Genomic DNA, 72,089 nt, shown 5'->3' on the forward strand with positions numbered 1-72,089 from the left:
TTTAAAGCAAAATATATGTTCTTGATTCCTTTTTGTGATTGAATTTTTTTTAAAGTTTTCTTATTGTGAAAGACCCCCTAAACCGCATCACCCGAAAGTCAACGAACGGTATTAGCAAACAACGCACGTACGGAGAGGCACACATTTGCATAGCCCTGGCGCAGGTCAGTCCGTGTGAAGTAAGAGCCGTCACCAACCAAGTCTCTTGCAATACCGGCTGGATTGAAGTGCTAAACAGCAGCAGTCAGCAATGAAATCAACGAAGCAGCTCCCACAAAACATCACACGCTTCGGTTGACAGTTTTTTTGTGTTATGTTTTTTGTTTTTGTTAGGACTAGTTGCATCTACTTTTGCGGAAAAGTCCACAAAAAACTGTAAATTTTTCAATAAGTCGTTGTAAATATTTGAAATATTAAAAAAAAAACAATCAGTAAATCGTTTGTATGGTTTCCATGTGTTTGTACAAAACAGTTTCGAAAATATTTCTTTTGAATAAAGTTGAACTACAAAATTTTGTTAAAATTTGAAGGCATATAAAATTAAACTTTACAAGTAAAAATATAACATGTTTTACATTAACGATTATGGAAACATTTCAATATTTACAAATTTGTTACCGGATTTGCTAACAGGACTTTTATTTGTGTAAGTGACTTAAATAGAACCGGAAAAATGCTGAAATTAAATTTATTTTTATTTGTTCAGACAAAAACTAACCTTTACAGTTGTTTAAATAATTTAAAATCACCATAATATTTTACAGATAGTTAAACCGTTGCAAGGGCATTTTTTTTTAAATTGTAAATTGCAATGATAAGTCTTAAAAAATTGATAACAAACTATTCTGAATGCATTGTAAACGCTTATTTATCTAGTTATAATCATATAAAGACTTCATAAACTTTTTTTTAACAAATTCTGAATATTGAGACAGCAAATCGGAAAAAGACGTAGAAAATTATGTTTTTTTTTTTCAAATAGTCATTTAAATTTGAGACAGTAGCATAACTGATCTAGCCATTTGGAATACTCTTGCTATTTTTTGTTTTGAAAATGAGGCTTGAAATTTTAAATTTATTTTTTTGTTACCTTTTCGACCTTAATTGCAGCTGAGGAACAACAACTTTAAGTGATTCATTCCAATGCATGAAATTAAAGTTGCAGATTTTTGAGTAATTTTTATTCTGTTAGCTAATATTTAATTCATATTTGAAACAAGACTCCAATTTGAAATTCTGAGCGAATTCAAACTACTCAGATTGAACTTTTTTTGCAGTCTACCGAGAATTGCACAACAGTAGACTCGTCAACCAAATAAAGCGAAAGTGTATATTTTTTACTGTAACACAGATAATTTTGCAGAGTTTCGTTAATTTCTTCAACTGAACTAATCGTTTGTGCTGAAATTATTCGAACTATACATATGCAAATCACTATGTAAGGGTACTAAGACTACTGTCAATAAAATATTTGATAATACAAGCTTAAAACATATTTAAAAAAATAGTTAATGATTGATGAAATTATCAGACTTTCACAAAATCTATTGATAATGACTTCAAACCCTGCAACATTCTACAAAATAAAAATATCAAAAATATATTTTTTTTATTTAACTACGAATTAAAAACTATTTTTGTTGTAAATCATGCAAAACTAGTCGGAAAAAAAACAAAATGCATCACATTTAAACTGGTATTTTTACAATATTTTCTTTTATAAAAATTTTAGGAAAATATATTAGAATTATCTGCTCTTAAAGTTTCCTGAAGAATCAGTTTCATGCTTACCAAGTTTTGCAGACATTGTTTTCCATTAAAAATATTAGCAAGGGCTTTTATTTCTCCCTGATTCATTGGTTTAATTTAAAATCATCCGGGAAAAAGTTAAAAAATAGGTTAAAACAGATTAAATATCCGGTTAAATTAACGCAGTACAAATATTTTTAAATTAAAATTAATTTCCTTTCGTACAGTTGGTGCATTTGTAGTAAAGGTCTATTATAACATTTATAGTAAATTTAATAAATAAACGTGCATTCATGTAGCAAATTAACTGAAAGTTTGAAGATGAATTTTCAAAATATTGAAATAATTGAATTGCCATTGAATATTTAATTTCAAGTTTATGAAGTAAACCTTATTAAAAAAAGACTTAAAAAGTTATTATAGTTATGTTTCTGACTTAATTATATGGGTAATTCTCTACCAACTGACACGAAATCGGGAAAAGTTGCTCCGACCCCTCTTCGATTTACGTGAAACTTTGTTCTAAAGAGCAATTCCAGCCCAAAACAGGAATTTTTTAGGTACTTTTTTCTCGCCCCTCTCCGATTTCAATGAAACTTTGTAGACATGTTATCCTACGCTTATATAAGCCATTTTTGTGTATATGGAGCCAGTTCCACTCGATAATGACATTTGGGAAGGTCGTAAGTGTTTTAAATATTTTTGTAATTCGGAATTTAAATACTTCTGTATTTCGAAGCCGTTGCATCGTATCTAAAAGTGGTCAAAGAAACACTGGTAGGAAATTTGACGGACTTTTCGATAAAAATACACTGAAAGAAAAAACACTCAACTTTTATGATATTTTTTAATTTTAATGTTTAAAAGTCAAATTTGAGGGGGAGCCCACGATTTTTTTTCGTTCAAAATTTTTGTGAAGATAGCCTAAAATGTTACAAAAAGACTCACGAAAAATGCAAGATGGAGCAACTCACCTAGAAAAATACAAAAATCATTTACTGAAACTGTTTTTTTGAAAAGTGCTCTAAACGTCAAAATTTTCAAAATTCGAATGAGGGAATCGATTCTCCAGACAATTTTACATAAAAGTCTCCATATTGACTACTGTTCTAAGTCCAATCCATGTAAAGTTACAGCGGTTTTAAAAATAAAATTGATGAAAAAATAGGTTTTTTGATGGTTTTTGGCAATTTATATATGAAAGACTTGATTTTTCCCTGTCGAAAATATTTTTACCGGAAAGCTCGTCGAATTTCCCATAAGTTTGTCTTTGACCACATTTCAATTGGATGTATGAGCTTACAGATATAAGCTAATTACATTGCTCATAACTGAAAACATAATATTTTTCAGTGTAGTATACACACTAAAAAATAATTAAAATTACATTAGACGTAATTGCAAATCTAACTCAAAATATATCCATGTAATTTAAAATAAAGCGTAAAATTATGTGTTTTCAACGCAATTGCATACATTTTAAAATTAATAAAACAAAACAGAATGTTATGTCTTACGAATCGTAAAATTCAATCATCCTTGATGCACATATCTAGAGCGTGTTCTTTGATGTAATTTTACTGCAATTTAGACCGAATTTTAAGGGTATTCAACTTTAACACTTGAGCGTGCAGTGAAACGTCAGCCATGTTGAAATCAGCAGACGGATGTTTTGTTTGTGCGAAAAGTTCTTATTTTCCCTTGATCTTTGCAGAAAATAGAAGAAATCTACGGGAAGAACCAGCAGAACATTGAAAAACGTTTAGTAAAGGTAAGTTGATTGATTTTCCACTGAAATCCAAAATAACCGAACTGTGTTTACTGTTCATTGCAGGTGCTCAAGTTTCCAACATGCAGATTATTCTGTTTTCCGATCCGGTTCCGGATGTTTACGCTGGTCATAGGTTCCCCTTTCGGAAAAAGAAATACCAAGCTCAAACCACCATCGTCAATCGCAGTTCCGATGGACATTGGAGAAGCGCACCACAACAAAAACAAAGGATCTGGTGGAGAATGTTCGCCCACACATCACCGGGAGCCAGACACCGTGTGCAGTACCAGTCGCCTAATCGATTCCGGTGGCCAAGCAAGTTTTCCGGTCAGAGTCCAGCCAGAAACACTGACCGAGAGCATTCCATAGGTGAAATAGTTTATGAAAGATCCGGGGGAAGTAAACGAGTTGAGAAAATTTTCCGGCAAAGTAAGCTCAGTGCAAACAGACCCGCAAACGAAGATGCAAATTGATAAAAAGTGTAGATAAAAAGTGACATGAAGAGAAAACTTTGTATATTGTGTTGAAATGGAAATAAAAACTAAAAATTTCAATGATTTCATCAATATGTGTGTTTTTCCTATCTAATAAGAATATCCAATTCCAACAGGAAATATTCCAACTAAAATGCGTTCAGTGTAATTTTACACGACCGAATCGGTTGATAGTTTGGGACGTGTAATTTCCAAATCAGATATAATTTTCTGACTTATTTGACGCTCCAGTTATGTGCATCAATAAGACAGAAAATTACACGATTTTTTCGAAGTGTGTAGTAACCTGGATAGTAAATTAGCTTATATCTGTAAGTCCATGCATCCAATTGAAATATGGTCAAAGACAAATACATGGGAAATTGGACGAGCTTTTCGGTAAAAATATTTACGAGACTGAAAAATCAAGTCTGTCACATAGAAATTGCCAAAAACCATAAAAAAACCTATTTTTTCAACATTTTTATTTTTAAACCGCTGTTACTTTACAAGGATTGGACTTAGGACAGTAGTCAATATCGAGACTTTTATGTAAAATTGTCTGGAGAATCGATTCCCTTATTCGGATTTTGAAAATTTTGACGTTTAGAGCACTTTTCAAAAAACAGTTTCAGTAAATGATTTATGTATTTTTTTAGGTGGGTTGCTCCATCCTGCATTTTTCGTGAGTCTTTTTGTAACATTTTAGGCTATCTTCACAAAAATTTTGAACGAAAAAAAAATCGTGGGTTCCCCCTCAAATTTGACTTTTAAACATTAAAATTAAAAAATCTCATAAAAGTTGAGTGTTTTTTTCTTTCAGTGTATTTTTATCAAAAAGCCCGTCAAATTTCCTACAAGTTTGTCTTTGACCACTTTTAGATACGATGCAACGGCTTCGAAATACAGAAATATTTAAATTCCGAATTACAAAAATATTTAAAACACTTACTCCCTTCCCAAATGTCATTATCGAGTGAAACTGGCTCCATATACACAAAAATGGCTTATATAAGCGTAGGATAACATGTCTATAAAGTTTCATTGAAATCGGAGAGGGTCGGGTACAACTGATTCCCTATTTGGCATGGAATTGCTCTAAAAAAGGATAACTTTTGTCCCTGATCACAAATTCGAAGTCCACTTTTTGATAACTCGTGACGGAAGGGCGATACGAGCCCTTTCATTTTTGAACATAGGTAAAAAGACATGTTTTTCCTTGTGTTTTTCAATAATTTGCAGCCTGAAACGGTGATGAGATGGAAAGTTGGTGTCAAAGCGACGTTTAGGTAAAATTGGACGCCCGATTTGATGGCGTACTTAAAATCCCGAAAAACGCATTTTTCACACGGCTACGTTACGACTGTCTTCCACATACAAGGCGAGTGAAGTCAATATCGAACCAAGTTTTTGGCGCGTAGCGTTTGAAAAGGTCGTATGTTTATCAGTCATAATTTACAAAATTTAATTCCACCGAGCACTTAATGTTAAAATAGTTTTAAACATTTTCGAAGGAAATTTAGTGAGTATTTTAAAAGCACATTTTTTTTAAACCAACGGTCAGGAAGAATCAAACGTAATTAATGTTGTTTCAAGTAAATTGAATCGATTTAATTTTTTGATTAGTATATTTTGATATTTTGCTTGGATGGTCAAGTAAAACCTTGTAATATTATGATATTATAATCGTTAAATTTGGAAAAAAAATACTTAACACTTGTAATCATCTCAAATATAAATGTAAAAGATAGTGAAAACTCACAAAAAATAATTTGGAAAAATATTTATGTATGTATTTCAAACGACCTTTTCAAAAAACCAACGTTAACAATATTGATATCGTATCTGGCGGTGACTTCAGAAAACTGCATGCGTGCCAGATCCTTGATTTTGCATCGCAAAAAAACACTAAAAGATTTTAAAAACTTTGCCATTTTCCGTTATTCAACTAAAAAAAGAATTGAAGCATTCAATTAAAAGGGAAATTTAATGTACTTTTCGAGTCTATTGAAGCCAGGAGGGTCATTCCATTTAGAATTTTATTTTTATTTTTCTAAATAATGTTCTAAAAAGTTGTAGAGCAGACAATTACGAAAATTTTGATTTATTAACATAAGGCGTTTGCTTGTATCCATCACGAGTTATCACGATTTTACGAAAAAACGCAATCTATTGAACTCGTTGTAAAGGTCTTTTGATTACCTATACAACGACAAGTCGCATGATGGATCCGGACAACGTTTTCATCGAAATATGAGATCCGGCCTCTCAAAAGTTCTTAAATAACACTTAAGTGCTTATAACTTTGGAGAGGGTTGTCAGATGTTCAATCTTTTGAACTCGTTGAAAAGGTCTTTTGAATACCTTTCTAAAAATGTTTAACATGACGGGGTTTCTTACAAAAACCCCCCTTTTTACAATCTTCCGGACTTTTGTCAAAATCGTTTTTTTTAGCATAACTTTTGAAGTACTTAACTTAACTTTATAATTTTCAATAGCGACTTATGGGACTCCAAGATGGATCGAATGAGTCCGAAACGGTCCAAATTGGTTCAGCCAGTTCCGAGATAATCCAGTGCAGATTTTTTTGATCAACATCCCACCACACACACAGACATTTGCTCAGAATTTGATTCTGAGTCGCTATGTATACATGAAGGTGGGTCTGGGATGTCAAATTAAGAATTTCGTTTTTCGAGTGATTTTATAGCCTTTTCTCAGTAAGGTGAGGAAGGCAAAAGCTATTTATTTATTTATGAGCTGCAATTAAACGTCAAACTGTTGATGGCAAAATTAGGGACACGATGGAGTTAGATGCTGTTTCCCTTGTTATTTTTGTTTAAATTTGTTTTTGTGATATCAATCTTTTTTAAATTAAGAAAAAACTCAATATTTACTTACGCTATGCTATTTTGTTCACTATAAAATCATGTCAAACTTCAGAAATTCCTTATAACTTTAGGGCGATCAATCGAACCCTTTTTTCCCATTCAGCATTTCTTTTCATCGAAACAACCCATTCGCAAACTTCGACACAAGTGTACCAAAGTGTGTGCATGTTGTGTGTACCTTTGCAGAAGGTTTGCCTCGTGGATGATGATGGTGGAATCCACTGCAGAGGTGAAAAAAAGAGGAGCAAGAGGAGGATTGCATTGTGCAAATGCATTTCACCGTGATGACAAGAGAGGAGGGTTGCTGTGTACTTTTGATACCGATTTTTTTTTTGCCGAGCTGCCTGTTTTGTGTTGTTGTTGGTGTTGTCGATGTTGGCTGTTTTGTGTGCACTTGCACTCTGCGCCAAACAACAATGGGCTATGCTGCTGGCCCCTATGCACTTTTGTTTCCTGTCAACCAGCCGGAGTAGAGCGGAGTGGAGTGGAGTTGAAATTTACAACGAACGAACGAAAAAATCAACCCATCTGCATATGAGTGCCATCATCATCATCTTCCCGAATCCCTCGTCGAGTTGCAGAGTCCTGATTGAGCCCCCATTTGTGCCACCGCCGGTGCTGGCCATCGATGGCTCGGTGCTTAATGTACTGTGCGCTGCTGCCAACAAAAAGAGCACCACTTTGGAGCGATTTCGAGTGGCTTTTTAGCATATGTTGGCCCTTTTTTCTCCAACATCCCTGTGCAGTGCAACCATTGGAAGCATAGAAGTGCAATGCAATGGTGCAGTTTCAATTGCACAAACACTAAACAGGATATGCACCGTGCATCAAAACATCCTGACGACGATGATGATGGCGCGTGTGGTAGCAGTTGTATTGTTTGAATACAATGTATCAATATGAGCAAGCAGTCAGTCGGTCTATTATCGGGGTAGGTACTTGCGATGGAATGGGCCGGAAATTGATCCGCTAGAGTGCATCAGAATTTATTTTTATTGAATGCTATTTGCAGAAGTTGTTAGCTGCAGGAAATTTTGTATTGGATAGTGATTTATTCTCTTTTTATTTTAAATTATTTCATAAATAGTTCTGTTTTTGTAAATGCATAACTTCAATTAAGAGTGTATTTTTGGAATTTTTTAATTTGCCGTCTGAACCACTGTGGTCATTGAAATTTTACCTTGTTTTTGGTAATTAGATGAGTTCGTAACCATTTGTTTCAATCAAATTGAAATTGGTTCTAATTAGCTTCGACGATTTTAATGAATGTTTATCCTTTTTAAAGTAATAATTTGTCGTTCATCTCAATTAATTTCATGACATATTTCCGTACCTCGAGAGGCCATTCCTAACTGCTCCCAATAATGGAAACCATTGTCAACCTATTTCGCGCCGGTTCTAGTGAACTCCATCTAAAAATAAACCTCCTCAAATACTTCTCCGGAATCAGATCTTGCCGCCGCTGCCTTGCTCATCTAACAAGTTCCAGCGTCCGCTTCCGACAATGGCCTCGATTGTGTCCCCCTGCGGGGCCCCAGCAAGAACCTGACTTTTACGGATCACGGAGCCGAGTATAAACATTGAAAATAATTGTTTTATTTGTTTGCACACACGTACTAACTGGTGGACGTCGTTTCTTGTTGTTTTTTATTCAGCTCAGATGTAGGTCTGCTTCTGTTTGGCTCGTTTTTTTTTTCGCTTACGGTTCCCGGTTCATCCAGTTCAGTTAACGAGTACACGTTCTCATATATGTGAGTATTTATTCTCATCAGTTTCGTTTTAGCTAGTTCCATGGACATTTATCATCATCAATTTCGATGGCAGCGGCCGCAGTCCGGCGGGCCACAGCAAGTTAGCAGCAAGGGGATCGTACCTACTAACTGGATTGTGTACTCGCCTAACTATACAAAACCCAGTCTTTCTAACGCGCGCGCTGTCTAAACTGAACAGAACACACAGAGCATGATCGACACTATCAAACGATTAAACGTTCGGTGGAGAACGCGATGATCCGGGAGGGATGGTCAGTACGAAAGCTGAGTACAACTTTACCATTCATGGATGCTTTCAAAATATGAATTAGACAAAATCTTGTTCCCAATTTGAAAAATGTAATAGCCAAAATAGAAGCACAACTATTGATTAGTTTTAACAACACTATTATTCAGACATGGAAAAAAAATGTCCGAAGTGATTTGTTTAAAGATAAAAAATACCTTCTAAAACTTTTTTTATTTATCAGTTATGTAACAATGATTGAAGAAAAAACTCTGATATGTTTGGCAGATTGGGAAATCGGTTCTTATTAATCAAACTCGACAATTTTCACTATTCAAACACAATTTAAAAAAAAAAATCAATAAGACAATTTTTATAGCAAACTAGAACATGATTCATTCATGCAGTGATCTTCGTTTTGGTGCCAGCAAATTATAATATTTTTCATTAAAAAAAAAAAACATTTTCAAATAAATTTTGATCAAATTTTAAAATTTATATTTACTCAATTTCAAATTTATATACATTTTAACGAAAATTTCAAATTAACTAGGGCCGATGCAAATATTTTTCAAAGTTTATATTTTTCAAAATGGTCAGAGTCAAGAGACATAAACTTCAAAAAATATTTGCAACGGCCTTAGTTAAATAAATATTTGATTACGATTTTTTCAAATGAAACATTTAAAGTAACCTTACTAATGGTTGATTTGAATTAACCATTTCAATTTCAGGTTGAATTTTGTTGAATTTTGACTATCAAAGTCACCCCGGTTCTTAAAATAACAATTTTCAACTTAACTATTTTTTAAAACACTAATGAAAAAAAAAAAAAAAACATTTTGAAGAAACGTTGTTTTAAAAATATAAATGTTGCGAAAAGTCTTTCTAGATGAATATTTTTATCAAAATAAACGGTTAAAAAATCTTAGAAAAAAAAAAATCGTTTCCAAAAAATCTTATTTAGCCGATAATTTTGTTGCTCATTTTTTATCAAATATTGTGGTTTTATGTCACATAAAAAAATGAAAAAGTGGGATTTTGAGGAAAATGAATATTGTGTAAAAAGACTTTATTAAATAATTGTATTTTTTCCGGTATTCTATTTTTTCAAAAGACCTCATCAATACCTACAACCTTGCCGTAGACACCAAACTGATCAGAAAATTGCTTCAAAAGAAACAGATTTTCAAATATTTTTGACAGCTTTTAAATTGTATGAAGCATTGACATGTTTGGTCAAAGGGAAGGCCTTCAAAAAGTTTTAGCTAATAGTAAAAAGTATTTAAAAAATTAATTTCCTTTTTGAAAAGACAAAACTGTAAAGTCTCTAACAAACTAAAAAATCTAATTTGGTGGATATGGATTTATATGCTTTATTTACGCAAATTTGTTCTGTTAATTATTTTTATTTATTACATTGTTTATTTAAATCAGGGGTGCCCAACCTTTTGGCCCTGCGGGCCAGATCTGATGTTTCTGAAGCAGTGGCGGGCCGGAACTAATGTTTGATAAAAGTTGAAGAAGTTAACACATTTTTGTTCAATTTTTATTATTGGGTTCTTTTGAAGAAAATAAATAAAAAAACTAGTGTTGCAAATAAGATTCCTAAATCTTGATTTTAAGATTGGAAAACAAGGATAACATTCAAAAATGGGTTTATTTGAGTTATTTTAATTTTTGTTTGTTTGAAATTGTATAGTTATTGTTTTTAACGATTGCAATTTTTATTTAAAAAAACAACATTCAAATTCCAATGGTCGTTGCATTTTTTTAGGTTTAATTTCCTCAACACCACGATATAAAAAATCAATGAGACATGATAAAATTTATTCAAATGAAATTTAGATTCTTATATCCCTTTAAAAAAACATTTTTTTTGCGTTTTTGTGCACCTTTTCAAATATTTTAAAAAATATTTTAAAATGGTTTTAAACACAAGCTAAATTCAAAAAGTGTAAAAAATATGTATTAAATCATTTTTTAATTCATTATTTTCCAAATTCAAGGTTTATGAAAAAATATATTTTTGCTCTCTTATTTCATGCCCCATTGAGACATTATTTTTATATTTTTAAAAATATTGGCCGCGATCTATTCTCAGTATGAATAATTTGCCTTTTTAAGCTTCATTAAAAAAAAAAACTTTATCACTGAAAAGTTGTTCTGGAAAAATTCATTAGCTTTTGCTTACTTATTTATTTAAAAATATAGAAAATAGAAAAAAAAACTTCGATTTGAAGTAAACACAATAAAAACCGAAAGAAATTTAAATTTTACAATTTTACGAAATGGATCATTTTGTTTTCTTGAAAAAAAAATTCAGTTTGGAAATATCGATGTAGAAATTACAAGAATTAAACTCAAACATGAAGAATGTTGTTATAATATTATAAAATTTGATCTTAAGATTATTTTTTTAATTCAGACAATCAATATATTTATTTAATATTTTATGAACAGCCTTAAGGGCCGGTCATAGAATTATTTTGGAAAGCCGTCGCGGGCCGGATGAAATGGCTTCAAGGGCCGGATCCGGCCCGCGGGCCGGGCGTTGGACAGGCCTGATTTAAATCATTCTTTTTTTAATGAATGTTTTTAAGTAGTTTGTTTTTTTAAATGATTTGTTAATAATTTATAATTTTCTTTTCCGCTCGTTAATCAACAAATGAATTAAACAAAAAAAAATGAAGTTTTGAATTTTTTAATGTCGCATAATTATTGTTAAAAATAAATAAGATAAACAATGATCAATAGACCGATTCTTAGCGAAGCTACACCAAAATGTCACATTTTTCAATTTTCAATGTGATTTTTAATATGAAAAAAATCATTTTTATTAGGATGCAATAATTGCAATGTGCTTTAAATGCGTTTTCTTACCTTAAAAGCCAAGAATATTGACCAAATGTGGTCTGCAAGCCATTGAACGGGAGAGGATTTTTTTCATAAATCTGCTCCTTTCGTTGTCCCGTCACGAAAAGAAATGGCTGGCAAAAACTCAAATTTCAACCAATTCTTTCAGTTCAAGGAGCAAAAGATTCGTTTTTTAATTTGTGATAATGTGTAGAAGAGCTAAAGGTTTCAAAAATCAAACTGGCAAAACTGTAGCGATTTTTGTAGAGTGCCTTTTACAAGTCCAGTTTTACGATGTTGTCCCGTCACGCTACATTTTTATTTCAGGGAAGGCACAGATACTATATGGTTCATTCTGCATGATATTTCTTTGTAGGAAAATCAATTATCTTTCCAAATATGTAATAACATTGGGGGGTTTCTTCTTTTATTTTGCCACTACAGCCAAAATGCTGAAAAAAAACTTGGGATTTTTTTAAAAGGAGCCGAAGAATTGGTCAATAGATTTTTTAAATGGATAAAAAAATCCTTTTGTGATTTATGCTGATTTTTAGTAGGCTAGAATTACTAATCTGTCACTACAAAATTTTTTTTTAGATGAATCTTCCAATAAAAAAATCGAACAAAAATCATTTTTTCAAACAGATTATGAGACACGCAGTAAAACATAACTCTCTACCTTTAAATCTCCAATGGGTTTTTCGGTATGTTATATTTTTGCCTCAGCCATGTCGTGTATTATTTTTTCAGCTGCTTGAAAAAAAAAATTAAATTTTTTGATAATTTAGTTTTTAAATGTTTCAAAACAAAATACTAAAGAATAGTTTCTGTTGAGTTTCTTCTTTTTTTGTAAATTTGTTTATGCTTAAAAAAAGTATTTGCCAAAAATGGAATAAAAATTATACAGATCAGATTACTCATCTTTTTCATAAAAAATGATGAAAATTTAAACTGAGGTTTCTTAAATTAATTCCCGAACATCCCCAACCATTGCAACCCCATCTCCGCGGAGGCCGAAACTGGTTTGCACGATTTTTATTGCCAGCTTCCATTAGATTAAATTTATTTTATCGGTTTATAAACATTAGGTCGCACTGGCTGCTACTGCTGTTTGTTTTTTTTTCTGCCTCACGACTTCAACCACATGACGATGGTGATGATGGCCCTGGTCCTACTGTGTGTGTTTGCACTGACGTGAATGTAAGTTAGTTTTCTCCTGGTTTTTTGTTAAATGCAACGATTGTACTTGGTTGGGACCTCTTTTTACGTCTATAAAGTACAAAAAGGGCAATAAAAGTCAATGCCGCTGCTACTGGAACAACTGATTCAAGTTAGTTTAGTGCACACTCAGATTAGTGAAAGGAGTTGGTTATATTGAAGTTTTGTAGGAGAAAGGTTTCGGTGCTGAAGAAAGATTGATTAGACATGAATCAGACAATCAACTACTGTTTATCTTAATCATTGTTCATGAAGATATTGCAAAATGGACTGATTAGTATAACATTGATGATATTTTTTGTTTTTCTAGTACTTTTTTAAAAACATATACAAATTGCGAAAAGATTTTTAAGAGAATGTTGCTCTAAGTCTGATTTGGAAATTTTAAAAAGAAACGTTTTTTTTTCTAACAGTTTTTGTAGTAGTTTAATCATTTATTCACAAAATTTATAATCAAACATTTTAAAACTGTATATTATTTATGATAAAAAATGCCTGTTTCGGGAACTTTGGCTTGTTTTGATATATTCACAACAAATATAAAAAAGTGGCACCTTTTTGACAGGTGTGTCAATCAATACGCATGGCTGAACTAACTAAATTTGTCCCTTCGAAATAATGTGTCTAACTCAAAAAAGGCAAAAACATCTCACTTTAGCAAATACCATTTTCCCACCGGAGAATTCAAATAGAGAAAAAAACACATCCACGCTCGTTGAAACACAATTTTCTATCACAAATTTGATTTTCAGTGAATATTTTCACTTTGATCAAAACTGTACGCGTCTCGTGTCACCGTTACGAACGTGTTCCGGTGAATTGATATTGGAAAAATTTCCATGCCTCAATTGACAGTAGCGCTTGTATTGGCGGGGGTGCTGGTGCCGGTTGATGGTTAGTGACAGATTGCGACGCGGCGGATGAAAATCGGTCATGTGAAACAGATGAGATTTGAACCGGTCGCAGCGTGAGCAAAAACTTGTTTTTTTTTTTTCGTCGGTGAATTTATGGTCCAGAGACCAATCTGAGCGGGGAAAAAAACAAAATTTTCGCGGGAATCAGTTTCATCTCAGCGGGGCAAGCGCATTACACATCGGATTTGGTGATTGAATATTGAAAGTGAGTGAGGGAGTGGGGTGGTTGGACGCACACAATTTGGTATTTGGAAATAATTGACGTCTTCATGGATACGAAGAAATGTGCTCCATGCTAGGCGATATAATTTTAAACTGTTTCAGATGATACTGCTTTAAAATTATATGAAATAATAGTAAATGAAAAAATAATAGAAAAATACTGAATTCCCTAGGTCAAAATCACGTTTTGAAACATAAACAGTAAACAAACTATATTGTGAGGCATTTGAGGGTTAATCCTTTTTTTTCATTGAATTCCTTGAACAATTATCTATAAATACCACCTGAAGAAAGTCATTTTTTGATGAAGTTTATATCAGGGCTGTGGAGTCGGAGTCGGAGTCGGAGCCGGAGTCGGTGGAGTCGGGTCTTTTTGGGGACCTGGAGTCGGAGTCGGAGTCGGAGTCGTCAAAACTCTAACAGCTGGAGTCGGAGTCGGAGCCGGAGTCGGCTAAATTTTTAGAGCTGGAGTCGGAGTTGGAGTCGGAGCCGAGGATTTCTGATAACCCGGAGTCGGAGTCGGAGCCGGAGTTATCTTAAATTCAACAAAAATATGTTTTTTATTGTTCAGTATTTCCTATAGAACAGGCTAATTTTCAAAACATCTTATATTTTTATTGATTTATCAGATGCCATTGTGTTTTTGAAGCTTTTTATTGTGATTGAAAAGGTCTAATTGTGTTATTACACTATAATCACTTAATGATAACCTCTTACCCAAGTATGTAGTATCATAATTTAAAAAATAATTTAAAAAAATATTGGTTATGTAGTCAGACATATCTAATTGATTCTTGAATGCTTCCTTTTGCCTATATTTATGTGCCCTTTCAATTCAAATTTGACCAAATTTCATCCAGATATTTCTAAAAAAAAGTACACACACAATCATCTTTTACCCCGATAGCATATGTCTTGGTACGAGGTACATAAAAGATTAAACATAGTAATCACTGTTTTTGCAAATCGAAAAAGAGTCACTGACAGTTTAACTTTTGTAACAAATAATCAACGATAATAACAATCTCTTACTTGGAACTCAACATGCGCATTTTGTTTATCACTAAGTACAAGAAAATCAATATGTTGCATTTGAATAATTGAAACTAACAAAAAATATCAAAAGAAGTTGCAACAAATTTTGAATTAATCATTGATTGTTGATGTTGATTTTAGTTAAACTATTTTGATATCGTTGCAAAAAAAACCAAATCTCAAGAATTCAGAGAAAAATGAACTAATAAAAAAAATTTATAGAACAAAATGTAGGATTTTAATTTATTTTTCAAATATTATACAAAAAACAAAATCAAAATATTATCAACTGGTACGAATTTTCTCATACTGTATGTCCCACGCCAATATGACGAAAGGTGATAATCATTGCATAACAATGTACCTTAAAAAATTAAATATTTGTGACCTAGAAAATATTTTACTTGTGGATATTTTTTTTTTAATTATATTTTAAGTTTTTTCATATATTTCGATGGAGGCGCAAGATCATTCATAAAACTTCGTTTTAGGTGAAGATGCACGAAGTATCGTGCGCCTCCTTTTTAAAGAATATAAAATTTTAAAATTTAAATAAATTAAAAATTTCCAGGGTAAAATATTATCCATGTCACAGATATTTGAAAAGGACATCTTAAGCGTACTTTTCACGAAGAAATTGTTTAGATACATTGATTTGCAATAATAATCTCCTTCAGCCGTGATGTCCATGTACGTCTTAAAAAAACAAAAATGTTTCGTTTAAAATTGTCATTTTAAAAACAAGGTGCCTGTCACTGTGCTTCTTACAAATGTCAGCCTGAAAGTGAGCAAATTGAATTTTAATGTTCAATAGATCATTAAGGCCAGGTTTCTTTTAGTTATTCTTTCAAAAATAATAATTTAATATTTAAATTTATTACCTTGAAAAAAATATTTTCAAATTTGAGGTTAAGCAAATAAATCCAAATTAACTTACATAACTGTTCTTCTCAAAATGCCTCTAAAACTGAAGATATTTTTTGATTTCTGTTTCCATAACGTATAAAACTTGTAACCTAGAAACTTTTTTTCCGTTTATTTACTTTACTTTACTTTTACTTAACTTATTTTTCTTGAGAAAAACATGACGCTTAGAGAGTATTCAAATAATCCTATTTATCAATGTTTTAAAAATAATTAACTAATAATAGTTAACTAACTTTTGAAACATTTAAAAATATGTGGAGTCGGAGTCGGAGTCGGAGCCAACCATTTGTTGAAAGCTGGAGTCGGAGTCGGAGTCGGAGTCGGCTAGAGTTGGTAGGCCGGAGTCGGAGTCGGAGTCGGAGCCAACCATTTGTTGAAAGCCGGAGCCGAGTCGGAGTCGGAGTCGGCTAATCTGAGAAAGCCGGAGTCGGAGTCGGAGTCGGAGTCGTTTGAAATATGACCCGACTCCGCAGCCCTGGTTTATATGGTATGTCGTAATCGTGGACTTGATATAGTAAGTAAAAGCAAAAGAATATTCCAACTGTTTTGAACATTTCTATTCTTTTTGCATTCAATCTTCAACATTGTTGTTTTAAACTTAAACCTCTTCACCTAAAAAAAATTTAAAATAAAAACTTCAAAAATTACTAATACACCACACAGAAAAAAAAATCATGGTAATATTACATCTGGGAAGGGGTACATCTTTTATGTCAGAAAAAATGTGTTATTTTACCTCTGGAAATGTGTAATTTTACCACTTTTTTGGTGTAATGTCACTTTTTCAGTCTAAATTGAGGTAAAATTACATCATAAAAGAGGTAATATTCAACCTTCCAAAATTAAAGCTTCCAAATTTACATTATTTTTTTCTGTGCACCACTCTGGAGATTAAAAAGACAAGTAATAATCTCCGTAATTCTCCACCAACTCACACAAAATCGGAAAAAGTGGACTCGACCCATCTTCGATTTTCGTGAAACTTTGCTCTTAGGGGTAATCTTGGTCCCTAATCACGAATCGAAAGTCCATTTTTCGAAACGTGAAAAGAAAGAAAGTTGGTGTCAAACGATGTTTTGTGTAATATTTTACACCCTATTTGATGGCGTACTCACAATTGCGAAAAAACGCATTTTTATCTTAAAAAGCTGAAATAGTAGTTTATGCAACAAGTTGCAAAAAGAGGATTTTTTCAGCACGAGTCGTACATTTATCCAACGAGGTTCTCCGAGTTGGATAAATACGAAGAGTGCTGAAAAAGTTAAGTTTTGCAACGAGTTCCATACAACATTTTTTGCAATTCCAAAAAACACACACTGAGTGAAATTTTATTTCAAATTTTCATGTATTTTGTCAATAAATCGTTTAAATCAAAAAAATGTTAAAAAGTATTACTTTTCGAAACAAGTGCTGAAAAGTTCAACTTTTCAGCACCCATTTAAGTGCTGAAAAGTAGAACATTTCAGCATTTATTTTGAAAAGTGTTGCTATTCGATTCTGTTTTTTTTTTGGTACAGAAAAGTAGGCTATTAAGTCGTTCAAGAATGACAGGAAAAGTAAGTAGTTTCACGACGAAATTGCAAAAAATAGTTTAAAAGTCACTGTAATTTCCCGTCACTCAACGGTCAAAAATCGTGAGACATGTCATTTTATGGGAAATTTTTTGTGCTTTTCGAATCTTAATAATCCAGAATGGCTTTTTTTTATTTAAAATTTTTTTTCATTGTTAAAATTTCGTGTTTTTTTTGTTACATTGCAGAGTTTTTTTTAAGTCTGTTTCCAAAAAAAAATCTCTTTGTATTGGGAACTTACCATGCGATTACCTTAAAACAATACATATTTCATGTTAATAATCATGTTTGGTCTATTAGTATGATAAATAGTGAAATTTTGATGTAGAGACGCAAATTTTGTTTTGTCTTTTTAATATTTTTTTCCATAAAAGCTTAAAATTTTCTGAAAAATCATGAGTCTAATGAGTTTTCTTTTATAAGGTTTTGTTTAATTATTTTTAATCAAGTATATGCGAATTAAATTGTATAACGATTATTTTTGTATTTTGAATCTTATTTTCAACTATGGGACCACAGATCAGAAATCATGCGCAATTCACTGAGATTTTTTTTTGTATTTTTCAATCCGGCTGAAACTTTTTTGGTGCCTTTGGTATACCCAAATAAGCCATTTTGCATAATTAGTTTGTCCATGTACTTTTCCATACAAATTTGGCAGCTGTCCATACAAAAATGATATATGAAAATTCAAAAATCTGTATCTTTTGAAGGAAACTTTTGACGATTGGGTATCTTCGGCAAAGTTGTATGTATGGATAAGGACTACACTGAAAAAAATGAAGCACGGTAAAAAAATTTTGGTGATTTTTTATTTTACTCTATGCTGCACAAACTTGATTTGCAATTTTAATTTTCTGATACGTTTTAGGGGACATAAAATGCCAACTTTTCTGAGATATTTTTTTTTGAATCAATACTGATTTTTTCAAAAATTGGAAATGCTCATTGCAAAAAAAATTTCAGCTTCATTTTTCGATGGAAAATCAAATTTGCAAGTTTTAGCCGTTTGAAGGAAACTTTTTTTTATAAGGCCGATGCAAATATTTAAAAAAGTTTTTGTCCCTCGGCCCTGGCCAAGGTCAAGGGGGGGGGGGGCAAAAAAATAAAAAAATATAAAAATTTAAATAACAAGCCATAGTCTTCACATTTAAATGAAAAAAGTGTTTTAAAATGCATTTTACACTAGTTCAGTTGTTTTGCAATCATTAATTTTCAAAAAATCTAAGACCTGACAAAAACAAAAATTGTATCGAAAAAAAAAGATTTTGCATCGAAAATTTTCAAAAAATCTTATGATTTTTTAATAAACCCAAACATGCTAAAAATTATTTTTAACGCAGGAGAATGTATTTTAATTTGATTTCAGCAGGTTGCACTTGAATTGTCATTGAAATTTTGAAGTTTATTGTAAAAATATTTTTTTGCCCCCTGATTTTTCGGGCCAATTTTGGAGGAGGGGGTGGGGTGACAAAAACTTTTAAAAATATTTGTACCAGCCAAAGATAGTCGCAGTTATTTATTTTTTTTAAATATTTTTGAAGAGCTGAGAAAATTCTTTATATTTTTGCCTTCCTCACCTTACTGAGGAAAGGCTATAAAATCACTCGAAAACTGAACTTCTCAATAAGACCTCCTAGACCCACCTTCATGTATACCTATCGACTCAGAATCGAATTCTGAGCAAATGTCTGTGTGTGTCTGTGTGTGTGTAGGGATGTGGGTCTGTGCACCAAAAAATATGCACTCGATTATCTCAGCACTGGCTTAACCGATTTGGACCGTTTTGGTCTCATTTGATTCGTCTTAGGGTCCCATAAGTCCCTATTGAAAATTATGAAGTTTAGTAAAGTACTTCAAACGTTATGCTAAAAAAAACTATTTTGACTAAAGTCCGGTAGATTGTAATAAGGGTGGTTTTTTTAAGAAACCCCAGCATGTTATACATTTTTAGAAAGGTATTTAAAAGACCTTTCCAACGCGACCAATACATTGAAGATCTGACAACCCTATCAAAAGTTATTAGCAATTAAGTGTTATTTATGCACTTTTTGGAAGCCGGATCTCAGATATCACGATGAAAACGTTGTCCGGATCCATCATGCAACCCGTCGTTGAACAGGTAATCAAAAGACCTTTCCAATGCGTCCAAAACATTGAAGATCTGACACCCTATCAAAAGTTATAAGCACTTAAGAGTTATTTATACACTTTTTGGAGGCTAGTTCTCAGATATTTAGATGAAAACGTATTCCAAATATATCATGCGACCTATCTTTGGATAGGTAATTTAAAGACCTTCCCACGAGCGTGTCTATTTTGGATAGCATTACCCTTTGAATGAGAGGAAGGCACCAACCAACTAAGGGTGGATTAAGTAACGTGTTTTTTTTCAATGTTAAAATATGAAACATTCGTGAAATTTTCTGATCTTTTCGAAAAAATACTTTTTTTAATCAAGACTTTGAAATGTTAAAAGGGCGTATTATTGAATGTTTGGGTCTTTTGAAATGTTTGTCTCAATTAAAAAAAAATGAAAACATTTTTTTCGAAAAGATCAGAAAATTTCACGAATGTATAAAATAGAAATAGTTTTTTGATATTTTCTGCTTGTAAAATTTTTAAATGTAAAATGCATTTTTCCGTTGAAAATAATATTTTTTTATTTTTCGTACGTTGACAGTGCAGCAAATAATATTTGCAACGGCTTTACTCTATAAAAATATTCCTGCATTGTTTCAAAAAACGCATGAAATGCAATTGATGAAAAAGTTGCTTATCTTGGTTACTTGAGATCTTTAAATGTATATTGAATTTTCCTTCGAACTACATTTTGCACACTATTACGGTTTCATCGCTAAGTGAAAATTCACCTTTTCTGATCTTTTCGAAAAAATACTTTTTTTAATCAAGACTTTGAAATGTTAAAAGGGCGTATTATTGAATGTTTGGGTCTTTTGAAATGTTTGTCTCAATTAAAAAAAAATGAAAACATTTTTTTCGAAAAGATCAGAAAATTTCACGAATGTATAAAATAGAAATAGTTTTTTGATATTTTCTGCTTGTAAAATTTTTAAATGTAAAATGCATTTTTTCCGTTGAAAATAATATTTTTTTTATTTTTCGTACGTTGACAGTGCAGCAAATAATATTTGCAACGGCTTTACTCTATAAAAATATTCCTGCATTGTTTCAAAAAACGCATGAAATGCAATTGATGAAAAAGTTGCTTATCTTGGTTACTTGAGATCTTTAAATGTATATTGAATTTTCCTTCGAACTACATTTTGCACACTATTACGGTTTCATCGCTAAGTGAAAATTCACCTAAATTAATAGAAGGTTACCGAATTACCATACAATGCCAAAAAGTTTATAAGTGAAACGGGGATTGTTTTTACCGTTTTTTTACTTTTAACACATTTAAAAAAAAATCATACAAGACAAAATCTTAGAATGCATACATTAACAGCTTTAATTTGAGTGGTGTTAAATTGATAGGATATGTAAAATAACGCCAATATTTTTAAATAAAATTTAAACATGATTCATAGGTAAATCTCGTGTGTCATTTATAAACAAATCTTATCCAAGCCCAATGCAACAATTATGCAAACCCCTTCCTGGCATTGTGGCATGACTTGATTTCCTAGTCCAACCCGTCGGGGACCTCGGGGCATTGCTGAGTGATGCAATAATGATCCAGAAATATGAACTTGCCTCATAAATGGCCACTATCCACGTGTGCGAGGTCCCACACTGGCAGCACGACCCTCGGGCTCATGGCTCTCGTGTATTTGTTTCTTATCGATATCCATACTTTAGCTCTTTCGCAGCAGGATACTTTTTAGAGTTGAGTTAATGATTGTGAACTAAGAATATTTTTCGTTAAATAATTGATCATTTTATCATTTTCAAAAATATTCATGAAAAAAAGTTTTTTTTAACAGTTCAAAAGCAGACCCGTCTACCCTACCAGCAACGACCGACAATCACGAATCAAACGAGGGCCCATTTCCTTCTTCTCTGATGTTTTTGAGTCAAAGGTAAGGTTGAGTCACATACTTACGGAAAGCAATCATCTTGGCTATTCACAGCACACAGAGACACAGCGGCACAGACGTTCCTGGTATACCGGGTGAACCGGTGTCGTGGTACACGGTACTTCCAAGGATTCCGTGCCTCAGCAACAGCAATAACACATTGACGTGCTTCACCTTCATCAGAACTTTTCTTTTTCTGGAGATTTTCCAACTTCGATTTTTAGGCACAGAATTTCATTTAGCTTTATATTTTTATTATTATTATTGTAATTTTGTTTTAATCAGAGATTTTGGATGTTTTTAATACCTAGTTATAGTGTTTGTTTTTTTTTTTTATAAATTATTGTTCACAGTTTAATTTTAATTTGAATCCTTTTTCTTCAAAAGACGTGTCTTTCATCAACAATCTCTAAAAAAGAAACTACCCAATCAAGAGTACCGGGGAAAACCCGTCGATTGCGTGCGAAAGGCTTCTTTTCCATGGTCAATTTCCTTGCTCCAACAATCGTGGGACGGAAACTGCTGTTTGGAACATAACAACAACTTCGGGCAGGGCCACGAACATACTTATTGACTGACTTCGACCGTCAGGTGAGGGGAGAAGGAACAAAAATAGAGGCGATAAAACTCCAACTGCAATTGCAACAATTTATTGAAAGTTTCATTGCCTTTGTGTGATTTGTGAAAGGGGTTTGGGTTGGGAAAATTGCATTCGTCATCCGGAACCCAGCCAGGGGAGGAGTTCGGGGGAACCCGGATTGACCATCACAATGACGAATCAATCCGTTGGAAACCGGGACCGGGAAAGGTAATTTCTGCCCGAGTCAGCTACGTTTTTGAAATTCGTACCATGAGATTTGAACACTTTGTTCGTGGTTCCCATTTTCATGAACGCTTGTTCACGATTTTGGGAACTCTTTTTTCTTCGTGTAGTTGGATCGGGACCTTGAAATTGAATGCGATTGACGTGACGTTTGATGGGTTTGTCCGTTTTAATGGGTCAGGTGATTTCAGTCTAATTTGTATGGCACCAATGCAACTATGAAAAATTTATCAATTAATTTTTTAAACCCTCTACTGCCCAAATGTTTTTTTCGAAAATATTTATTTTTCCCGTGTTTAGGAGGTCATTTTGAGCAACTTTGGTTCTACGAAAAACTTTACTTCTCTTGTTTTATGTTTTTCTTGTTTCATTTTTAGTATTTTAATTTGCATTTATCTTGTTTAGTTTATGTTTGTTTTTGGTGTTATTTGGCCTACTCTACCACCTAATATAATTACATTTCGCCTATCTAATTTTTTCATGTTTTTACAGTCACTTTTTAAATTTTTTGCATGTTTTTCACATTTTCTGCTATAAAATCGCACCATCATCATTTAAATTGCAAAAAAATGCGTAGAGGCATAGTCTGGGACACTACAAAAATTACTGCATACTTCTTTTTATTGAAAATATTGGAAATGTTAGTGAAAAACACAGCCTAAGTTGACCCCTAAAAAAATGACATTTTTAAAAACATTGGCAAAGTCACATAAAACAAGTTAAACTTCCAACTCTGAAATTTTCTAAAATTTGAAGAGTTCTTCTTTCCAGTGCTTTTTAAAGATCAAAAATTGGTTGAAAAATGGATTTTTGGCGATTTTTCAAATCGAAGCCCGTCTAGAGGCGGGGTTAGGTTGTAGAGAGTTAAGCCAATCTAATGAAAAAATGAACTTAAGTTAAGAGTAACACAATGATATTTTTTTTTAATTTAAGTGTGCATGAAATCATGAGCAATCCTGAGCAGACGGAAATAACTTGGGAAGGTCAATTTTTGATATTGTGAGAAGCTCGAAATATGTTATTGGGATGATCGGATTAGTTGTTAAAATAACAAAAATCAATAACAAAGATTTGTTAGAAGAATAACTAAAACTGTTATTATGTTGTTATTGCAATAACAAACCAATAACACAGAAGGAATCATGAAGGAATAACAAGATTTGTTATTTTGTGCGGAGAGGTGGAGCAGCATAATAACAAAAAATGTTATTGAACTTGTATGTCTCCATAACAAAAAAGTTATTGTTTTGGTTTATTTGTAATTTGCAAATAAACCTGCAGTTGCCATAACTCCTCTGTACTAGTCAGAGATGCAGAGTCGGGTATCTCCAAGCGACTTTGAATCCATACTTTGAAGACAACTCCGACTCTGGATGCAGGATATGACGTCAACGACGACTTCAGCTCTCCAAAAATACCCGACTTCACAGATTCCGACTCCAAGTAAAAGTTGCTGAAAATTTGCTGAATCCGATTCAGTCTCCGAGGTCTCACTCCAGCTCGAACTTCAACGTCAGCTCCGACTTCCTGGCTCTGTGAAAATAATAACAGTTTTTGTTATTCACACTTCAAAAATTCTTATTAAATAAATCAATTCCGTTAGGGAACATTAAAAAATTCAAAAAAATGAACTCTAAAAAGTTAATTTTATCGGATTAATTTTCCCATTTCATGGTGAAATAAATGACCCCGATGAAATTGGTCAAAATTATTTCATAGTTCTAGCCAATTTTAGTAAAATACCTTAGGGGGTATATCAAATTATTTAAAAAATCAAATTCAATTTTAAATTTCAACTTTTCAGAATAATTTCAGCTTAATGACCCCATTTAATGGCCAAAATAATGATCCAGCCGAAATTGGTCAAAATTATCCCATAGTTCTAGCCAATTTTAGCAAAGTCCCTTAGGGGGTATATCAAATAATTTAAAAAATCAACTTTCAAAATTTCAACTTTTCAGAATAATTTAAGCTTAAGGACCCCATTTCATGGCCAAAATAATGATCCGGCCGAAATTGGTCATAATTATCCCATAGTTTTCCCATAGTTCTAGCCAATTTTAGCAAAGTTCCTTAGGGGGTATATCAAATAATTAAAAAAATCAACTTTCAAAATTTCAACTTTTCAGAATAATTTCAGCTTTAGTACCTCATTTCATGGCCAAAATAATGATCCCGACGAAATTGGTCAAAATTATCCCATAGTTCTAGCCAGTTTTAGCAAAGTCCCTTAGGGGGTATATCAAATAATTAAAAAAAATCAACTTCCAAAATTTCAACTTTTTAAAATAATTTTAGCTTAAGGACCCCATTTCATGGCCAAAATAATGACCTCGACGAAATTAGACAAAATTATCCCAAAGATCTAAATATATTTAACAAAAGAAAAAATAATAATAGATTAAATTATGGATACTCAGAAACTTTTCCATTTGTTCGATTTATGGTAATTTTATTTCTAACTCAGTATACCGAACGAATAACAAATTTTGTTATTACGAGAGTTTTTGAAATGTATAACATTTCCTCTTATTAGCGTGTTATTAAACATTTTCAATATAATATCACTTCAATACCAAATTTTGTTATTTTATCAGAAACTGTTATTAGTTTTTCTTCATGAAGTTGAACTTCAGGGTAAAATAAGAACAGTTTTTGTTATTTTAACAGGATTTGTAATTGAAATATTATTAATTTTTTTATAACTGTCTGCCCGGGAACGCTCAATATTTGATAAATAGAAATTAAAGATAACGATCAATTATGATTCTACGAACAAAATTCATGAAATCGTGATTTTTATTCGTGAATTCGTGAATGAAATTTTTGAAGTGATATCTTGAATGATGAAATCATGAATAATTTCATGAAATCATGAATAAATTTCATGAAATCTTAAATAAATTTCATGAAATGTGGAATAAATTTTTTGAAATTATGAATAAATTTCATGAAATCATGAATAAATTTCATGGAATAATGATTTTTTTTAAATCATGAATTAATTTCATAATTAATTCATAATAAATTTCATGAAATCATGAATAAAATTTATGAAATGATGAATAAATTTTATAAAATCATTAATAAATTTCATGGAATCATGATTAAATTAAAAGGAACGACGAATATTTTTTTTTGAAATCATGAATTAATTTCATGATATCATGAACAAAATTCATGAAATCATAAACATAATTATTTCATGAAATCAAACGAAACTGTCGAAACTATGAAATGAAATTTGCATTAGCCTCTTCACATAAACTCAAAGGGGTAATGTTTATCAAAATCATTTTCTGTGTTAAAAAGCAAAATTAAGAAAAATTGCATATTTTTTAAAGTCCACATCATCACCTTTAACTTTGCCCAAGACACCAAATCGATCAGAAAATCCCTTCTCAATATACGGATTTTCGAAAGTTTCCATAGCACTTTTGTATATGAGCAGCTTGAAATATGAATGGAGACTTGTTTGAAGAAACCTATAATGGGACCATCCATAAACCACGTGGACAGTTTAGGGGGGGGGGGTGTATGGCGATTGTCCACGGCCCATACAAAAAAGTTTTTTTGTATGGGCAATTGTCCACAAAAGGGGGAGGGGGGGTTGGGATTTCCGAAAAAAATGTCCACGTGGTTTATGGATGGTCCCAATGCAAAATGTCTTATTTGAAACAATGGAAAAATTTCACCCAAAATTTAAAATTCAAAATAAAATGTCGCCAAAAGCTAGACAAATGCCTTTTTAATAAAAAGTTTAACACTTTATTGTACTTTTTTTCTATTATTTCAGAACTCATTCTGAGCGTTAGATATTATTTTGAAGTTTGTAAGAAGAATAACGGGATCCGTAAACAAAAACTATGAAAATAAATAAAGAAAAAGTCTATACTTTTTATTTGGTCAATATTACCTCTTACATAAATAATATTACCTCAATTTATACTGTAAACGTGACATTACAAATGAATAGTGGTACATTTATATATTTTTGGAGGTAGTATTACAAAAAATTCTGATGTAAAAGATGTACTCATTCCTAGATGTTAAATTACCATAATATTTTTAGTGTGTTATATTTTGTGCAAGTTTTCAAATATTGTTTATTTAAAGTAAAATAAGTCTTATTCATAAAACACTCTGCTCCATCCATGCTCCGCTCATTTTCTGCTCAATAAGTATCAATTTTCATTCGTGTAATTTTTCACCCAACTAGAACCTAATCAATCTTGCAGAAAGCAATAACCATCCCGAGAGTAACGTAACGACACAACCGTCACCCAGTTCACACTTGCTGCTGCTAGTGCGTGTGGGTATTTTGTTGAAAAAGTTTTTAATTACATCTCCGCAAATCTAAACATATTTGCTTTTGGTCGGAAAAGGGGTTCAGCGACGACGTCAAGTTCTAACCCAGTTGGTGTGTGAGAGGACAGAATTGTCGTCATATTATCACCAGCGCAGCAACAGCAGCAGCCAGCTGAAGCAGAATTGCCCAAAGTGATGGATTAGGGCTAATTGCACTTGGTTGGTTGTGTTAGGGGAAGGTTGGGTTGAGCAGAACTAACTTGTTTGCAAAAAATATTCACTATTTTGAGGAAATACAAGTTGAAGTTGCACTATTTTTTAGATTTTTGTTTTCCATAAAATTTTGCATTTGAACAAATTTTGACTCACAAAAGCCAATCCTTGGACTCGATCCCAACGTCCAAGAGCCATCACGAAGCACTCACGAGAGATGAGACGAGAATGGCTCAACTTTATGATTGATGACATTTTTGATTACTTTAGAGTCTCCTGCTGCAGCGATGAAGGCGAAATCCATCAACCCGGGGTGAAATTTGAGCGTGGGTGTGTCGAGTGTGGTTTGTGTTGTGCTGGGCTGATGTGTTGGCAAAATTTTAAAATATGAAAATCGAATAAAGGTACGTTGACTGTTAAAAAGCGAGATGCGAAACTTTTTTGTTTGTGGACCCGGTCGTTGTTCCAGTTTTTGGTCTGTTGACATTTTCGCTTTGTCTGTAGGGGAAGTTTCGAATTGTTCACCTTAGGAAATTTTTAAATTCAATACACATATGTATTTTCTGTAATACATTGTAACCATACAAACCAGTTTTCCAACAAAATTGTTCATAACTTGCCAATTTACTCCACTCCGGCAAACCCCACGTTAAATTGCACCTTCGTGTTGTTCTGTACATATGCCAATTGCCATTGATTAAATAACACGAAAGCTCAATCATTATGTCAACCCTGGCTGGCTGGCTGGCTGGCTGGAACATGGCACCCCAACCAACGCCCCAACGACACTCTCGGCTGATGAGTCTCGAAACCTCTCCTCCCCGCTTTCAAGGGGGTTGGGAGGACCCCGTTGGCAACGCAGCAATTTCAACTCGGACGGATAATAAATACAAATATATTTAATTCATGATGGGAGTGTCAAGATTTAACACGGCACGTGAAAATGGCTCGGCAAAATAATACGCCAGATTTAAGCTCCGAGAAGAGCGCAGAAAGTACAACAACGAAATATGCAGAGAACAAAACAAAAAAAGTTCGAGTAAACGCCCGAGTTGTTGATGGCATTGTTTGATATTCATGAATAAATTACGAAACACTTTGGAGCCCAGCCTAAAAAAAGCGAACCCAGAGCAGAGTAAAATCGTTTTGTACAGTTCCCTCCGAAGGTATTCATCACGCCGCGAAAAGAAAGGTCATTAGGAGGATTGGCTGGGTCTATTTGGAGTGTGTAGACCGGGAAGTGGGTGGTGTTGTTTGCTGCCAGTGATAATTGCCAGGTAATTAGTGACCCTCGCGAATGCAGATGATGCCGCTTTCCTGTGCTTAATGAATCTTTAAATCAAATTCAGGTGATTGTTTGAGTGGAGCTTGAAATTAATTTGAAGCAATCAAGTTGGTTTCTTTTTTCTCGATAGAAAAACTGATTATAAGAAGTTTAAATAGATTAAATAAATAGAAGACGGGATAACAAGAAGTTGAATAAAAATGATATATTGTTTAAACCTGTCATAACAGCAAGAACGTGTAGGTGGCTATGTTACAGACATGACCAATATGATAAAGAACCATGTTAGTTAAAAAGTCAGTATATGATTCTCCATCGGAACATCCCTGAAGGCTGTGGCTAAGTATTAGCTTATATATCGCACTTTGTTTTTAATTTTGTAAATTAAAAATTCTCTTAATTATTTGAATTTCAACCTGATAAAAATTAGTAATATCCCAAACAAAATACTTGACAAAAAAAAAACAAACCGATTTCGGACAAAAATAACCCAATATTTTTTTAAACCAAATATTTTATTCTCGACGTTTTAGCCAATTGACTTTTCATTGAAAGCCCTTCGGGCCAAGCTAAGAAAGTATCGCCAATACCTACAGATTTTTTTTCAAGTTATTTAAATAGAAAAAAATAACAAAGTTTTTTCAAAAAAAAAAAAAAAAACGATTATGAAACAAGATTTTTTTCAAAGTTTTACTCATTAAACCTCAAGTTGTGGAAAATTGTGGATTTTATTTTTAATTTTACTAAAGGGTGTACAGTAGCGTGGCTCACGGATATATGAAAAAGACAAAAGTGTTCAATTTCGAACGCCTCGACCGAAATTTTGTAGCATTATAACCGCAGAAGCTAGCCTGAAATTTTGAGCGCATTTTGTTAATGTTTAGTTGTTCCACTTTCTCTATGAAGAGGTTTAAAGTGAAAATTTCCCATAGTAAATTTTTAGAAGTTCCATACTAACTTCAGGTCAATGGTGGAAGTACTAAACCTTAACCAAATACGCTCAAAATTTCAGGTTATGTTCTGGGGCCATAATGCTACAAAATTCCGGTCGAGGCGTTCGAAATTGAACACTTTTGTCTTTTTCATATATCCGTGAGCCACGCTAGTGTACAGCAACCAAGGAAGTTGTTTTCATCTTATTCCAAAATTGTCAAACTTACGGACCCAATCCTGCAACAACCTGATAGCAAAAATTTTCAATTTTTTTTGTAAATTACTTTGAAGACAGCACTTTAGGGGATGAATTATAAATCATATCGATAGTTCCAGTAGTTTTGAAGATTTTAAATGTCTGTTACAAAAATCTTGGTGCAAAAGTTCTGGTTGATTTTTATATTTTTGCTTACTACATTTCCAAAATTTTTAATTTTAATTCACTACTAAAAATAATCAAAGAATACAATTCATGCTCTTATGGTAAAATTCGTGACTTTCAACTTAGCAATGAAGTTACGGATCAAAACTGCTAAAAAAATAGATTAATTTTCTACTGATGGATATTCTTTAGAGTTGGGACTTTTACTTAAAACATTTATATATATTTAAAAAAAAAAGTTATATGTGGGTAATTCTCCACCAACTCACACGAAATCGGAAAAAGTTGCCCTGACCCCTCTTCGATTTGCATGAAACTTTGTCCTAAGAGTTAACTTTTGTTCCTGATCACGAATCAGAGCTCCGTTTTTTGATATATCGTGACGGAGGGGCGGTACGACCCCTTCAATTTTTCGAAAAAAAATGTTTTTCTATAACTTGGAGCCTAAAATGCTGATCGTTTGGAAATTTGGTCTCTTATGTAGAATTGGACGCCCGATTTGATGGTGTACTCAGAATAAAAAATACGTATTTTTCATAATAGCATAGCATAGCATAGCATTGGTGTCTACCCGTAGCTGCTACTTCGTTATTGACCAGGACCCCCAAACATTGCTCCGTGGACCACAGATGAAAAGTAGGAACCAATCATCACCCCTTCGCAATTTTCAAAGGTCCCTATCGTGCTGATCAATACAGACGCCGGCCACGACCAGTGGTAAGACACGGGGAAGTGGATGGGAATGTTAGCCGATACTTGAGTGATGGGACCGCCAAATCGACTGCGTCTCCGACAAAGTATCACATGAGTTTTGAGGGGTTAGTAAGATGGGTAAGAGGTCAGGATTCACTGTGGTAGGTGATGCGACCATGAGCAATTTGTTTATCGGTTGAAATTTAAAAAATCTTAGGCAGCCGGCTGCGGAAAGATACCTATCTAGGGATTTAAATATAGTATTAATTCGACCGCGATTCTCCAGAAATTCTCCGTCGGCGTGCCTTCCGATCAACGGTGATGTAGGAAGGGCTTCATTCATTAAAATTATTTTATATCATAAGCCTTAAAACATATCCGTCGACGTGCCTTCCGATCCTCGATGATATGGAAAGGACTTAATCCAGCAATACGACTTGCTTGTCTCAAAAAAACAAAAATCGGATCATTTCTATCGAAAACTATATAAAGAGAACAAAAATAAAATTCATCGGCCAACGAACGCGCGAACAAAAAATAAATGAAAAAAGAAGAAGAAGAAATCCAATCACCCCATGCACTCGAACAGCGACACAAAAGAGACGGAAAATAGCACGAAAAAACAGGACTGCGCGTCCACACAGGCACCGCACTACTGATCATACGTATTTTTCATAATAAAAATAAATAAAAAAGTTTAAAAATGAAACTTAAAAAATGACTGTTTTTTGGATATGTAATTTAATGGAAATAATCATGTACTTTTCAAATCTGCAAGACCCCAGAAGCGTTATTTTTTCATTTTTTCAGACTGTGCCTTGTATTTTTTTAGAGTGTTACACTCTCAAAACCAACCCAAAAATAAAAAGCCCAGCACAACAAATTAATAAAATAAGAGAGTAATGTTTGTAAAAATTGTAAAGCCTGTGCAATGCAAATTCAAATATTTTTTCTGTTCATTGACGTTTCCGGTTGGAATTTCTTGATAAACGAGTTTTATTTATTTAACTTTGCTAAAGGCAATTAAATGCTTTGAAATTATGACATTTTTTTCTGTAAAATTAAACAATGATTTTATTTTGGATTTTCCAATGAAACTTTCAATGCAGGCTTACTTAATTTGCACAGTTTTTATCTTAAATTAAATAAGAAACACATAGGTCACATTTTCACCCAGTTTTTTTTTAAATAGCAGTTTTTAACCACTTTTTTTTAATCTGTTTCGAACAAAATGGACTCTCAAAAATGTTTTTAATTAACTGTAGGAACATGCTTCACCAGTTCAATCATATTTGGAATTCAATTCAAATATTGAAATCCTCAATTAGACCTCCTAGACCCACCTTCATATATACCTATCGACTCAGAATCAAATTCTGAGCAAATGTCTGTGTTTGTGGTGGGATGTTGATCAAAAAATTGTCACTCGATTATCTTGACATTGGCTAAACCGATTTTGATCCGTTCGATCCGTCTAGTGGTCCCATAAGTCGCTATTAAAAATTATGCAGTTTAGTCAAGTACTTCAAAAGTTATGCTTAGAAAACGATTTTAACAAAAGTCCAGAAGATTGTAAAAAGGGTGGTTTTTGTAAGAAAACCCGTCATGCTATACATTTTCAGAAAGGTATTTAAAAGACCTTTCCAACGCGTCCAAGAAATTGAAGATCTGACAATCCTATCAAAAGCACTTAAGTGTTATTTACGCATTTTTTGGAGGCTGGATCTCTGATATTTTGATGAAAACGTTGTCCGGTTCTCTCATTCGACCTATCGTTGGATAGGTATTCAAAAGAGCATTTTAACGCGTCCAAAACATTAAAGATCTGATAACCCTATCAAAAGTTATAAGCACTTAAGTATTATTTACGCACTTTTTGGAGGCCGGATCTCAGATATTTTGATGAAAATTTTAAAAGTATTTAAAAGAGCTTTCCAACGCGTCCAAGAAATTGAAGATCTGACAACCCTATCAAAAGTTTTAAGCACTTAAGTGTTATTTACGCACTTTTTGGATTTTGAATAGTACCCTTTAAATGTGAGGAAGGCGCCAACCACCTAAGGGTGGATTAAGTAACGTTTCAATTTAAAATTTCTTTTACAGTCTTTCTTAATTTTTGGAATAGTTAACAGATGACATCATAAAATCATAAAAAAATCGGCAATTGAATGTCATGATTCGCTTTTACCTTTTGTGATGCAATTCTTGTGATCTTTCGACCGACACCAATTTTTCACGATTATACCAAGTTTTTTTTTTAAATTATCAATTAAAAAAAGGCAATATTTTACTGCTCTGGATAAAATTGTTTTTAAATGCAGTTTTTTAAAGCACTACTTTTCCTAGTGAAGCAGCAAGATAATGTCCGAATAAAGGTCTTAAAAATAGTAGGTTCGACAGAAAAGGTGCACTTGGCATGTTATTGACAAATTATCATGAAAGTGTTCCAAATTTGTGGGTGTTCCGAACTTATCAGACGAAAAATTTCATGGATGAATATTAAAGGGTTCCAGCAGCTTTAGTAAAACAAAAAACCCGGCCAACGCTGCGAAAGAAGTGATCCTCAGAAACACGTGCACTTTGAAGTTTTCAAAAATATTGAGATAAATAACGGGCCGAATGGTATTTCTTGAAAAAAAAATGTATGAAGGATTTCTCCTTGTACATATTGGATGCAATTTGTAGATGTTATGCAAGAGCGATGAACTGCCCTAATTGACAATTTGAATTGAATGTGACAAATATCATCTCTGCTTCTAAAGGAAAAATTGTAAGAAGAATTGTACAGATTTTAAATGTTTGAAAATCTTATGATTTCAAGTGTTTCGTGGATCTGTAAAGGGCTGATAAAGTGGTGACAGTATTGAAAAAAATCTAAACAAATTTTACTTAAAAATGAGCTCAAGTCGAGTCTTCTTTCTAATGTAGAGTGACAACGAGGATTTCACAGATTTTATCAGGAATATCTCATAAGAATTCTAATGAAAGGGATCTGTGAAGGTCAAAAGGTGAGCAATTTATAGGTGCACAAAATAACGTTCGTAACTCGATCTGCCCCAAAATGCATGAGCATTTAATTTTGAAATTAAATTTACTTTATCTTTTTTTATTTGTCTGACAAATAAATAGTCAGTTTTTTTAAACATATATTTTGAAAAACAATAAAACCAGGACCATCAAGAAAATTACTTCATCCCATCTGAAAACAGCTCATTTTCCGATAACAAGCCAAGAAACAAGTAACAATTTACCCAAGTTAGTACCCTTGGCTCAGTGCGTTTCGTGTGAACCCGTCGCTCAGTCAGCCGGCCGGCAAGTCATAAACGCGCGTATCCCTTCAACGCACTCTGCGAAACGCAGTGCAACCAACCAATCATCATCTTGCCGAAGTGCATGTAACAAGACCAAGCGCATAAGCATAAATGCAGCGTTGAACGTTGCAGCAATTGCACTCCGACTCTGGGTGGTTTAACCGTAGGTGGTGCTATTTTGGTCAAGTTGATAATATTCATCATGTGAACTAAAACATTTAGACATAAAGTTGTTGTGATGAAAATATAATTTAGATTTAAAAAAATAAAATTAAGAAACTTGACGGTTCATGCCCTTCCATGGGTTCGTCACAGTTGTTGAATTAATATTTTAAAGCTATCATCGTCAATGTTGCTTTCGGGGCAAATTGTCAGACGATTGCTGGAACAACTTTTTAGTGGGATCTCACGCCAAACCCTTTGAAAAACTGTAGAAATGCACACGATTTGAACTATACCAAACTAAAATTAAAACTTCAAGACAATTATGCATATCTTGAGACGTAATCTGCACCCAAAAGAGCAACCAGTTGACAACTGCCAAGATATTGCCCAAAGTCACGCCACCGGCCGGTCACGACGACGGACACGCAACTTTCGTCCGAAAACCGCAAAGAGTAGTACAAACCGTGTGTCGTGACCTGACCCGGCACGGTGTACGGTGAATATTTCATATGTCTCGCGGATACACGGTATTTTGTGTTACAATGTTGCAAAAATTGGCTCTGCCATCGTCGGTCGGATGGATGTTTGGTTAATGGTGATAGATGACAGTCGTTTCGGCGAGCGATTTGTTGACCTGTCTTGGGAAGTGTAATCAGGCTGAAATTGGTTACAAATTTGAGCGCAAGATTGGTTCGTAATTTGTTTGTTTAATTTTGCAACAGAATGTTCCAGATTCAACTCCGTCGGCGGAAAACCTCAACCTCAGCTTAATAATAGCTCTTATTTTAATTAGGTGGGCGTATTTGCAGGTTCTCCCCTGGTTTTTTTTCTCTGTCTCTCAACCCCATTCTTAATTTACATTCATCAGATGGATGTACCTTGTACCCTGTTTTATCAACCCGGCCATGCAAATCTCATTTGCATCAAGTGCATATTAATTAAGTTAACGTTTGCTCCGTGTCGGTCTCTTCAGAATCTGACATGTTACTTTGTTACTTTTCATTCATGCTGGTAAACATTATGTTTAATATGATGTGGGACGAGGTGGGCTGACAAGCAATGGAATTATGGTTGGGTTTGTTTTTTGTAGCAACCTCAAATAAGTAAGATAAACAATTTTAATTCAAATTTGTTGTTGAAAAAATGATTTCCTGCAAACTTTGCGTTCCCATTGAAAAAAGTGTTTAAGCCATCTCTTTGTTACATGTCTTTTTCAATTCTATTTTAATTTTATTACGCTTGAATTCATGCTTGAAATTTTTAAAAGCCGTCAACTTTTCATTGTTTTTTTTGTCTTTTTTCAATTAATAAGTTGACGCCGTCATGCTAACTAACATCGCTTTTTGACGTTCCGAGAAAAACGCGTTTCAATGTTTGACATTGAATAAACAAAAACGAGCGCACGCAATGTAAACAGTAAGAAACACGTTTTGTTTGAAAATTTCAGGCAGATTGGTGAGGTCCAAACGTCGTCCCATACAAAGGGGTATGCTCTGTTCGTGGACTCGCTTTTAAGTCTCATTCAATCAGTCTTTTATTTGTAGTACCAATGTTTGAGAAACTAATTGTGAAATTGTCTGATCTATTCTAAAAAAATATTTGTCAAATTTTGGGATCAAGACTAACTTTTCATATATTTGAAAGTATGCTTTTCCAAATGGTTGATGTTGAAGCAATTTTATTTGATTTTTTTTCAACTTAATGAAAACTATACAGTGAAACCTCTTTTTACGCGATGCGTTACGTCTTTTTTTTTTTTTTTAAAAAACTTCATCCCGGTACGAGAATCGAACTCACGACCTCTGGATTGGAAACCCAGCACGCCGCTAGTCGAAACCCATCCCCTACCGGTCAGTATTCCCAGTGAGCATATTTACTAGGGTGGGTACGTTTTTCAAAAAGTTCTCGGATCAAGTTTTAGTATGGTTCCCCTTGTAGGGCATGCCCATAGGGACTTTCATGCCAAATATCAGCTCATTTGGTTGTAAACTGGCTGCGCGCATCAGGGTTAAAGTTTACATGGGAATTACTATGGGAAATTGGAACTTTTTGTTCAAACGCTCCTACAGGTCTGGGAAAATCACGCGCCAACTTCTGGTATGGTCAAACCTATGGGGAATGGTCTGGAGAACACTTTTCCCGAAGAGAGCATATGGATTTGTTGTCCCTAGACCTGGCGCATCGGCAAACAATCCGATGTCTCCGGGATCAACGGTTTTCCCTCAAAAAGCATCAAATTTTCCTTAGCATGCTATGGAAGCTTGAAGAACACCGCGACGCCATATGTCAGACAGCTACCACGTGGTTGAAATATTTGCAAAAAAATAAAAATTTGCTATGCAAAGATTTTGAATTTCACTAAATAATATCAGGATTACTCGAAATGATCATTTTCTAGTTAAAAGAAGGTTTGCAATTAAATATTCCAGCCGTTTCTCACCCACAGGAATCGAACCCATCACCTTCCGCTTGCAAGGCGAAACCCGTAACCTCACGGCCACGGAAGCTCGGCCAACTTTACTAGTTTTACTAATTTTTCGATTTCTCTGGAACGACGCAACATTTTTGCAATCTTATAAAAGCAATTTGTTGGTGTTGTTCAGATCTACAAAACGCCTTTTAAAGCTTGAAAAAAATATTGTATGGATTTAGAGAAATCGACGAAATAAAAAGCGTAACGCCTCCGCGTAAAAAGAGATTTCTCTGTATTACCAGAAATGGACAATTATGGACATTTAAAAAAATGAAAAACTGAATTTTTTGTCATCTAAAATTAAACTTTCAATTGAAAATTTGATTGAAAATTTAAAACCGAAGGAAAAAACAAGCAAAATTTCTGTTTAAAAACCCCTTGTTGAGGGAGATTTTCGGGTTCTTTTCAGCGACAAACACCGTTAGTTTTAAGTGTTAGGATAGCTAAAAGCTGTAATTATTTCATTAGGTTTAGGTACAATTATAATTCAACTCCTACTTACATCGGTCACCCTAGTTCAGCACTAATTTCAACAATCTCGACCGAGAATCTACCGGATTTGCGGGCAACTATAATGGTAAGTATTTTTCTTGTTTTCAACAGGTCTTAGTTTTAATTTTGTGAACTTACGCTACTGCAAATAACCTCAAATTATTTCTTTTTCAGGGTTTTCCAACCAACGGAGCGGGCAGCGTTCGAGGTCACCTGTTTGGTGCGTGTTTTAGGATTAATTTAAGAAATTTAACTAATTTTGAACTACTCACTTATTACTCAGCAGAAAAGATCTGTTTTATAACTCTTCTCCCGTTCGCAATCTAATTAAATTGCCTTTTTCGCACTAATGCACCACCTTTCACCAGGACACTTTCTCGCAACTTAATTCTTGTTTACGTTTTGTTTACCTTCGCGCACTTCGCTTGGCGTTTCGTCCCACAAACGTCACTGTCTGCCCGAGAAGTACTTTTACGGCGGTGACTGTACCTCGACCGACCTTTACACACTCGATCCCGCGGGGGGCTTCTTGTGCGTGACATTTTCTGCGCCGCGTCGGAACAGTTCCCCGACCCGTTAAGCTGGTCCGAAACTTCCGGTTCAGGCTTACACCCTTCCAGATCCAAGCGCGCAAGTTTTGCAACCGGTCGTCGTATGAAACCGTCCGCCGTCTGCACCACCGCATCTCGTACTCTCCCATCTCGTCCAGGGCTGACCTCCACTACCCGTCCTCTGATCCAGCCGTTCCGTACCTTCTCCTCCACCACGATCACCAAGTCGCCTACCTCGATCGGCATTGCCTCCTCCAGCCACTTCGTTCTGCGAGCAATCGTCGGGAGATACTCGCGGATCCAACGCCGCCAGAACTGATCCAGCATCGCTTGGCAAAGCTGCCAATCTCCTCTGCATGCCAGCTTCGGTTCCATCGACGTCTTCGGGGACTGAACCACTCCGCGTGAGCTCAGTAGTAGAAAGTGGTTTGGCGTCAGAGCCTCTTGCTGTTCCGACTGCAGTGGGATGAACGTAAGCGGCCTTGAGTTAACGATGCTCTCTGCTTCCACCAGCAGAGTCGCCAAAGTCTCCTCGTTTGGGATCCTGGAGGTGTACATCGCTGCCAACGCCGTCTTCACCGACCTCACTAACCGCTCCCAAGCGCCTCCCATGTGGGGCGCAGCTGGCGGGTTGAAAATCCATCGCGTGTTGGTGTTGGTGAACGTTTCCGCCAGTTGGCCGTCCAGCTTGTTCATCTCCAGTCGCAGCTCGTTGTTCGCTCCTACGAAGTTCGTTCCCCGGTCGGTCCGTATCTCCGCCGGCGCTCCTCTGCGTCCGATGAACCGCCGAATTGCTTGCTTGCAGGACTCGGTTGTCAGCGTGTGCACCACCTCGAGATGCACGGCACGGGTAGTGAGGCACGTGAACAATGCGATCCACCTCTTGGGCGTGCTGCGATTCACTCGTACGGCGATTGGTCCGAAGTAATCGATACCGGTGCAGGAAAACGGCCGCTCGAAGGCCTGCAGCCTCGCTGCAGGGAGTGGGGCCATGCGTGGGATAGCCAAAGTTTTCCCTTCCATCGCTCGCTTCAGCTTGCACAGTGGACACTTCTTTGGAATTTTTCGCACCTCCGTACGCAGCATGGATACGAAAAATCGCTGTCTCACTTCGTTCACGACCGTTTCGCCGTTGGAGTGAAGAAACTTCCGATGGTACCAAAACAGCAGCACGTTCGTCACCTGATGGCCTTTCGGTAGGATAATCGGAAACCGAGTGTCGTGCGACGCAAACGTAGCTTCGGAAATCCGAGAATCCGACCGAATCACTCCCGCTTCGTCCATGAACGGCGACAGCTTCCGGATCAGACTGGTTCGCTCCAGCTCCACCTGACGTCTCGGCGTCCGCTTTCCGCGCGCTACGGACAAGGTGGCCACCTCGTCTGGATACGCTTCACTCTGCACTGTCCGGAAGATCGTCGTCTCCGCCACCAACAGTTCCTCCTGCGTTAGCAGTCCCTTCGTTAGCGGTTGCTTCCGGTAGTTCTCTACGAAGTTCTGCTTGTAACGGAGAGCGTACGCCACCGCCCGCAGCAGCCGCGTCCAGTCAGAGAAGCGTTGCCAGTCGATTGTCAGCTTAGTCACCGCTTCGCTGTGGACCAGATAGGCACGCAACTCTTCCTCCGTCGTCTCCTCTGTGGGATTCACGTCCATGGGCCACTCGATTTCCCGCGACTGGATGAAGAAACGTCCGTACTGTGTGGGCCCGCATAGCGCCCCCCTGTCTATGGATCTCAATATGTGTGCAGGGACATCAACCCCCTGCCTCCGCACGTCAACACACACAGCTGTCAGCGCACGGCAGCACAGCCAGTCCCTCGGCAGCGGTCGAACAGTCTGGTGGCGTCTCGGCCACACTGGAGATCCCGACACGTGGGAATCTCAGTCTCCACAATGGCGAATCCTGCCAGGAGAAAAATTTCTTTTCTGGTGTAATCTTGTGTTTTTTTTCTCGACATCCCCTCAGCGCGGTTGCAGGTGAGTTAAAAAGAAGGCGGTGACGCATTCTTGTGGTGTGAAAAGTTCTGTTGTTAGAATGTGGTCAAGAAGAAGGGAAAGTGACGAGGAGACAGAAGTCAAAAAAATTGAACTGCGTGAGAGGGAGAAAGAAATGACAGGTCGGCAGGGGTATCAGATTTTCAATATCTGTACTTTTTGTGGTTTGTCTGCAAACAAAATCATTTGTTCTCAATAATATTCTTTTGTTTTTGAGAATGTTAGGTTTTTGTTTCGCACGATTTTTAAGGGAGTTATGAACAAAATGTTTCTTCTTTTTTTTGTAATTAAAGCACCTGGTTGCTGAATACAGAAGAAAATTACAAAAATTAAATGGGTGTGAAAGGACCATAAGGAAGTGGTCGAAGGAAACTGTTTGACGTTGTGAAAGAGGAGATGGCTTGTAGATATTCACTGGAAAGTTTGAGGTGAAGGCAAGGGTGAAGGGGCTTGTGAATGTCCACTTATGCCTGGCGTAAATATGGCTTGGCTTGTAGAATTGGAGGCTTGTGAATATCTTCAGTAAGGCCTGTGGGGGAAGGATTCGTGAATGTTTACGTAACAACTTGCGAGAAGACAACAACGGCTTGTGAGCTCTCACTGAAAGGCCCTTCCGGCTTGTGAACTCGCTGAATAGGCCGCAACAATTCAACAACGGCTTGTGAGCTCTCACTGAAAGGCCCTTCCGGCTTGTGAACTCGCTGAATAGGCCGCAACGATTCAACAACGGCTTGTGAGCTCTCACTGAAAGGCCCTTCCGGCTTGTGAACTCACTGAATAGGCCGCAACGATTCAACAACGGCTTGTGAGCTCTCACTGAAAGGCCCTTCTGGCTTGTGAACTCACTGAATAGGCCGCAACGATTCAACAACGGCTTGTGAGCTCTCACTGAAAGGCCCTTCCGGCTTGTGAACTCGCTGAATAGGCCGCATCGATTCAACAACGGCTTGTGAGCTCTCACTGAAAGGCCCTTCCGGCTTGTGAACTCACTGAATAGGCCGCAACGATTCAACAACGGCTTGTGAGCTCTCACTGAAAGGCCCTTCCGGCTTGTGAACTCGCTGAATAGGCCGCAACGATTCAACAACGGCTTGTGAGCTCTCACTGAAAGGCCCTTCCGGCTTGTGAACTCGCTGAATAGGCCGCATCGATTCAACAACGGCTTGTGAGCTCTCACTGAAAGGCCCTTCCGGCTTGTGAACTCACTGAATAGGCCGCAACGATTCAACAACGGCTTGTGAGCTCTCACTGAAAGGCCCTTCCGGCTTGTGAACTCGCTGAATAGGCCGCAACGATTCAACAACGGCTTGTGAGCTCTCACTGAAAGGCCCTCCCGGCTTGTGAACTCACTGAATAGGCCGCAACGATTCAACAACGGCTTGTGAGCTCTCACTGAAAGGCCCTTCCGGCTTGTGAACTCGCTGAATAGGCCGCAACAATTCAACAACGGCTTGTGAGCTCTCACTGAAAGGCCCTTCCGGCTTGTGAACTCACTGAATAGGCCGCAACGATTCAACAACGGCTTGTGAGCTCTCACTGAAAGGCCCTTCCGGCTTGTGAACTCGCTGAATAGGCCGCAACGATTCAACAACGGCTTGTGAGCTCTCACTGAAAGACCCTCCCGGCTTGTGAACTCACTGAATAGGCCGCAACGATTCAACAACGGCTTGTGAGCTCTCACTGAAAGGCCCTTCCGGCTTGTGAACTCGCTGAATAGGCCGCAACGATTCAACAACGGCTTGTGAGCTCTCACTGAAAGGCCCTTCCGGCTTGTGAACTCGCTGAATAGGCCGCAACGACTGGTGAACACTCACTGAAAGGCCTGTCTGGCTTGTGAGCACAACGGAAGACATCAACGGCTTGTGATCTCTCACTGAAAGGCCCTTCTGGCTTGTGAAATAACTAAAGGGCGCAACGACTGGTGAACACACACTGAAAGGAAATGCCTGGTAAAGGTAAGAAAAAAAAATTAAAATGAAAAGAGTGGAGAGATACATTCATAAAAATGTGTATGGCACCATAGCGAACAAGTGAAAAAAATGAGAGAAGAAAAAAATGGTTTTGTAAAAATGTGTTAGGAAATACATCAGAAGAAAGGATAATCGATAAAAATCTAAAAAAATAATAATTCGCGAGCAGCGTCTTCCTCTTTCATTGGACGGTCGTCGAGGCTTGTGCATCGTGGTGGCTACAAGGGTGTCGGCAACAAATTAGCGTCTCCATAATGATTTAAAGATTATATCCTTGTCCTGGTAGCAGACTTAGCTGAATCGTTACGCTGTCCGCTTTGTAAGCGGATGATCATGGGTTCGATTCCCATCTGCTCCAACCTTCCATCGGATTGGGAAGTAAAACGTCGGTCCCGGCCTCGGTTGTTGTTAGGCCGTTAAGTCATTCCAGGTGTGGGAGTCATCTTCCTGCTATAAAGACAAACAACACACCAAACCAAGCCTGCTCCGGTGGCATCGCTGGCGGCGGTTGCACTCGCAATTCAAAGGTCGTCAGTTCGAACCCTGGGGGTGGAAGGTTCCTTGGAGCAGAAAGAGGTTTGGGTGCCCTCCCCATTCAAGCCTTCGGACTCCTAGGTTCGAGCAGAAACTTGCAATAAAGACCACAGAAGACCTGGGGGTCGTGAATGTGGTGGTTTGTATTTGATCCTTATCCTGATTCTAAAGCTTAAAGGAGAGTGCATGTCAGTTTTTTAGCAAGTAGGTCCCCTCAAATGAGAAGCACCAGCGTTGCTGTATTTTTTTCTAGAGAAGGGGGAAGATGTGTGGGCCCGCATAGCGCCCCCCTGTCTATGGATCTCAATATGTGTGCAGGGACATCAACCCCCTGCCTCCGCACGTCAACACACACAGCTGTCAGCGCACGGCAGCACAGCCAGTCCCTCGGCAGCGGTCGAACAGTCTGGTGGCGTCTCGGCCACACTGGAGATCCCGACACGTGGGAATCTCAGTCTCCACACGTACCACGGGTAATCCGGCGAGAAACTTGGACCCCTCGGGCCCCACTTCGTGGCCAGGTCCGCTGGATTCAGTTTTCCAGGACAGTGGCGCCACTCCGCGGCGTCCGACTTCGACAGGATCTCACCTACCCGACACGCCACGAACTGCCGGTAGTTCCGATGGTCCGAGTTGATCCAGGTCAGCACCGTTCTCGAGTCGGTCCACATCACGGTCTTGTCAATCTTCAGGCTGTGGCCATTCGTGATCGACTTCCGCAACCGTACTCCGATAACCGCACCGTTCAGTTCCAATCGGGGTATAGACAATGTCTTGAGTGGAGCCACTTTAGCTTTTCCCCCGATCAGCGCTACTTGAATCGTCCCGTCAAAGTACACCGCGCGAAAGTACGCTACGCACGAGTAGGCTTCCTCGCTGGCGTCACAGAAAACGTGCAGCTGGAGCGACACAATGTCAGCGATCGAGTACTTTGAGAAGTAGCAGCGGGGAATGCGCACCTCGCTCAGATGCTTGAACATAGCAATCCACCGCATCCAGCGCTCCTTCAGCTTGTCCGGAATCTTCTGGTCCCACTCGGTCTTCGCTCGCCACACCTCTTGGATCAGGATTTTGCCGTGGATGATGAAAAAGCAAAGCAATCCCGCCGGGTCAAAGAGCGACATTACGATCCGCAGCGCTTGCCGTTTCGTAGGAAGATCGGCATCGAACGTTAGCGTCATCGTGAAGGTGAAGACGTCTTCGTCCGGCTTCCAGTACATTCCCAGCACTCGCTCCATCGGGTCATTCTTGTCCAACTGCATGCACTTCTCGAGAGCAGGATCGTTCTCCCCGACCCGTGCGAGAACCTCCTTGGAGTTTGACAGCCAGTTCCGGAGATCAAAGCCGTCTAGAGAGTGTACGTGCTTCACTTCCAACGCCAGCTTCGTCGCCTCTCCCACCGAATCGGCACTGTCCAGGTAGTCATCCACGTAGTGCTTTCGGATGATGGCTTCCGCAGCTTCGGGGTAGTCGTGCGCGTGCTCCTCTGCATTCCGGTTCTTGACGAACTGCGTCGAGCATGGCGAACATGTGGCCCCGAACGTCGCGACGTCCATCAAGTAGACTTCTGGTTCCTTCGTTGAGTCGTCACGCCACAGCAGACGTTGAGCGTGCCGGTCTTCCTTCCGAATCTTGACTTGGTGAAACATCTCCTTGATATCGGCGCAAAGTGCCACTCGCTTCTCCCGAAAACCGAACAGCACGTGCAGAAGGGTCTTCAAAAGATCCGGGCCTTTGAGCAGCATCGTGTTCAGCGAGACTCCGTCCACTTTGGCGGCAGCATCGCAGAAAATGCGGACCTTCGACGGCTTCTTCGGGTTCAGCGCGACACCTAGCGGTAGGTACCATGTGCGCCGAGGGTCAGCTTCTTCCAGTTCTGCCGGGGTGGCCTTGTGGATGTACCCCTTTTCCTGGTACTCGGACAGCTGCCTCACGACACTCTCGCCAATCACCGGATCCTTCTGGATTCGTCGTTCCAAGCACTGCAGTCGACGCTTCGCCATAGGATAGCTGTCGGGAAACTCGAAGCAGTCGTACTTCCACAGCAGCCCCGTTTCGAATCGCTGGCCGACCCGCTTCGTCGTTTCTTGCAGGATCTTGTTCGCTCTCTGGACTTCATCAGATTCCGGACCTGCTGTCGCTTCCACACCCAAGCTTTCAACCGAGAAGAACTCCTTCACCAGTTCGTGCAGCGTTTGGTCGTCCTGGCATTCGCACACGTGAAAACTGTGTACGCGTCCAGCAGTATGGTCCTGCTTACCGTACACTGTCCACCCGAGTCGGGATCGCGCCGCAATCGGTTCTCCAGGCTGTCCTTCTCGGACCTTCAGCATCGCCGTGACGTGAGCGTTGTCATTCCCAATGAGAATGCGTGGAGCAGCGTTAGCGTAGTCCTTCACCGGCAGGCCTTGCAGATGTGGAAACGTCTTAGCCAGTTCTGCGTACCGCAAAGACTGTCGTGGCAGATCCAGCTTCTTCACCGTCCGCACGTCGTTAAGCGCAAACCTGGCCTCGTCTTCGCTACCGGAAATCTCCAGCGCGATCCGCTGAGACTCCGATTCGGTGCGCTTCACGTTCGCCGTCCACTGTAAGCACAGCGGAAGCACCTCACCGTCGACGCCGAGCTCCTTGGCGATCTCCTCGTCCACCATCGTCCTCGACGATCCGTCATCCAAGAATGCGAAAGCTGACACCGTACGGTTGTTCCCGTGCAGCTCTACTGGGATGATTCGGAACAGCGCCGTCTTCCCGGCGTAGTGATGGTTGGTAATCGCGTTCGCTCCTGACACCTTCGGTTCGTTCTTCTCCCGCTTCTGCTCAGCGCGCTTCGACTCCGTGGCTCCCGACTTCTGCTTAAAGTGCAGCAGAGTATGATGCTGCTGTTGGCACCCGTCAATGTCGCATTTGTCGCTGCTTCGACACGGCTTCTTCCCGTGAACACCTAGACAATTGCCACACAGTCTGTATTCGTCGACTATCCTCCGACGTTCTTCCAGCGTCTTCTTCCCGAACTCGGCGCAATCCTTAACGCGGTGTTTGGGGTCCTTGCAGACGAAGCACGCCGGCGCCGCTTTCTTCTCCGTAACCTCCTTGACTGGCGTCCGTGACACGTCTTCGGAGGAGTGCGCGCCGCAGAAGTTCTTGTCCTTGCTGCTCTTGTCCAGTTTCGCAACCCGCGCCTGCTGTTGTTGCTGCTTGGACCCATAGCTAAGCGTTACGTCCGAGGCTGCCTTCACCAACGCTGACATGTAGCACGCAAACGTCGTCAGGTTCACCTGGCTGCAACGCTCCTTGTACAGCGACCAATCCAGCTTCGCGTTCGCAGGCAGCTTCTCCACCAGCTCGAACAGCAGCATCGGGTTGTTCAGGTGTGCCTCGTGTCCTCCAGCTTCCAGATGATCGCAGAGCAGCTGAACCGCCAACCCGAAATCGATGTAGGTCTCAAGCCGGTCCGGCTTTGGCGCTGGCGCGTTGTGCACCTTCTGCAGCAACGAGTGAATCAGCATCTCCGGCCGTCCAAAAAGCATCTCCAACGTGGCCATAGCGTGCGGCACTCCCGCCGGATGAAGCAAGCGTCCTTGCACCCTTTCGTACGCGTAGCCTCGAACATACTTCTGCAACCTGGCCAAATTCTCTGCATCCGAAAACCCGCACGCGTTCGTCGTGTTGACGTACGCGCTTATGAACAGCGGCCAGTCCTCAGGATTTCCCGTGAACACGGGCAGCTCCTTCGAGATCACCTGCCTGGCAGTGAGCTGTTGCGGAGTCGGTCCGTAGTAGTCCGGTGTGTCATCGTTGCCGTCCACCTGGCTTCTATCTGCCCGTGGCGGTTCTTGCAAACCCGGAAGCTTCGTAAACGACTGCGGTCGCCCCCCTGTTGTCTGCCCTCCTCCAGTCCCAGTGTGCGTCTGCGTAGTTCCTCCTGCTGACTGCTGCGGACCCGGTTGAGTTTGCGATTGCCCTCCTGGATTCATCTGCTGACCGTTCCCTTGAACACTACTCGCACTCACTTCCGAATTCAACACTGGTTGTCTTGACAGAAGACTCTGGATCAGACTAGTGGGGGTTGGGGTTTCCCGTTCGCGGGAGTCGGAGAAGACTTAATTGGACTTGGAGAAGATTCCGCGATATTTGTGCCCGGTGCAAATGGCTTTTGAGTGGCATGCTTCGAAACTATAGTCTCTGAGACTCTCCCAATAAAACCTCCTAACGTAGACTGCGCTACTGTGTCGTTCAGGGAAATCCCGTCTAACGCCCTATCTAAAACGGTTCGGTTTCCACCGGCCGGTTGTCCCACCTGACCAGCGACTGTTCCAGATGTCGTCGGGTTCCCCGCTTGTTGACCAGTTCCAGCTGAAGTCTTCGTCGGTCTCAAAAGCGTCGAGCTCATTACCTCCTGATTCTGCTGCCACCTCTTCACCTTGCTGCGCGAACTTTGCTCCGAAGCCACGCTTCGGCCATCGCCGTCATCATCTCCGATTTCCAACTCCTCGAGCAGTCGGAACGTCTCTTCGAGCGCCTCAGTTTCGACCTGTAGCTTCAACGCCGCTAGTTCCGCTTCCTGCACCTGCTTCTTGGCAGCCATCTCCGCGTCTCGCTGCTTGCTCTCCAGCTCCAGGCGTTGTAGCGCAAGCTTTTTCTGCTCCTCCAGCTTTTGGATCTTCAGCTGAGCCAATCTGGTTCGTGCGCCGACGCCGGACTGCACCGAACTTGCCTTGGAACCCGCCTTCGATCCCGCTTTCGACCCCGCCTTGGAACTCTTGGCCTTGCCATCGTGTTTCTTGCCGGGTTCTTCCACTGGTGGCTGGGGTCTTGGTGTCGGCCTCTGGCATGGAGGGCAGTAGAACGACCGACTATGCGCCGCGATGCTATCGTTGACGCCGACGCACTCGTAGTGCATCCACGACCCGCAGACACAGCAGCTCACCATCCGGTCCGTGTTTGGAAAAGTGCACAGCATGCAGTCCATCCTTCCTATCGGACGATCTTTTAGATTTGTTGAGGGAGATTTTCGGGTTCTTTTCAGCGACAAACACCGTTAGTTTTAAGTGTTAGGATAGCTAAAAGCTGTAATTATTTCATTAGGTTTAGGTACAATTATAATTCAACTCCTACTTACATCGGTCACCCTAGTTCAGCACTAATTTCAACAATCTCGACCGAGAATCTACCGGATTTGCGGGCAACTATAATGGTAAGTATTTTTCTTGTTTTCAACAGGTCTTAGTTTTAATTTTGTGAACTTACGCTACTGCAAATAACCTCAAATTATTTCTTTTTCAGGATTTTCCAACCAACGGAGCGGGCAGCGTTCGAGGTCACCTGTTTGGTGCGTGTTTTAGGATTAATTTAAGAAATTTAACTAATTTTAAACTACTCACTAATTACTCAGCAGAAAAGATCTGTTTTATAACTCTTCTCCCGTTCGCAATCTAATTAAATTGCCTTTTTCGCACTAATGCACCACCTTTCACCAGGACACTTTCTCGCAACTTAATTCTTGTTTACGTTTTGTTTACCTTCGCGCACTTCGCTTGGCGTTTCGTCCCACAAACGTCACTGTCTGCCCGAGAAGTACTTTTACGGCGGTGACTGTACCTCGACCGACCTTTACACACTCGATCCCGCGGGGGGCTTCTTGTGCGTGACATTTTCTGCGCCGCGTCGGAACACCCCTTTTTTATCATATCTTGGTGGCAACATTTTGTTCCTATATTTCTATCGCTGATAAGTTACGGTTCTTGTCCCCTGAAACATATAACAATATTTAAAATAATTAAAAAATATGGATTTTGAGAAGTAGATTTCTGAAAAAAAAATTAAATAATTGTTTACCATTTTTCTGTATAGTTCTCATCAAAAGCAACGACTTTGCTGAAGACACCAAATCGATCCAAAAATTTCTTCTAAAGATTCAGAGTTTCGAATATTTACGTACCATTTTGTGTGTAGCCTTGTATGGGAAAAATATGACACAAAATTTGATTTGGTAGATAACTGAAAATTTTAATATATCTTTTAGATACCTCAAAATTTGCTAAATATTTTAGTGGATGTTTGCACAAGTTATAAGGCTTTAAGTATTTCAAGTATTTCAAGGCTTTCAAGTATTTCAAGTATTTCAAGTATTTCAAGTATTTCAAGTATTTCAAGTATTTCAAGTATTTCAAGTATTTAAAGTATTTCAAGTATTTCAAGTATTTCAAGTTTTAAAAGTATTTTAAGCATTTTAAGTATTTCAAGTATTTCAAGTATTTCAAGTATTTCAAGTATTTCAAGTATTTCAAGTTTTTCAAGTATTTCAAGTATTTCAAGTATTTCAAGTATTTCAAGGCTTTCAAGTATTTCAAGTATTTCAAGTATGTCAAGTATGTCAAATATTTCAAGTATTTAAAGTATTTCAATTATTTCAAGTATTTCAAGGAGTATCAAGTATTTCAAGAATTGCAGATATTTCAATTATTTCAAAAAAATTAAATTTTTCAGGTTTTAAAAAAATTCAAGTAATACATCAATTCAAGGATATGAAGCAATTGTTCCCTACCGATACAAATGATTAATAATTGAACTTTGAGAACTCGAAAGTATTTTTTTTTTTTTTTAATTTATATTTATTCAAATTTCTTTTCCATGTACATTCATTCAGTTAAAATATTATTGAGTGTCCAATCACAAACGATGACTTTTCACCTCAATTTTAAATACTAGCAACTTTCATTTATTCATGAAATATTGTAGCTTTCGCTATTCAGTGATTTCAAATGTAGGAGGTCCTACATGTACAAAAGGGAAAACGGATACCTTAAAACTAACTTATAAACTATATAAAGAGCGGATCAATGCAGCTGAAGACTGCAATGATTTTTGTCGAAATGCATCAATTATCTTATTGGACATAACATCCAAAGTGTCAACTTCGGCTAATTGATGAAGTTCACTGGTGCTGAACCAGGAGGAAGTTTCAGAATCATTTTCAGAATTTTGTTCTGAATCCTCTGAAGTTTTTTCTTCCTGGTTAAGCAACAGCTTGTCCAGATCGGCACAGCATAAAGCATGGCAGGTCTGAAAATTTGTTTATAAATTAACAGTTTATTCTTGTGACAAAGTCTAGAATTCCTGTTTATAAGTGGATACAAACATTTAATATATTTGTTACATTTAACCTGGATACTTTCAATGTGATCCTTGTAAGTAAGGTTTTTGTCAAAACCAAGTCCAAGATATTTCACTTGATCCTCCCACTTTAAATTCACCTCATTCATCTTTATAATGTGATGACTTTTTGGTTTAAGAAAATCAGCCCTTGGTTTGTGAGGGAAAATAATAAGTTGAGTTTTTGCAGCATTTGGAGTAATTTTCCATTCTTTCAAATAAGAATTGAAAATATCCAAGCTTTTTTTGTAATCTTCTTGTGATGACACGAAGGCTTCTGCCTTTGGCGGAGATGCTTGTGTCATCAGCAAAAGTGATTTCTGACATCCTGGGGCAAATCAGGCAAGTCAGAAGTAAAAATATTGTATAAAATTGGACCCAAAATGCTTCCTTGAGGGACGCCAGCACGTACAGGTAGTTGATCAGATTTGCTATTCTGATAACATACCTGCAGAGTACGATCCGTCAAATAATTTTGAATAATTTTCACGATATAAATCGGAAAATTAAACCTTTTCAATTTCGCAATCAAACCTTTATGCCAAACACTGTCAAATGCTTTTTCTATGTCTAGAAGAGCAGCGCCAGTAGAATAGCCCTCAGATTTGTTGCTTCGAATTAAATTTGAAACTCTCAACAACTGATGAGTAGTTGAATGCCCAAGGCGAAATCCAAACTGCTCATCAGCGAAAATTGAATTTTCATTAATGTGCGTCATCATTCTATTAAGAATTATTCTTTCGAATAATTTACTAATAGATGAAAGCAAACTAATGGGCCGATAGCTTGAGGCTTCAGCAGGATTTTTATCCGGTTTCAAAATCGGAATTACTTTGGCATTTTTCCAACTACTGGGAAAATATGCCAAATCAAAACATTTGTTGAAAATTTTGACCAAGCAACTTAAAGTTGCTTCTGGTAATTTTTAATTAAAATGTAAAAATGCCATCCTCACCAGGGGCTTTCATATTTTTAAATTTTTGATAATAGATTTTATTTCATTCAGATCCGTATTAAAAACTTCATCTGATGAAAATTCTTGTTCAACAATATTCTGAAATTCTATTGAAATTTGATTTTCAATAGGACTCAAAACATTCAAGTTGAAATTATGAGCACTCTCAAACTGCTGAGCAAGTTTTTGAGCTTTTTCCCCATTAGTTAATAGAATATTATCACCATCTTTTAAAGAAGGGATGGGTTTTGAGGTTTCTTAAGAACCTTTGAAAGTTTCCAAAAAGGTTTGGAATAAGGTTTAATTTGTTCGACATCTCTTGCGAACTTTTCATTTCGCAGGAGAGTGAATCTGTGGTCAATAACCTTTTGCAAATCTTTTGAATTCGCTTCAGTGCAGGATCACGAGAACGTTGATACTGTCTTCGGCGAACATTTTTCAGACGAATCAGAAGCTGAAGATCGTCATCAATAATGGGAGAATCAAATTTGACTTGGACTTTAGGAATAGCAATATTCCTAGCATCCAAAATTGCATTAGTTAAAGATTCCAAGGCTGAATCAATATCAGCTTTGGTTTCTAAAACAAAATCATGATTTAAATTATTCTCAATATGATGCTGATACCTGTCCCAATTAGCTTTGTGGTAATTAAACACAGAACTATTGGGTCTGGTAACTGCTTCATGAGAAAGTGAAAAAGTTACTGGAAGATGATCAGAATCAAAATCAGCATGAGTCACTAAAGGACCACAATACTGACTTTGATTTGTCAAAACCAAATCAATTGTTGATGGATTTCTAACAGAAGAAAAGCAAGTTGGCCCATTCGGGTATAAAACCGAATAAAGACCAGAAGTGCAATCTCTGAACAGAATTTTACCATTGGAATTTACTTTTGAATTATTCCAAGATTGGTGTTTGGCATTAAAATCACCGATGATCAAAAATCGAGATCTATGACGATTAAGTTTATTCAAATCCCCTTTGAAAAAATTTGTATGTTCCCCAGTGCATTGGAATGGCAAATATGCAGCTGCAATCATAATTTTTCCAAAAGAAGTTTCAAGTTCAATGCCCAAACTTTCAATAATTTTTAACTTAAAGTCACGTAACGTGCTATAAGTCATACTACGGTGGATAACTATTGCAACTCCACCGCCATTTCGATTCATTCGGTTATTAGTTATAACTTTATAATCTGGATCACTTTTCAAATAAGTGCCAGTTTTTAAAAATGTTTCGGTTATAACAGCAACATGCACGTTATGAACTCGTAAAAGTTGAAAAATTCATTTTCTTTCGCTTTTAAAGAGCGAGCATTAAAATTCATAATATTGATGGAATTACTTAGATCCATGATTAAACTTCAGGGTAAGAACAACATCATTCGCAAATTTTAATCCAATCTGGATTGCTTCCATCATGGATGTAGCATTACTCATTGTTTGAATCATTTAAATTGGGTGACTTCTTTCACGGGACAATTGTCCTTGTCGTGAGAAGAATCCCCGCAAACCATGCATTTTGGAACCATGGCGCAATGATCAGTACCGTGACCGAATGCCTGGCAACGCCGGCACTGGGTCAGATTCTGGCCATTACCGCCATGTTTCTTAAAATGCTCCCACTTTACCCGTACATGGAACAAAAACTGAACTTTGTCCAAAAGTTTCAAATTGTTGATTTCATTTCTGTTGAAATGAATCAGATAAAATTGTGAAGTCAAACCAAAGCGAGAAATATTCCCGTTTGATTTTTTCTTCATCGGTATTACTTGGGATGGGGCAAAGCCAAGCAACACCTTAAGTTCGTTTTGATTTCATCCACCGACAAGTCGTTGGAGAGACCTTTCAGGACCGCCTTGAATGGACGAGCATTCTTGGTCTCATACGTGTAGAAATTGTGTTTGTGGTTTTTAAATAACCAACAAAAGTTTGGTGATCTTGTAAAGATTCCGTCAACAAGCGACATTCTCCTCTTCGACAAGCTGGAACGAAACTTTCAAATTGCAAGTTTCCTTGCAATTCTTCAGTTGCGTTCGAAAGCTGGCCAAATCGGACACGGAAGTCACTACAATTGGCGGAGCCTTTACTCGTTTCTCGACGGCAGAAGGCTCAGTACGAGGAGAAGGTTCTTGTCATCAGTTTCGGATAAAACACCGAAACTGTTTGTCAATGGAATTGGAGGATTGACCTCACATTCAGAATCAGAATCAGACCTCAGAAGAGGCTGTTTTCTTTTTCTGTTTCCGTTAGCCGGTTTAGCGTTCAAACGCTTCACCGACGTAACGACCAAATCTTCAGAAGATTTGCGTTTACCTTTGTTTTGACGCATTTTGCAAGCAAAGTTCTCTTAAAAAGATGGCTTCGTTTGTAAAATACAACAAAATTTCAGGTGGTGTTAGTCTTGAAAAGACTGTTTAGAATTTTGGAAAATAACTCAGGTAGTCTTTAAAAAGACTGTGAATTTTGTTTTGAAATAACTCTGAGCTTAGGTAGTAAAAAATACCGCAGCTCTAGTGTCCGTTCACCACGAAGGTTCGCAAGACACAGAAGGGTGGAGAACTCGAAAGTATACTGAAACGAACGTTCCAGTACCGTTTTCAACGATGAAAAGTATGTCGTTTTATAATATAAGAATGACAGAAAAAATAAGTAGGGCGTCATCCATAAAGTACGTCACGCTCTAGGGGGTTGTCGCAAGCGTGACAAAGTGTGACAAGGGGGAGAGGGGGGGTCCGTGAGACCGTGACGTCACGCTAGACTATTTCTTGAATACCGAAAATTCAGTTTGAAATATGTAAAAAAAAAGTATAATGTTTGATAAACTTTGAACTCCGAATTTAATAATAATCCTGTTTATTAATCATGCAAAAATTGCACAAAAAATAAGAGTTAGGGGGGGGGGGGTCGGAGCCAGCGTGACAAAATGTGACATAGGGGGGAGGGGGGGTTAATTTTGGCCGATTTTAGCGTGACATACTTTATGGATGACGCCTAGTTTCACATTAAAATTTCTTATATTTGCTGTCACTTTTGGCGATGACAAATAGGCCGTTTCGTCATTCAAAAATGACAGAGAAATTAAATAGATTCAAAAAGGACTTTGAAAAATGAAATTGATGTACTTAAACAGACTTTTTCAAGATATGATATTTATAGCCAACATTTTTTTATTTTTATTTGTTTGATGGTCAAATTTGAATTTGGTGACAGTTGGTCAAAAACAAACTGAAAAGGTTCAGTAATATCATAGTCCAACCCAAAGGCCAAAAACTTTTGTCATCCTTGTTTCGAATGATTATCCAGGTTGGTACCACTCATGACCAATCCACTAGCAAGTCACTTTAGTCACCGTTAATTAAACAATTATTTCACAAAATACTAAAAACTAACGGATCACCTTTCGTGACAGTAAAAAAAAGTGCTGACCGTCACCACCGCACTCATCAAGTAGTGCTAAAGCGATTGTCATCACATAAGTGGAGAACACACTCCTTTGTAAAAGTGTGATGCAATTCGCGTTCGAAGGCTTGCTGTGGTGTGTTCTAAGTACACACCGTTCTATGCCCCTCCCTCCCCCTTCAAGGTTTTCCCGATGCATTCAACTTGCCAGTGCACTGCACTGCGATTCGTGACGGCAATTTTCGCCCCCCTTCGAGAGGAGGCCCTTTCGAAAATACGGGAATCGTCATCCGACGGCGACCGTTGATTGCCCTCTCATTATACATTCACGGTGTGCCATTGTGCAAATACCGGCCAATTACACAGTTCAACAAAAAATCAAATGTTTCTTGTCTCTGACAAGTAGATTTTTGCCTGCTGAATCCGAATCCGGGTCCAGAATTGCTCCAAATGGTCCCAATTTTGAGATACACCAGTTTGAAATGTTAGTTTAGGCCAAAATTAGCTGCTTTGTCGACTATCTTACAATAGAAATATTGAATAAACAAATAAACCAATACTTGTATCTTAAAGTTCACGTTCTCCCCTTTCTGAAACACCCCTGGTTTTTAAAATTTGATAGTTTCTACGCATAATTATATCCATTTGAAAATTATATTTTCAGTTGGTTCTCATTCAAGTTTTTCCAACTTGCATGCAAATCAAATAATAATTTTAAAATGGCTATAAATATGCGTAGAAACAATCAAATTTTAAAAACCAGGGGTGTTTCAGGAAGGGGGAGAACGTGAACTTTAAGATTCATGTATTGGTTTATTTGTTTATTCAATAGTTCTTTTTGTAAAATAGTCGACAAAGTAGCTAATTTTGGCCTAAACTAACATTTCAAACGGGTGTATCTCAAAATTGGGACCATTTGGAGCAATTCTGGACCCAGATTCGGATTCAGCAGGCATAATTCTACAAGGAACACATATTCTCGTCTCAGAGACAAAATCTTGTTGGACTGTGTTATCTCAATTACGATGCATTTAATTAGTGCGAGATTACTAATACATAAATTATACACATTCAAATGGCCGCTGCTGCTGCTGCTGGCGGTGAACTGCGCGAGACAGAGTGGCGATCGATTCGTAATGGTTGGAGATTTCCAGCTGGATGTGACAGGGGTTGCTCCATTTTATGAACTCTTTCTTTGATATTTAGGTGGAAAATTATGTGTAATGGATTGGTACTGAAACTAGCTTTGAATTTTTAAGGTAATTCCAACGCTGAAAAGTAAAAAAATCACTGCTTGGTAAAATAAGCTATTGCAAACAAAAATAAAAATACTATGTTAGTTCAGGAAATTGGTTCAACACTGTAGTATCGGCTCTGTCCGTACGGTGCTGCCCTCACATGGTAGAACTTGAAAGTTTTCATTTTCCCTTTGGCTGTGCATGAACTGCTGATGACATTCGATGGATCTTATTGAACGTAGTATACTCTTGGGTTTAATATGGAAAATGTTCAAGTGTCTTTGATTTTATTGTCGTGACAAATTTTGATGCTCTCTTTTTGGGGCAAATATTTCCGATAAAAGTATATTTAAGTTATTTTAGAGTTTAGATTTTTTTTTAACACAAAACCAAGTAGAAATCTACATAACTTTTTCTTAACGCAATTGTGTAGCATATTTCAATTAGAGACAATCAGAATACAAAAAAAATGTAAATCAAATAAGAAAAAAAAAAATACAAAAAACTGCGCTTTTCTGCTCAAAGATCATGTGAGTCCAAAACATAAGATCACGCTCACCCAAATTGGACTCTTGCCGGGTCAAGTGCGCTAACATCCGACTCCAAGTCTGTACACATGTCAGACGCAACGACGCGTGTAGTGTCCCCTTAAACAAGTGCCCCCACCACACACATGCAATGGTACTACAGGCGGTCCACTTTAGGCAAATCCTCAACTTTTATGGTAATACGAAGAGCTACATAATCATAACCAGCCCAAAAACCGCTCTCCTTCCGGCTGGTGAATCTTCGCCGCGGATGGCTCTTACAAGTTGTACCCTCCACCTCCGACAACTACTAGAGGCCCGCTTTGCCGACAAAACAATAGACCCCCGCGCCGGTGAGTAAAACAAACTCATCACCTTTTTAAGCCCAGCTCTATTAAGGTTGTGGTTCAATAACCCCGTTTTCATCCGCCACGGACTCCGCGCGAGACTTTGACTCCGACGCGGACACCGCGCGGGCCGAGCCCTCCTTTTTTCTTCTGATTCTTCTTCGTCTGCTTTCTGACCACAATTTCTCCCGGTACCTCTACCATCATGTGTGTTTACTTATTGGATCGTAACAAAATGAGTCAATAGGGTAGAGGACCCAGATATCGCCCACTTTATAGTGGCAATCTAGGAAATTTGATGAGAATTTAATGAAAATTTATGGTTTTTGGTTCAATTTGTTGTAGAACAATGATAAACTTTTAGATTTTAAGTTTCCACAAGGTTTTTATAATTTACATGTTCATTTTCGATAAAAATTTGCGTTTTAATAAAGTGCTCTGAAGAGCTTATTTTCGCCCCCCTAAATCCAATTTTCGCCCAACCTTGGAACCAGTTTTCGCCCACGACAAAAATCAAGAAATCCAATGAAATTATGACACAAAGCTAAGCAAATATGGTCTCCTATTGATACACAACATGTTCCCGAAGCTCAATTTCATTGATGTGCACTTCTTTTGTCGTAAAATAAATTGAAGTTCAAAAAACCCTAGGAGTTTTCATTACAGATATCTTACTAATGTTGAGGTTCTTTGTATATACTAACTAAAACCAAAACATGTTCTCACTATTACTAAAAAAATATGACTAAATCAAAATTTGTGATAGAACTCATGTGTCCCGATTCACCCAATATAAGGGCACACAGTTACAATTAGCTCCATGTTGTTGTTGATTTTGTTAGAAGAGCTTTAACCCTATAGGTTATTCGCTCCCGAATTGACTCAATATAAAACTTCGAGTACCTCTTAAAGCACATGTGTAACTACTTTTCCATCTTCTGCTTGATTTCTCCTCTGTACCAGTAAACTTTTACTACATTTGAACTAGGTGTCCCATATCTTAGCTTAGGTTAATTTTTAAACTGATGTTTATACCAAAACCGATCAGTAGTGCGGTGCCTGTGTGGACGCGCAGTCCTGTTTTTTCGTGTTATTTTCCGTCTCTTTTGTGTCGCTGTTCGAGTGCATGGGGTGATTGGATTTCTTCTTCTTCTTTTTTCATTTATTTTTTGTTCGCGCGTTCGTTGGCCGATGAATTTTATTTTTGTTCTCTTTATATAGTTTTCGATAGAAACGATCCGATTTTTGTTTTTTGAGACAAGCAAGTCGTATTGCTGGATTAAGTCCTTTCCATATCATCGGAGATCGGAAGGCACGTCGACGGATATGTTTTAAGGCTTATGATATAAAATAATTTTAATGAATGAAGCCCTTCCTACATCACCGTTGATCGGAAGGCACGCCGACGGAGAATTTCTGGAGAATCGCGGTCGAATTAATACTATATTTAAATCCCTAGATAGGTATCTTTCCGCAGCCGGCTGCCTAAGATTTTAAAATTTCAACCGATAAACAAATTGCTCATGGTCGCATCACCTACCACAGTGAATCCTGACCTCTTACCCATCTTACTAACCCTCAAAACTCATGTGATACTTTGTCGGAGACGCAGTCGATTTGGCGGTCCCATCACTCAAGTATCGGCTAACATTCCCATCCACTTCCCCGTGTCTTACCACTGGTCGTGGCCGGCGTCGGTATTGATCAGCACGATAGGGACCTTTGAAAATTGCGAAGGGGTGATGATTGGTTCCTACTTTTCATCTGTGGTCCACGGAGCAATGTTTGGGGGTCCTGGTCAATAACGAAGTAGCAGCTACGGGTAGACACCAATGCTATGCTATGCTATGATGTTTATACCAAAACCCCCTTATGAGTGAAAGGAATAAAAATGATTATTTATCCTTAAAAAATAATCTAGAATGTTCCAAATATATTTTCAAGCACATTTCGCTGCGATTAGATAACTTTTTATGGTAAACGAAAACTGGTTCTAGATAAAATCTTAAAACACAATACTAGATTTCGCCCTGGACGAAAATTGGATCGCATGTTTTTTCATGACTCCAGAAATCGCGCACTTTATTTTATTGAAATAACCTTTGGTAAACGTTGAAAACAGGTAAATCACTAGATTTTCATGAAATTCAGACATACAGTGAACTAATGAATTATTCATTTACATTATTTTTTGCAAAATGAGTTGTTTTCCTTCATAAACATTATTACCCGCTGTAGGCTAAATTGACAAAAAATATGGCGGCTGCAGTAAGGCATTTTTTTAAAAGCTTATAAAAACTAAATAAACAATAGAAATTCATCAGGAAAGTTTCAATAAGTACTAGAAATGAATGAATATGTGAACCTGCATAATAAATTCAACCAAAAAATGGTATAAGTTTGCTAAATACAGATTGAATCCAGTAGGTGGGCGAAAACTGGAGCAGGGCGAAAACTGGGTCCTCTACCCTATTGCATACACTGAGCCCTAATCTTACATATCGTCGTTTTCGTGTTATCTTGTCACCCGTGCATTTGTGACAAATTGAGTTAAGGACGCAATTTTTGTGCAGCTCTCAATGTCTAACCTTTACCTTTACAGATCCTCAAAACTTGATTTCAATCCTAAAATATTCTATAATACCGAAAAAAAAACATCGTGCATTGTCTTCACTTTTCATATGAAAGAAATTTCAATCTTGTTGTGCTATCAAAAGGATTTTAGTCAGAACACGTTTGACACACGTACATGTCCGACTACTGTAAACATTTGTATTTATAACTCGGGACTCCGACTCGAGTTTTGAGGGAAGATTTTGTGAGCTCTATAAGTTTCTTCAGAGTGGTTGAATCGATTCGTACTCTTCAGTAAAGCCGTTCTCTGAAGCACGTACCATCATGCCCTGAAATGCCCGAAAAAAATTGACTCATTTTGTTACACCCTAATACTTATTCAATGCAAACTCACACACACACACACACACACACACACACACACACACACACACACATCAGCCTGAACGCGAACATGGCTTTTCGCTAAATTACTGCCAAGTCGAGAGTTGAATAATTGATTCCGTTGTTTACCCGGTTGTTGTTGTTATTCAGTTGGCGGTGGCGGTTGCGTCTTCTTCTTATTTTTTCTTGGAGAGCAGCTGATGGGCCACGGTTCAGGGGTCATTCGAAAACTAGGTTGTTTAGTACGAAATTGGGTTTGTCATCTGTTACATACAATGAAAAAAAAACTTTCAATAAAAAAAAATTGTAGAACAAGTAAAAGAGTTGGTTTTTTACCGTTACCGTCATATAACAAGGGAAATGCAACAAAATACTTTTCTGTGGTCCCGGGCATACGGTAACAACAAAACTCATGCCATTTCAATAACAAATACTGTTAAAATAACAGAATGTGTTATGGAATATTCTTGCAAAATCCATTTTTGCATAAGAGTTTAATGACAGTTTATGTTATCATGACAAAATTTGTTATTGCCCAAGTAACATTTTTTTCCAGCTCTTGTAGAACTCCTGGAAAAAATTTTACTTGGGTGGTCTGATTTTGATTGAATGGAATGTTATTATAGTCTGTTGTTACAATAACAAGCCAATAACAAAAAAAAAAATCATAAAGACGAATAACAAGTCTTGTTAAAAATAACATAACATGTTATTGGCTTAGTATTTTCAAATATCAAAAAAAATTATTCCCAAGGTATTTCCGTCTGCTCAGGGAGTCAATTTCAAAGTTCGGAGTTTATTAAGTTTGAATAAAATAAACTCAAGGAAATTTGTAGATCAAAGTGTGGCATCATACTTTTTTGCATTATTCTGATAATTTAGACCAATTTTAAAGTATAAATAATTTAATGTTTTGATATCATAATTTGTTTATTATACAATGTAGTAGAAATTCTCTGAAACTATGAGAAAACCACATTTCCAATTATTGAAATTATAGAGGTTTGACAACGATAATGATAATAGAATTATCGATCGTTATCGTTTTTTTTTTAATTCCGTCGACGATGATGGACGATAACTATTTTTTAAAATCTTTTTTAAATTGACTTAGTCCAACCAAACTTACTTCGAATATATATTTTTGATTGTATAGTATGTTTCGGAGTACAAATGCAGTTCTTTTTCAAAAATATTGAAATTTTCATAATGTGCAATATGCGTATCTAATATAGCGAAATTTTGTATGCATGCAAAATTTTATTTTCTGTAAAATACTCAACTTTTTATAATTTGTAATATGGCTTGCAAACCAAGCGAAATTTGATTTACATTTTCACATTTATTTGAGCTTTTTTAAATACTAAAGCTACTCAAATTTTCATGATTTGCAATTTGAGCATGTTCATAAGTTTGTATGCATTCTTTAGTAAAATACTTAAATTTTCACAAAATAATTTATTTTTTTGGAAAAATCTCAAATTTTTATAATTGGTAATACGGGTATCAAACGAAGCGATATTTTGCATACATTTTTACTTTTCGAGCGTATTTTTTTTTTGAATTTTCAATGTTGAAACATGAAACATTCGTGAAATTTTCCGATCTTTTCGAAAAAAATATTTTGAACAAAATTAAATCAAGACTAACATTTTTAAAGGGCCAAATATTGAATATTACGACCATTTAAAATGCTAGTCTTGATTTATTTATTTTTTCAATTTTTTTCCGAAGAGATCGGAAAATTGTACAAATTTTTCATAATTGAACATAGAAAGCGGACCATTAATTGCGGAGATATCGGCATTAGAAAATGGTGGGTTGTTTGGGCGAGACTTAGAAAACTTCAATTTTCATGTTTCTTTTTATTCGAGCCGCTATATCTCAGAAATCAGAGGTCCAATCTTCAATGTCTTTTGGATAATTTCATTGAAAATTTTTTGAAAATTAAAAAAAAAATATTTTTAGAAATAGTGACCATTTTAAAAAATCAAAAAACTGCAAATACTTCGCTGAAATCAAACTTTCGGTGCCCGAGCAGACGGAAATAATTTGGGAATAACATTGTTTGATATTTGAAAATACTAGGCAATAACATTTTATGTTATTTATAACAAGATTTGTTATTCGCCGTTTTGATTTTTTTTGTTATTGGATTGTTATTGTATTAACAGACTAATAACATTTTAATTTATTCTTCGAACAAATCTCTGCTATTATTTTTTGTTATTTTAACAACTAATCCAATCATCCCAATAATAGTTTACGTTATTGTTCCATAACAAATAACGTTGTTCAAAAGTTGTTTTGGTTGTCAACCAATATCAAACCAATAACAAATTTTGTTATGATAACAGAAACTGTTATTAAACTCTTATGCAAAAATGGATTTTGCAAGAATATTCCATAACATTTTCTGTTATTTTAACAATATTTGTTATTGAAATGGCATGAATTTTGTTATTACCGTCTGCCCGGGTGGCTATATCTTGAAAACAGAGCACTTTATCAAAAAATCTTTATAGTACTTTCCGATTGGTAATTCAATTTTACATTAAAAAATTACATCAAATTAGTTTTTGCAAAAAAAAATCAGATTTTATCCAAAAATTACTATTTTTTCAAAAAAATATGTTTCGGTGGCAGATTTTTTGACCATGTTTCTCTATGGCATAAAAGTTGCGGGATTTTGTCCAGTAAAACATATCAAAAAATTTCGAAAATAAAAAAATACTTATTTTGGGAAATAAAGTTTTTGTAAAAAAAAGTTGATAAAAAAATCCACAATTTTTCCCGTGTACCTGTTTTTTTTCTCAATAGTCCTCAACAATACCTACAACTTTGCCGAAGACACCAAATTGATCAGAAAATTCACTCAAAAGTTACAGCTGTTTGAATATTTACGTACCATTTTTGTAAAGACAGCAGCCAAAATTGTATGAACACTTGTATGGGTAAACCAATGATACAAAATACATTTCCGGTTTTTGTAGAGAATTGCTCTTCTACAAAAAATTTCAAATTAAGATTAAATAATTCAGATTAAAAAAAATCTTATGTGAAACTTTGAGTAAATTACAGAAAAAACTATAATTAAGTGAATAAACATAAGAATGATAAGAAAAAAAAATTTGGGAAACCGTAAGAGACTTTTGAGCCAAATCGGTTAAGATATAATGGTCGCTTTTTATTGTTGGTTTTTAAGGGTAAACCCGCAAAAAAGTGTGAAGAAAAGTTAAAAATTCAAAATTTCACCAAAAAGTGACGTTAAGTATCAGATCATTGTCAAGTATGAGAAACTATGTATAATTTTTTGATAAACAACTGTGTTGTAGACCCCAAATCGATCCGAGTTAACTCTGACGAGTACCGTAAACTGGGGTGACTTTGATAGCCCGGGGTGACATTGATAGAAATTTGATTTGGCCACTAATTTTGATACATCCAATGTAACAGTCACATTTTTGCTTATATGTTCGGTAATAGGCTATCCCTTAATGCTGACATACTCAAAATTCTCAAAAATGTTTAGATATTAATTTGACGGGCATTTGAAAACCCTATCAAAGTCACCCGGGCTATCAAAGCCACCCCAGTTTACGGTAATTAGCGATTTAAAGAAGATCTTTTTGTATAAAAATATTTTTTCATCACCAACTTTAACGATCTATAGCCTAATCCTTAGGGTAAGTGAAATTCCACGATTTCGCGGACAGCGTGAAATTTTGCTTTTTCCGTGATATCCCGTGAAATTTTATGTTTGTGTAAAACTGTAACGAATTTTATCAAAATTATTTATCAAACTCAAATAGGAATAAAGATAATCTTATGAACTACTGTACTGCCCATAATTGAAAATTCGGCTATTATGCCAAATCAAGTATTCCGAGAAAAACGCGTTTTAGTGTTTGTCACAAAATCTCTGTCAAGGCAATTTTCCATAAGAGTGGCATATTAGCCGTTTGGTTTTTCGCATCGGTAGCCAAGTCTAATTACTATTTCAGTGAAATTCAAGTTGCAGAAGATGCGTTGGAACATCCTCTACCACCTGGTGCTATTATCTCGTATTTACCAAAAGTGGATATTAGCCGTTTTTTTCAATGGTGGGCAGTGTAGAATTAAGTGAATACCCTTGTTAAGTGATTATTGACGATTTCGTGAACGGTGTGAAGTTTATCAATTTTCTTAAATCATTTTTTTAAAATAACAACATACCAAATATTTCATCCATACAGACTTTTTAAGTTTATTTTATTAGTTTTCAATTGAAAAGCTTAATATGAACCAGTTGATGAATTGATAATACTACTAAGTTAAGTAATTTTTCCATTCGCTGTAATACAAATTGTACTGCTATTTTTTTAAAGGTATAGTTTCAATTTTTTTTAAAGAATCAAGCTTTGTAAAATAAAAGCTTTGAAATCAACTTTTAAAAACATTACAGATTATTTCTGAGTCCTGTTTAATGTTAACGATATTTGATTATCTGGGTGGACGATTTCCGTAAAAGTTGAAAAAATATTACTTTTTTTGTTTTTGTTTTCTTTTTTTCAATAAAAACTTCGATTTCGTTACAAATTATATTATTTTTGCTTTTTGATTTAAATTTGTATTTTGAAAAGGTGTTAATGTGCTAATAATGTCACAAAAAATTCAATTAATTATTTTACTTATTTGAAAAAGTAGTTTAATAAATGAGAATGCGAATGCCCTACATTTTATTTCAAAATATATATAGAGCCCATCCATAAACTAAGTGGAATCTTTTTCGGAAATAAGGGGATTTTTTTTGTGTCACTTTTAAATTTATTTAAGATTTTTTTAGTAATATATAGTGAAGCATAAAAAGTCAATCAAAAATCAAACCATCCACATTAACGACCCCCGGGTCTTTTGTGGTCTCTATTGCAAGTTTCTGCTCGAACCTTGGAGTCCGAAGGCTTGAATGGGGAGGGCACCTCTTTTTACTCCAAGGAACCTTCCACCCCAGTGTTTGAACTGACGACCTTCGGATTGCGAGTCCAACCGCCGCCAGCGATTCCACCGGAGTAGGCTTGGTTTGGTGTGTTGTTTGTACTTATGGCATGGAAACGACTCCTACACCTGGAATGACTTAACGGCCTAACAACCAAGGCCGGGACCGACATTTTACTTCCTCATCCGATGGAAGGTTGCAGCAGATGGGAATCGAACCCAGAATCATCCGCTTACAAAGCGGACAGCGTAACCATTCGGCTACGCACTGTAGTTCCTGTTAATTAAACATAATATATTAACATTTTTCACGTTCCGCGAAATTTGCGAGAAATTTGTACTTTTGAAATTGAGGTCCCCGTGAAATTTTCAATTTTCGAGCGTGAAAAATCACTTAGCCCATAATATATGATAAAATTCATGACTTAAGTCAACAACGACGTAATTTCTTATCGATCCCCGTTAATACACAAGGTGCTCTTCCTAGGGTGGTGGGATCAAATCTGATCCTCCCCACACAACTCCGTCAGGGTACTCCATGTGGATATAGCTTTCATCAACAGAGCTCAACTCGGTGGTGCTTTCAAGCATTACCAAAGTCCTTTGTGGTTGAACCGCCTTCCACCCGGCCGTTCAAAGAGGCTGGACGGTGTCCCCCGGATATTGAGCACGTGATGCAATCCTCTGAGCAGTCGCCACTCTCTTCGGTGCAGTGGTGCACTTTTCTGCATGGCCAGTGCTGATGATCCGTGCGGCGCAAAAACTAGGTTAATCTGGAACTAATCTCCGGTAGAAGTGGTGGGAGCCACCGTTTTGTATCGGGATGGTTCGAGTGGTTGCTAAGCTTGTGGGATTGGGCTCGAGTGCAAGTCTCGTCCATTTGGTCGTGCTTCTGGATGGTCGCTACGCTGGTGATGGCTTCGTCGAGTACTGAATCAATATTAGTTATGCTCTCGGTGGTGACAGCTCAAGTGAGACTTAAAGTAGGGCGTGATGTGGTGTTGATTTTTTATAGAAAGGTTGTCAACTTCTGAATATGAAATATTCTGTTATTATATTAACATTTTCACAAGAATTACCAAATTATATTTCCTCAGCTTGAAACACCATCACGTCACGACAAGACTGGTAACTCCCCATCAAAACCGTCATGCAAACCTACTGCACTTTTCAAAGCCTGCAAGTGTCCGACAGAAACGGGCGGGGTGACGGCCGGTCAGTGGAAAAACGACCGGTTCAAAACAAACCCCAACCCAACGGCCTAAGCCAGCGAAAAACAGCTGAGCTCCACCATCGACCGGCTTGGGGCCGGGGCCGAACACCTCATTTTACCTTTTGTGCCGGTTTGTTTTTTTTTCTTCTTTGCCTATTCATACTACTCATACATGGTTTTACCTACAAAAGGAAGGGAGAGTCAATAGTGCTGCCACTGCCGATGGAAATCGAGGGAAAGCGAAGGGGCAGGGGAAAAGCATCAGAAAAAGCTCGGAAACCCGTTCGCTCGTCGGCTGTTGCTAGGCAAAACTAGTGCTGGAAAAGTGTGATGATGCAAAAACAGCTGATGGTACGGAGCGAGCGTGACTTCTTCATTGCAGCTTGTTTTTGTTGAGCGTTAGAAAAAAAGCTACTTCAACCGGCTTCAATCATTTTCCTTTTGCGAATGCGGATTTGAGCTCACCGATACACGAACAGGTAAAATAATAACCCACAATTGTTTCGAAGTGTCAGCTGATTGTGTTGCAGCAGTGGATGGGGTACGGCACGTGAGTCCGGAGACCTGGGACGGGCCGGGTCATGTCAACTGTACGGTGGAGGGGTTTACAGCTGCAGGGTGGATACTCAATTTCAAATTGTACATAAGGAATGGGCTTATTAATTTATTTACAAAAAAATAAAAGATCCCCGACATTTATGATAAATAACTGTTTTGGCAGCTTGATCAACAGAATAAATTTATGGTACATTTAATATGAAAACAGACTCATATTTGATTTTTCATTTAGATTTATTTGGTTTTGTATCCTTTTCAAAATTTATAAATTAGAGATAAAACATAACTATTTGATATAACCTCTCGGAAGTCGCGTTTTTCGGCCTCTCTTGCAAACGTTCTTACAAATGGTGCACAAAGTAGTGCGACTACCGAAAAGTTAAAACAGATTACGTTATAAATGATCGGCATTTCCTGATGTTTATTGATCAAAGTTCTAAATTTTCTTGATGAAATATCTTCATGCTTTCGTAACAGGGATGGAATAATCGCAAAAAAATCAATTTCGCTAGCGAACTTTCTTTACCCGCGAAAGACAGAGGAGACAAATCACGCAAAAGAAAATCGCTCCCGAAATTCTTCAAGAAAATCAATCTGTTGATGATTTTTTGTTAATTTCCTTGTCAGCACCACTTTAAAAAAAATATTTTACTTTGTTTACACAAATTGACCATCTACAAAATGTGACAGGTCGTTTTTCTACGTATGACGATACACTTGCAAGTGTAGTAGTGAATAAGATGTTCCGCCGAATAATCAAGATGATGATTTTTTTAGATTCCTTTTACCGATCTTTCGTGCGCGAGGGAGGAGCGCCATGCTCACTTCGGATTTTTTCTATTGATGAACGTCCAATGATTTTCTTTTGATGATGATTATTCCATCGCTGCTTCGTAATTTAAAATGGTTCAAAATTAGATTAGGGGTTACTTGATTTGATTTGATTGGATGTAATTTGAAAAGAATGAAGTTTTTACTGTAATAGTGACCTATTGCTTTGTATCCCAATTTCGAAGTTTCCCCAAAAATAAAACAAAACTCAACAACAATCATTGCTACTCGCAGTTTGATAACCATATTGGATCCTACAATAACACTATGAAAAATGTTTTTATTAGTAAAATAGTAAAAAGAAGAAGAAGATTACAAATAGTGCGTTCACCCCGGGAATAACCGGGACAAGATTCCCGGCATTTTTCCAGAACCGGGAATTCTCGAATTCTGGGATTATTTTTTCATTTTGTCCCGGGAATTCTCGAAATTGAAAATAAACAAATTTTGTTCTGGAAATTCAGTTTTGGTAGTGGAAATAAATGAACAGATAAATACTTAGTTGTCGATAAGAATTGAAAAGCATTTAAATTTGTAGTTGGCATGTATCAGCAGTAATTTCTCTGGCTAGGGAATTTTTTTTTTAATTTTAGTTCCCAGATTTGACCGATTTATACAGATTTTATTATTAAAAAGCATATTTGGTATTATATTTAGGTTTATTTATGAATTTAAACTTTAAAAACTATCATACTTAATTATTTAAAAAAAACTCCGCGTATTGAGCAAATCAGGACAAAACAAACGAATTAAGACAGCTATTTAAACCAATTTTTGGCATAATTTTTTGATTTTTTGATTGATTTTGGATAAAACAGAAACAGAACAAAAGAACTAGGCAGGGATGGAATAATCGCAAAAAAAAAAAAACAATTTCGCTTGCAAACTTTCTTCACTCGCGAAAGAGAGAGGAGAGGATCACGCAAAAGAAAATCGCTCCCGAACTTCTCCAAGAAAATCAATCTGCTGATGATTTTTTGTGAATTTCCTTGTAAGCACCACTTAAAAATATTTATTTCACTTTTTTTACACACATTGCCCATCTACAAAATGTGACAGGTCATATTTCGACATGTGACGTTGAACTTGCAAGTGTAGTAGTGAAAAAGATATTCCGCCGAATAATCAAGATGATTAATTTTTTAGATTCATTTTACCGATCTTTCGTGCGCGAGAGAGAAGAGCCATGCTCCCTTGGGATTTTTTCTCTGAATGATTTTCTTTTGATGATGATTATTGCATCGCTGCAACTAGGTCACCGATTTCCAAATTTATGTGTGTGTGTGTGTGTGGTCCAATCCAATACCTGCTAACCGGTAGCGAAATTATGGGAAAGTATAGTTTGTATCAGACTTTGTATATGCCGAATGCTGATACAGCTTATCTCAGTCCCGGGTATTAGGTGGTGATAGCCCTCGCGCTGCTTCCAACGACCCGTTTCAGAATGACCGAGCTCCTTGCGGTCCAATTCCGAGGTCGCTGGGCATTGTTCGGCCCCGCCTAAACATAGAAGCAAGCATCTGAAGGAAACTCGATCTATAGTTAGACTTCCAATCCCCTCAGGCAAATCAGGGATCAGCGCGTATTTAATATGAGAAGATAGCATGTTCAACACTACGGATCAATTCACTACTAGAGTGTAAACCTTCTGATGGCCGACTGCTTAGCGTTCCAGACCACCGATCCAAAGGTGTGAGTTCGAATCCCACCTGATTCATTTTCGTTTTTGTTCATATTCAAAGTTCAAATTCCTTATTCCAATTTTCAAAAGTACCGACCGGGATTTGATCCCTGAACCTTCTGCTTGTGAGGCAGAAGCCGTAACCATTAAGCCACGGAGCCGGTGTCACCGATTTCCAAATTTATTGCTCTAAAATCTCCTCTACCCATTCAGACTGTAGTCCCGATTTTCTCCAGTTGACGGTAGAGACTTAACGATAATTAGTAATTTATGTTTTATGTAAAACATGAGACGGTAGAGACTTAACGATGATTTGTAATTTATGTTTTATGTAAAACATGAGATTCTAAACATATCAAACATTTAACATCGGTATCATTTCATTAGTTTTCGCTTCTTGTTTTTTATAGACAGCCTCAAAGATTTTTTTTAGCATTTTTGGTCATGTCGTATGAAAAATAATAATTAAATAAATATATTGATTCGAGACTGAATTAATTTTAATCACATTGGAATAAAAGTTGTGGTTTACAATCCTAAACACAAAGAACAAAATAAATTATTTTGATTGTATTTTAAGCTATTAAAAAACTATTGTCCTTGTTTATATTGAAGTGTAGATTTAACATATTTGTTTAAAGAGTTTTAAGCGAATTCTATGATTTTAAGCTTGAAAAACATAACAAATGTAATGAAAACATAGATTTTATGACTGTTTCAAAAATTTCGCTGGATTTCGTGAATTCCCGGGATTCAAAAAAATATGTTTACGGAAAAAAAATCGGAGGGCCTCGTGGCGCGGTGGTTAGCGGCTTCGGCTGCCAATCCGTAAGTTGCTATGGGGCTCGGGTTCAATTCCCGCCTTATCCTCCTGGCCTTCTATCGGATGGGGAAGTAAAACGTCGGTCCATTTGCGTAAAAGAGGTTCTGGGTGACTCACCACACATAACCTTCGGACGCCTAGAAATGAGCAAACACTTGCAACAGAGCCCACAAAAGACCCGGGGGTCGTTAAAGTGGATTGCTTTTTTTTTGGAAAAAAATCAAAACCCTTGAAAATTGGACACACTAATAAGGCCGTTGTAAATATTTTTCAAAGTTTATGTCGCCCCCCCCTTCAAAGTTGGTCTGAATAATCATTGGGCAAAAAAAACATTTTTTCGAAAAAATTCAAAATTTCAATGAAAATTAAACTTTAATCAGCTGAAAACACTACTCGACAAAACAAAACTTGTGTCAAGGGATTGACGATATCTCATCGGTTCCTCAGAGAAAAGGCATCCCCGAATCCGATGCAATCGACAGAATTTGATTTTATGTCCACGCGGACTGACGAGAAGCTGGTAAATTTTTTAACATAAAAAAATCGAACAATTTAAAAAAAACTTGCGTCTCCTCCCAACTATATGAGCCATCTACAAAAATATGGAGGCGCCTGGTGCATAGCCATTTCCTTTAAGCACAACGGAAACAACCAATACAAATGTATAAAAAGTTGTCAAGTTCGGGGTCCACAGCTAGCATTTTTGTACGATTATAAAAATAAATATTAAAAGTTTAAAATTAAAATATTTGAAAAACATTTTTTTTAAATATATTTGTTTACTAAAATTTTATGTTTCTCAAAGGTCTATGGGTACTTCGGGATGTCCATGGTAATCCAAGGACTCCCTAGAGTTAAGATCTATGAGTCTACCGCCGTAACAAGCAAGAGGTCGTCGGATTTTGACCCCGGATTATGTGCGTATAGCATCAGTGGATATGGTAGACTACTATATGAATGTAATGGGATGTACATGGTCATCCAAGGACTCCCTGGAGTTAAGATCTACGAGTCTACCGCCGTAACAAGCAAGAGGTCGTCGGATTTTGACCCCGGATCATGTGCGTATAGCACCAGTGGATATGGTAGACTACTATATGAATGTAATGGGATGTCCATGGTCATCCAAGGACTCCCTGGAGTTAAGATCTATGAGTCTACCGCCGTAACAAGCAAGAGGTCGTCGGATTTTGACCCCGGATCATGTGCGTATAGCATCAGTGGATATGGTAGACTACTATATGAATGTAATGGGATGTACATGGTCATCCAAGGACTCCCTGGAGTTAAGATCTACGAGTCTACCGCCGTAACAAGCAAGAGGTCGTCGGATTTTGACCCCGGAACATGTGAGTATAGCATCAGTGGATATGGTAGACTACTATATGAATGTAATGGGATGTACATGGTCATCCAAGGACTCCCTGGAGTTAAGATCTACGAGTCTACTGCCGTAACAAGCAAGAGGTCGTCGGATTTTGACCCCGGATCATGTGAGTATAGCATCAGTGGATATGGTAGACTACTATATGAATGTAATGGGATGTACATGGTCATCCAAGGACTCCCTGGAGTTAAGATCTACGAGTCTACCGCCGTAACAAGCAAGAGGTCGTCGGATTTTGACCCCGGAACATGTGAGTATAGCATCAGTGGATATGGTAGACTACTATATGAATGTAATGGGATGTACATGGTCATCCAAGGACTCCCTGGAGTTAAGATCTACGAGTCTACCGCCGTAACAAGCAAGAGGTCGTCGGATTTTGACCCCGGATCATGTGCGTATAGCATCAGTGGATATGGTAGACTACTATATGAATGTAATGGGATGTACATGGTCATCCAAGGACTCCCTGGAGTTAAGATCTACGAGTCTACCGCCGTAACAAGCAAGAGGTCGTCGGATTTTGACCCCGGATCATGTGCGTATAGCACCAGTGGATATGGTAGACTACTATATGAATGTAATGGGATGTACATGGTCATCCAAGGACTCCTGGAGTTAAGATCTATGAGTCTACCGCCGTAACAAGCAAGAGGTCGTCGGATTTTGACCCCGGATCATGTGCGTATAGCACCAGTGGATATGGTAGACTACTATATGAATGTAATGGGATGTCCATGGTCATCCAAGGACTCCCTGAGTTAAGATCTACGAGTCTACCGCCGTAACAAACAAGAGGTCATCGGCTTTTGACCCCGGATCATGTGCGTATAGCATCAGTGGATATGGTAGACTACTATATAAATGTGTTGGGCTCCTGGAGTTAAGATCTACGAGTTTACCGCCGTAACAAAAAAGAGGTCGCCGTTTGGCTAAAGTGGTAAGCAAGGACTTTTGTTCATCGTTCAAACTTAAATATTTCGATAACTTTACATCGATTGTAGATCTTAACTCCAGGGAGTCCTTGGATGACCATGTACATCCCATTACATTCATATAGTAGTCTACCATATCCACTGATGCTATACGCACATAATCCGGGGTCAAAATCCGACGACCTCTTGCTTGTTACGGCGGTAGACTCATAGATCTTAACTCCAGGGAGTCCTTGGATGACCATGTACATTAGGGTGGTCCAAATCCGGACTTTTTTGGGGCTACCCCCTGAAATCAAAGATTGACCCATCACTAGGCTAAATTCCAAATTTGAGCTCATTCTGACCACGGGAACCCCTCCCTCCAATCGCTTAAAGTTTGTATGGGAAAAATCGTCAAAATGTATGGAGAAAAGCAACTGATTTACTTTTTAACCTGTGGAAGGCGCCATAGTTATCCGATTGTTACCATTTCTCAAATGTAGAACCTTCATTAAATTTAGAACAACTTTCCCGAAGACACCATATTTTTAGGATTTTTTTCCGCGAAGTTATTAGCGCCCAAAACTGAACATTTTTGCGCGGCCAGCTGTAAGGGGCTACCTAACAACGATGTTTATTTCCAATTCGTACACGCACGTGCTCTCTCTCAGGTTCAAACTCTCTCACGAGCTTGCTCGCCTGCCTGCCTGCCTGTTTACCAACAAGCGCGCGCTGTTCTCTGCTTGGACTTTTGTCGTCGTCGTCGTTTTCGTTTGTTATCCGCTGCGCTGCGTTCTTTACATGTAGGTATATTATAATGTTGAACTGAAAAACCAGATTTGTTTTGAGATATATAATTTAATGTAATATGTGATCAACAAAAGTTATCATATTATAAGAGCTTGTGAGAGAGAATACAAATTTGATGAATTAGTTCATCCATGAATCGTCATCTGTTCTGATCCAAACCTAATTGCAAACGTTTTGGATTTTAATTTATCTGCTTTTGTTACAAGAAATACCGTGCAGTTTTTTTTTATAAAAGAAAGGAATTTTCTTTAGTTTTTTTTAAACTGAATCCAAATGAGTATCTTTAAGGAAGGCCGCAACTGCAAGATCTGAAGGTAGTTAACGATTGTGCAGAAAGAGATGTTTCCTGAATCGAAAAATTTACAGGTAAACTGACAAAATATGATAAGACCGATTCTTCGGCTCCTTTTCGAAAAATTCCCAAATTTTTTTCAGCGTTTTGGCTGTAGTGGCACAATTAAAGAAGAAACCCCCCAATGTTATTACATATTTGAAAAGATAATTGATTTTCCAACA

General features: G+C 37.2%; 1 protein-coding gene across 1 annotated transcript; it reads right to left on the bottom strand.

The window, feature by feature from the left end:
* Nucleotides 1-37,141: 37,141 nt before the first annotated feature.
* On the bottom strand, nt 37,142-46,765 carry LOC119765986. The gene is made up of 3 exons (XM_038250299.1): nt 46,008-46,765; nt 42,174-45,852; nt 37,142-38,992 (listed from the first exon to the last, which is right to left on the bottom strand). Exons 1-3 carry the CDS (start codon nt 46,763-46,765, stop codon nt 37,142-37,144), a joined length of 6,288 nt encoding a protein of 2,095 aa, XP_038106227.1.
* Nucleotides 46,766-72,089: the final 25,324 nt, after the last annotated feature.

The sequence above is a fragment of the Culex quinquefasciatus genome, chromosome 2 (assembly GCF_015732765.1).
Source record: "Culex quinquefasciatus strain JHB chromosome 2, VPISU_Cqui_1.0_pri_paternal, whole genome shotgun sequence".
NCBI lineage: Eukaryota > Metazoa > Arthropoda > Insecta > Diptera > Culicidae > Culex > Culex quinquefasciatus.

What these genes read in the sequence shown, in the direction of transcription:
- LOC119765986 (XM_038250299.1), bottom strand. Translation starts at nt 46,765, where the DNA reads ATGGACTGCATGCTGTGCACTTTTCCAAACACGGACCGGATGGTGAGC. An exon ending in GACACAGTAGCGCAGTCTAC is followed by an intron (nt 45,853 to 46,007) that starts GTTAGGAGGTTT and finishes AACCCCCACTAG; the next exon opens with TCTGATCCAGAGTCTTCTGT. An exon ending in CCGCTGCCGAGGGACTGGCT is followed by an intron (nt 38,993 to 42,173) that starts GTGCTGCCGTGC and finishes GGGCCCACACAG; the next exon opens with TACGGACGTTTCTTCATCCA.